The sequence below is a fragment of the Bolinopsis microptera genome, chromosome 6 (assembly GCF_026151205.1).
Source record: "Bolinopsis microptera isolate Bmic1 chromosome 6, MBARI_Bmic_1.0, whole genome shotgun sequence".
In the NCBI taxonomy this organism is placed as follows: domain Eukaryota; kingdom Metazoa; phylum Ctenophora; class Tentaculata; order Lobata; family Bolinopsidae; genus Bolinopsis; species Bolinopsis microptera.
Genome location: NC_087077.1, coordinates 9487048 through 9540678, shown reverse-complemented (window position 1 = coordinate 9540678; position 53631 = coordinate 9487048). Strand labels below are relative to the sequence as shown.

Here is a 53631-nt window from a genome sequence, read left to right as displayed (position 1 = left end):
CCCTATTTCGCAAAAAGACCCCTGCTACAGCTTGCAGCTTCGCTCGCCGACAGCCCCCCCCCCCCCCCCCCCCAAAAGAAAAATCCTGGCTACGTGCCTGAGCAAAATATAGGTTTAGGGCTTTTCAGATGATTTGGCTCCTCAACAGATACCAACGTACATAACGGTAAATATGTAGTTTAGGTTTACCTGGCCCGTAGGTTACGAATGTGCCCTAGGAGGAAAAAAAGCAAACTTAAGAAGATTTCTCGGGAACTTAAAAGTTCACCTCAAAACGAAATCTGCACCTATGGTTTAGTATACATCCAAAAGACACCTAATATAATTTGCTAGTAAACTAATCTTCCTTATCAGCCTGTCGTGTGTTTTATTTAGCACAGAATGTTTCTATTTTCATTTATTTTCCTCTTTTCTTTACAATCAGTACACATACTTATCTGTCAAGTGAAACATTGTCGATGGTTAGAATCAACTGTCAAGAGTTGCGTCAAAGTGCCATAAATTGCTGTAAGAGATACTGTGGGGTGCCATATACTGTTTTCTTCATTTCTGATCTTAACAATACCAGTAATGTTAGAAACTTAGAAACTTAACAACTGCTGACTGTATAGATGTTACCACTGAACATGCCCTTCTTCCTGTCAACGGTAGAGAACTTCCTGCAGGGGCCAACAAAGCAGATGGAGCTAGGTTAGATGTTAGTGCTAGGTTAGATGTTAGTGCTAGGAGTGTATGGAACCCATTGGAAAGGACATTTTTAGATGTAAGAGTATTGTATGCTCAAGCTCCTTCCAATATGGCTCTTGGATCTCCGATGAGTATGTACACTAGTCATGAGAGACACAAGAAAAACATGTATAACAAAAGGATCGTTGAAGTGGAACATGGAACATTTACACCAATAGTTCTATCAACAAGTTTAAAGCTGATAATATGTCTAGAAAATCAGATCAAAGATATAGTGAGGCGATGACTTTTATCAGGAAAAGAGTAAGATTTGACCTATTGAGAACAACAGTCATTGCTCTTAGAGGAGAAAGAGGGTTGAAAAGTGGTAGTGCAGTAAAAATAGACCTAGATATAAATTTAGAGCCAGTACATTGAATTGGCTACTTAAAAGTAGCCAATTCAATGTAGTAAAATTACTACAAAGGGTTTTTATAAAATTTACTCAGATTTTTATTGGCAATTAGGTACATTACACCACAGCCAAGACAATTGGTAACATGAACAGCTGCTTTGATTATTAGGAAAATTTCTTTAAGTATTATATTGGACCCAAGGTATTATCTGTGTTCAAATCGGACTTCAAATCTTTGCATACTGAACAGACCTATGAATGTAATTGATGTACATAGTAGACATTGTAGATTTTATAAATCATGATGTATCTTTATTTTGGAATTAGTGACTACCTCATCCATCAGCTTCAACTCATTTAAAATGCTGCTGCTAAAGCTATAGTAGGACTATATAAACATGATCATACTCTGAAAGACCTTCATTGGCTGCCTATCAGTTACAGAATTCAGTACAAATTATTACTTCTTGTTTATAAATGTCTTAATGGCATGGGACCCCGGACCAGATTATTTAAGTACAATGTTTAAATTTGCAAACTATACTCATCTTATCTATTTGACTGAACCTAGAGTGCATACACAATATGGAGAAAGATCTTTTCAGAAAGTTGGCCCTATATTATGGAATGAACTACCATTTGAAATTAAGAAGTGTACAACATTGGACTCTTTTAAAGTGTATCTCAAAACATTTCTTTTCAAACGTGCTCATAATATTGTATCTTAATATTTTTCAATCCTAGTTTTCCTTAATTGTTTCTACTGGAAAATGCAAACACATTATCGTTTATTTAGTGCATCAAGTCTAATTACCCTTACCTGGTTTAGAATATAAATGTGGGTTGCTTTTTCAGGTTTTATTGTGTCCTGAACTGTTTTCGTGGCACACCGTATAATATAAAAGTTAAAATTATTATTATTATTATCTTTCTCCTCTTGCCTGTAGGTCACTGTTTCCCACCTTGTTGGTGGTGTATATATCATTTTAGTGTGATAAATTTCAATACAACTTTCTATGATTTGTAAAAGTGATTTTTTACTTGGTAGATAATACAGGGTGGCCCATAAGTGACTACCCACACGCAACCTCTTAATAACTCACGAGTCACGTAATTCGTCTCCAAATTGCACCAAAATTTCAGAGATTATAGATATGGGTCAAACTTAGATTTCCTGAAAGTTTCGTAAGCCACGCCCAATTACAGTGGGCGTGGCGTGACACTCCCTCTTTTTCACTATTGTCTTCATAAAATGATAACGCTTTAAGCTAAGAATTTTTTCCATCGCCTAAAAAGGCAATAGATGGTTAGAAGTGGTAGGATTTGAGAATGGGTATAGTGGGTATAGGTTTTTCGTGGTGTCACAAAGCAAAACATGCATTAACCTCCGCAAACACGTGCTCCTTTACAAATTATCTTTTGATGGTCGCGCGCGCATTTTACAATGCTTTTATGTCAAGGTGTACTCTATACCAAGAATCGAGCTAATAAATCGTGTACGGCGCGCATGTATATCTCTTTTCGCTATTATACATTTTGATTCGCATTGATATTTGTCGTTTAAGCTTTCGTTAACTTCATGCGATACAAACTTCTCATTTTGTTGTGGGTGCTTGGTGCAACCCGATATTAGTAATCCGTTATGTTGTTGTATAAATTATGATGTTATGACTATCATGTTGAACATGATTGCCCATAGATTGATTCATTATATTTAGACGAAATGAACGATACATTTTATTATGATTCACATTGTATTAACTACCACAGATTTGATTGGGTGACATCTGTCCGACAGTCGAATTACCGGTTTCGGACAAGAGTCGCTGTCAGATAGGAGTCGTTTTTGGCGACATATGTCCAACTTTCGGATCACAATCGCAATTTCAAATCACGTTCGTATTTCACAAGCTCACGTGTAATCTTGTGACGTTGCTCCCACAGTCCTAATATAATGCTGATTTGATCCATTGAGATCTGATCCATCGATACGTGATTGACTATTTGAGGACAGGATCATGCTATACTAGCCGTACACTAACAAGCTGTAACAAGCTGCCAATCACATCACAGCCTACATTACACACAGGAGAGCGGTATGGAGATCAGTTATTTATATAACATTTAAACTATTGTCCAATTTTTGACATCAAATGAAAATAAACTATGGTAGAGTTCAGCTCAGGTCATATCTCAGTTCAGATCATGTCAATAATTGGAAAATGGAAATGTGTCTTATTGCAATTAGATCACGATTTCGGACAGATGTCTTTTTTTTTCTGGTAACATATTGAGTCGGACAAAAGTCGCTGTCGGACAGATGTCCTTTTAACTGCATCATGCATATCACCGCACAGGCTACACTACGGTGTCCGGTCGTTTAACTTTCGATTCAAATAATTGACAACGGCAATCCCTCCATTTTGTTCTCTGTAACGCCCCAAAGAAATTTGGTAATTTAACCAATATGAAACAATTGTTAATTGTAATTAATTACGTGGCGATGGAAATCTAGCGTCCGCTAACCGGCGCAATTCTTGTTTGTACACATTTGCACACATTTGGCTTGATAATTGCATAATTTGCACACATTTGGCTTGATAATTGAAAACTTTTCCCAAAGTTTCAAGTTCATTGGTTAAAGTATGGCTAAGTTATGACCATTTAAAAACTCATCGGATACGTGATCCGAGCACTCAGTCAGTGATCTCGTCACTTGGTTAATGGCCTGTTTGGCTCACATGCACCGCTTGATTGGTTGCAGCCTGCTTATGGGCCGGCCTATACAGCTGACAGCACCTAAAACGCTATCACACGAATTTATGGTGGTGTCACCATTTCAGGGCTTGTTAGCCCTGCTAGTCACAGGTTCCTTACAATCAATAAAAAGGAATGAACCATCCATTGAATCATCGAAAATGGTTCACTATCCTCCCTTTACTGCAGAACAACGATTGTTCGTCTACCTGAAGAAAGAAAATGGGGTGTTCTACCCTCAGATTAAACGACAATTTCAGATGAAATTCAACCGACCACCCCCTTGCCGGAAAAGCTGCTTTGACATTCATCACAAGATCAAGTTTACGTTTTCTGCACACGATCGGCGAAGAGTCGGCAGAAGACGAACTTCGAGGACTGTAGAAAACATCACGATGGTTGTTGGTGACGTGATGGACACACCTAAGATTGGCACCCGGAAACGAGCTCCTGCCTTAGACATCAACAGAACAACCCTTCAGCGAATCCTAAAGCAAGACCTTTCTAACCGGGCCTACCGAATCACAAAGAAACACAAACTTTTGGACCGTGATTTCCAATCGAGGATAGATTTCGCCACTTACTTACTTACTTGTACTTGATTAGGTCTCCTCAATCATTCGAGTGGCCTGCACCAATGAACTCCCGTTTGTGACGTATCATCTCCCTCCAAAGTTTGCGGTCACTAGCCATCTCGCTCGCTCCTTCTAGGTCTATGTCAGTGTTTCCTGTAAACGCTGCAGCATCTTCCAGCAAACATTTCCTCCAGTTCTTTCTTGGACGGCCCCTAGATCTTCTCCCATGGGCAGGGGTCCAGTTAAGCAGGTACTTAGGAAGCCTAGTGTCTGGCATTCTGGTGACATGGCCAAACCAACGCAGGCGGTTTGCTCCTATGTACGTCTCTACTGGATTTATCTTTGCACGCTCCAGCACTTCAGTGTTTCTAACCCGATCGAGCCATCTTATCCTAAGTATTCTCCTCAAGCAACGCTGATGGAACACCTCAAAGCGATGTAGCTGCTTTTTGGTTGTGTTCCAAACCTCAAGTTACCATATAACAATATTGTCAAAACCGCTGCCTTATAAATCCTGATCTTCGCCAACACTAAAAATTTGTTTTCCTTTCTAGCAAAGTCATCATCGGTATCCAATCAAAGCCTAATGAACCTCATTAATACACGCTAACGCCTTACTCTTGATCAGATTGGGTGACGAGATCACTAATTGAGTGCAAATATCACTGACTGAGTGCTCGGATCACATATCCGATGGATTTTAAAATGGTCATAACTCAGCCATATTTTTAACCAATGAACTTGAAACTTTTGGAAAAGTTTTCAATTACCAAGCCAAATGTGTGCAAAAAATTTTGAGTTCTTAGCTTAAAGCGTTCTCATTTTATGAAGACAATAGTGAAAAAGAGGGAGTGTCACGCCACGCCCACTGTAATTGGGCGTGGCTTACGAAACTTTCAGGAAATCTAAGTTTGACCCGTATCTATAATCTCTGAAATGTTGGTGCAATTTGGAGACGAATTACGTGAGTTATTAAGAGGTTGCGTGTGGGTAGTCACTTATGGGCCACCCTGTATGTTTATTAGATGATTTAGCTGTTTGTTGCTGAATATTTTCAGCTCACTCTTTATGACTTCTTTGATGTGGTTAGTCCATAGCATTTGTATCAGTTGCTTTCCATAGAGGTGGTATACAAGCACATAACTTCATTCATACTCATCTGAACCTAAATTATCTTGTGTTTCAGGATGGCTCAACATCGATGACTTAACCAGAAAACCTACCCCATCTTCTCAGCTAGCAGTGGTTCATTGAATTTACTATGATATGAACTTAAACTATTGTAACTGTTGTTATTTCTATACACCATGGCAGAGCTAGTAAATAGCAGAGTCTTAGACGAGTCGAAAATCGAAGATGACGATATGGTTGACATTGTCTTCAAACTAACTAACTTTGCTGATGAAACCAGCACTCCTGTTCGAAAAACACAGAAGATGAATCAATCTAATCTGCAATCTTCTGTGAGGACACCGGAGTCATCAACTGGTCAAAAGCGACAATTATCCTTAGATCAGAATGATCCGTCAAATCAGTCAGAATTTGTTAGAACTCGGGAGACTTCAAACCAAGTTTATCAACAGTCAAACCATAATACTACATCCCAAATTCAGAAAACAGTTCAAATTTCTACCACTAAAACAGTGACTTTATCGAAGGAATCATATTCAAATGTACAAAATGATTCTGGTCAATCTCATAGGCCACCACGAAAAAAGAAGACCAGGTCTAAATCAGATTTGGGCCTTTTTAATTTTAAGATGTTTAAGCAGCAAGGTAGTCAGGTAACCTCAGATGTTCGGCAGTCAGGAGATGGAACTGATAGGCCTGACCCACCTGTCAGCCAAGTCGAAGGAAAGGTTGAAACCGTTAACCCCAGAAAATGTTTTGTTCACTATGATTCCCAGAGTGTTCTTGCAGACTTCAGCGACGCCAGTATTTGCACTACATCCAATAACTTTGCCAATCTGAAGTCTGGGGCTGCAACTGCAAACATCGAAGACTGTATAGAATCTGATCCAGACAGTCTCTTGTTACAAACACCTAACTTCATCAATGAACTTTATGAAGAACCCAAAGTTAAAAGTTGTGGCGCAGGGAGCAGTACGTATTACAAAAACTGCCCCAAATATCAAGTGGTCATGTTCGAAGGGCCACCTGCTAATCGCCAATTTAATGGCCCAAGTAACCGGGATAAGCTCCTCGCTGGGATTAATCTTAGTGATTTCACGATAGATAGACGTTTCCTCAACTTTGAGCACATGGATCATGGGGCCAACTACTATCGGAGATTCTTCGCTGATCACGGTAATTATATTTCACACAGTATGTGCTATGTAAAAATTGTGTTTTTGTAGTCAGTCAACATGATATAAATCGGCTGTTTGCCAGTTGAGTAAAACATAGTGCTACTAGATATTGAGTAACAGGAAGTGTTATCCTAGCTGATCCTGCCAGTTGTTATCTAACATTGATATACATGTTGAACTAGCACTTTTACTCCTTCACCACAATGTATATTCAATAAACTACATGACCAACCTCTTGTTATATCAGAAAGTGAGCTCTGCTGGGTGACCCGGCCCCGGGCTATAAACATTGCCCTGCTCATGAAAAATATTTATCATGAAGTGACATCGGGAAGTACTTAAAACAGTTAATTGGTGTTAGATTTAAGATTGCATCATCGTGATTCGAGACGGGTGCCTGAGTTACAAAATCTGTACGGTGGAGGTTTACATGAATTTGAATCTAAAACCAAGTAAAGCTGCAGATCAGCTTTTAACAGTTTAGTTTAGATAAGAGGGCTTAAGTCTGGGTTTGAGCTGATAATTAAGCATGTCAGCAGTACACAGCTTATAACATCATAACAGCGTATTCCCTCCAGACTCATAGTCTTTTCAGACAGTCAATCCACACGTTGTTCCGAGAGTGCTGAGTATATATATAATAATGATATATTTTAAATTACAACAGTGAACAGCTCATAGTGTCAGCTGATGATGATCCAACCCTGGACCTGGTGCAGGTTCCCAGTGTTGTCACTCAAAATACAACAATCAATCATCTTTCAAGCTGTAGGATATTATATCCCAATAATTAGTTGTCTCCCATACAGATCATTTTGTTTCATGATTGCTCCCTCGTGTGTGGCTCCGTTATAAGGTTTCTCATCTGGCGACCTGCACTATGTGTAAAATAACGTGGAGCTCCCGCAGAACCAGCTTTTGTTATTAGATCCATATATTATGTAGGACCGGGATATGTCAGTCTAATTGGGGAGGTCTGGTCTTTAACCCCTGGGTACAGTCCGGCTGGTTCAAAAACACTCATTGTCACGTAGATTTACAGGACGCAAATCGTTAAAATGGCCCTTTTTAACTCCAATTACTGTCCATTCTTCAACATTTATTGTCCTCATTTTATCTATAATGCTATTTATTTTTCAGATCACGTGAACTATTTTGGGATATCGGAGCCTCATGGGCCGCTGGCCATATCAATGCAGCGGGAGAAAACAGACTCAGCAGCTGAAAGAGGGGAAGCTAACTATCAGTACAGAATTATTATTAGATCAGTTCAGGTATGTGGTTGGAGGTGTACGTGTGGTCAGGGTATTTTCTTTTGCTTACTGAATTAGTACTACCATACTGACCAAATAACCACAATTCATAAACCCAACTATCAACATGTTAGTTTGACTACATTTTGGTCTTCAACTTGAAAACTAACCCTTACCTAATTTCTCAGTCCCCAACCTTGCGTGGCAGTATCCTAGAAGATTTCCTGCCTTGCTCCCGTGGAAGCAACAAAGTCCACTTTCGGGACATACTGGAATGCCTGACCCCTCAAATAAAACAAGAAAACCTCAAATTAGCCGAGAATAAAGTCGCGGTATGTTTGTTTTTATCACGTTCACAAAGCTGTTTTAGGAATTACAGCAGCTGTTTACGATATTTAAAGTTGTAACTGTTAGATATGTAAAGTAATTATTGTAATTAATTAATCAATTAATCTAATTGTGACAAGTGTCCTGTTGAAACTGTTTAGGACAAGTGTCCTGCTGAAACTGTTGAGCAGCTCCTCACATCTCACCCCGCCCTGCTGGGTTACAACACGCCAACGTACGTAACGTACGTGGAGCGTATTTTAACACAGCAACGCGATACCTTTCATCACCATCCCACTTGTACTGATCGCCCCTTGCAACCCCACGCTCTGTCACTTCATTACAAGATCTGGGCTCTCATTGGTTGTGTCGTGTCACGTGGTACAAATTAGAGCTTCTGATTGGTTGGTCTGTCACACGTGGTTTTCGGTTCGGCATTTGGTTGGTTTGCGTTAGAGGGACTCATGGTGTTGTGTATTATTATGCAGTGTACAATGCACCAATGACCTGGTAAACATCTTGTATACGCGGGTTATATCGAAAATTGCAAATCCAATTTGTGTTTCATCTGACAACATCCTATTTCAGGTGGTGGACGAACTTTTGAAATTCGATGAAATAACGGTGAGTTTATAATTTAAGAATGGTTTCAGAGAATTTATCAATTTGAATAGTATCTTATTTCTTTCTTTGGTGTTTAGTTCTTACCTAGTATACAAGTACATTTCTGGGATGTTTAGATGTAAAAACACTGCTGAGTACAAGTTTTATCTTAATAGTGGTGTTATGAAATTCAATTTATTATTATTATATCTCGGATTCAGCGTTTAATTTATTTTTATGCGTTAATCAGTTAATCATATTATGACAATCACGCGTTCTGAGTTAAACTATAAATCTCTCCCTTCAGATGAACGTAACGTACAAGATAGGACTGGTATACTGTAAAGCTGGTCAGAAAACTGAAGAGGAAATGTACAATAACGGTAAGTTACATTCCCAACACTCAACAGTTGCTACTAGTAACCAGTAATAATAATAAGAAGTAACCAGTGGAAATTTGTAGTTACCTGTGGTAACATTTTATAATATGCTCATTTTGATATTATCGACTGGGATTGTGTGCCATCCTTGTGAGAGAACGGGTTAGATCATCCATAATAATTGTTTAGAGAAATCCTCTAATCGTTATATTCCAGACGGGTGATGATTGCTGAAAATGATGCCACTATATAATACACAAATATACAAATATAGAAAAAATAGGGCATTTCTGATGAGCTGAGGTAGGCAAGCTCATTGTCAAGTATTGGCTCCCTACTTACTTGTCCCTGGCTCCCTGCCAACTACTAAACCTTCCTCTTACACCCCTCCTGTATAATGACACATACTGTAAAGATATACAATATACTCAACGTTAAATTTTGTGCTCAGAGCTGATCCTGGAGTGTACCAGCTGTAGTGAGGAAGGAACATTATATTTATATAATATTATTAATAACATGACAGCGACTAATGTGGGACATTGTTTTTTAATTTTCTTTCTACCCTTGTAATATGGGAGAAGTTGACATTTCGCTGTAAAGAGGACAAATGTTTACAACCAACGGTCAAGTTAATTTTATATCATGTTACGTTGAGTTATGATATGTCATGAATGCTGTATGCCCTTTTTTTTGGAGAAGTCTGATATGTACCTCGCAGAAAGTAGTTCTGGATTAGTTCTGGATTTGAATTAATTTGATCGGTTTCTCAAAGAAATGATATACATTTTCTTAAAAACGATAAATATAAAGATATAAATAAAGAACAATACTGCCAAACAAACATCTGAGTCTAGGGATGAAGAAATTTGTTAAAAACCATCTTCTTTAACAATTTTGCATACAAATCAAACCTAAAGTTCAGAAATCTACAGGGTCTGCTTGGTTTACGGTTCAATAACTAGGGTCGATGTTATAATTATTAGAACTGCCAAATTACTCTTGTTCCCCGAATGAAAACTTGGATTTTGCTGGAGGTTTATAGCCTGGTTGATAGCCTGAAGGCTTGCGTCCTTTTATTGAGTTCAGGTGATCAGACCAGGAGTTAGAGACTGGCTTCTTAACTGAAATAATGTTATAATGAACCTTTTCTTTGTGAGCTTTATTAACTAGTAATTACCGTAACTAATTAGTAATTAATGCAGTTTATCTCTTATTTAAATTAATTTTTAGAAAAAAAAAACATTTATCTGAGCTTCATATCATTATCAATGATGAGGAACTTCTTGAAGTTAAATATTTTCCTAGATCTTAAAGTCAAGTATTGATAACCTGTACAGAGATGAGTGTTGCATATTCTAAACTGATACCCCGATCCTTCACATCTCCTGGAGGGGTTCAGACACGCCCTCCTCCGAGACTGTGTCCCACTCCCACACTGCCGTGTACACCCCGACCAAGACCCATAACTCCCCCACTGACGCTCTGAGGGAACACGCTGACCAGACTGTCTTATTGCATCGAGATAAGACGATCCCGACGATTTGCAAGGATTCGTGTTGCAGCGTTCATTTTGAGACGAAGCTCCAATGCAGCCTTTTCCCCCATAAGCCGGGCTAGGATTATTGCAGCTTCTGATTTTGGTCTGGGTCCCCCCACCACATGTCTTTGTACATTTGGACCAACTACCAAATCCACTCCACCCTCCGTTTCTTGGACAAGGCTGCGTATTGCAGAGCTGTGTGTATTTATAACTTCCAACACAATATCTCCCACCATAACCGGGATAAGGATTCGAACAGGACCTTCTTCTCGTCTGTATTCCTCTGCCACAAACCTTTGAGCATTTAGACCAACTCCCGAATCCACCCCAACCTCCATTTCTTGGGCAAGCTTGCACATTACAGGCTTGTGTATTCGTAGCACTTCCGACACAATATGTTCCTCCACTAGCTGGTGAAGGGTTTGAACATGACCTTCTTCCGATCTGTATACCTCTGCCACAGGTTTTTGAGCATCTAGACCAACTCCCAAAGTCAGACCAGGCTCCATCTCGGGGACATGGATTGTTATTACATACCTGACTTTCTGAGCCAGTTCCAGGACATTTTATGCCTCCATAAGCTGGGATAGGGTTTGCGCAGTTTCTAGTTCTGATTTTGGCTCCTCCACCACATTCTTTTGAGCATGCAGACCAACTTTCAAATCCACTCCAGCCTCCATTTAATGGACAAGGATTGGTGTTGCAATCTTGAGTTTGAATAGAATCTCCAGTACAGTCTTTTCCTCCGAAGGCCGGGGTAGGATTGGAGCAGTTCCTGGATCTTGTCTGATTTCCTCCACCACAAGTCTTCGAACATCTCGACCAAATCCCAAATGTAGACCAATCTCCATTCACTTGACAAGGCTTGCTGTTGCATATTTGTGATTGCAATATGGGTCCCGGACATTGCTTTCCACCATGATCAGGAGCAGGATTTGTACAAGTTCTATTCCTGATCTGTTTCCCTTCTCCGCATGGTTTTGAACATATGGACCAACTCCCAAATTCAGCCCATTCGCCATCGATCGAGCAAGGTCTGTTGTTGCAAGTTTTGATTTGTGTAGCAGTTCCGACGCAGTTTCTTCCCTTATATGCCGGTATCGGATTTGTACAAGTTCTTGATCTGTTCTGAGATCCTCCTCCACATGACTCTGAACAGTTGAACCAACTTCCAAACTCCGACCAGCCCCCATCAACTGGGCACGGGTTGCTATTACATGGTTGGTTTTCTGAACTGGATCCAAAACAGTGTTCACCCCCATAAGCTGGGATAGGGTTTGTGCAGTTTCTAGTTCTGATTTGGGCTCCTCCACCACATTCTTTTGAGCATGCAGACCAACTTTCAAATCCACTCCAGCCTCCATTTAATGGACAAGGATTGGTGTTGCAATCTTGAATTTGAATAGAATCTCCAGTACAGTCTTTTCCTCCGAAGGCCGGGGTAGGATTGGAGCAGTTCCTGGATCTTGTCTGATTTCCTCCACCACAAGTCTTCGAACATCTCGACCAAATCCCAAATGTAGACCATTCTCCATTCACTGGACAAGGCTTGCTGTTGCAGATTTGTGATTGTAATATGGGTCCCGGACATTGCTTTCCACCATGATCAGGAGCAGGATTTGTACAAGTTCTATTCCTGATCTGTTTCCCTTCTCCGCATGGTTTTGAACATATGGACCAACTCCCAAATTCAGCCCATTCGCCATCGATCGAGCAAGGTCTGTTGTTGCAAGTTTTGATTTGTGTAGCAGTTCCGACGCAGTTTCTTCCCTTATGTGCCGGTATCGGATTTGTACAAGTTCTTGATCTGTTCTGAGATCCTCCTCCACATGACTCTGAACAGTTGAACCAACTTCCAAACTCCGACCAGCCCCCATCAACTGGGCACGGGTTGCTATTACATGGTTGGTTTTCTGAACTGGATCCAAAACAGTGTTCACCCCCATAAGCCGGGATAGGGTTTGTGCAGTTTCTAGTTCTAATTTGTTTTCCTACATCACATTCTTTTGAGCATGCAGACCAACTTCCAAAGCCACTCCAGCCTCCATTTAATGAACATGGAGTGGTTTTACAGTCCTGAGTTTGTGAATCATGTCCAACGCAGTTTCTTCCGCCGAAAGCTGGTATCGGATTTGTACAAGTCCTGTTTCTGGTCTTAGTTCCTCCGCCGCATGTATCCGAACAGGAAGACCAACTTCCAAATCCAGACCATTCTCCATTTACCGGACGGATTTCAAACTCGAAGTTTCTGGCTATAGATAATTTCGGCGCTCGGTTTTTCTTCATGCGGTTTTTGTTCGTGCAGTTTTTCTTAGTAGCTTTTTTATTCACGAAACCTTTTTCGTCGGAACCTGATTAGATTTTAGAGATAAGTTATTTCAATTTTTGACTTTTGATAGTTAGATTCTTATTTGAAACCGTTTGAACTTGAATTTACTGGTCATTATGTTTTGGCCTACCTTTCGGACAAGAAAATTTGCATTTTCTTAATCGTGATTCCATTTTCTTGCAACTTCTTTTTGGAACTTTGCTCTTCTGTATTGAATTGGAACTGCACCCTAACTTGGATTTATAACCTGAGTTGATTTATTATGAATCAAGTGATGGGAGCAGTATATATATATATATAGAACAGTAATGGAGTTGATCATCTTCAATATTTCGAGCTTTGCATCTAGAATTGAAACAGATTCTACATGTACACAGTACACACGCTTATTCAAGCCCCCGGCTAGGCCCAGATATTGAATCCATTTAAATACACAAACCTTTTTCAACACATTTCTCATAAAAAGTCTGAACTGTGACAGTCACCTTTCTCTGGCTGCACGACCTTCTTCCAGAAGAAACTGTTGCAACAAAAACACCAAAACACGCCAGCATCAGATACAATTTAACTCGATCTATCTCAGATGTCATCGTAGAACCAAATTAGAAAAATTCCCGGCCGGCCCGTTTTACCGGTGTAGATTTTTCAAGGTGTTAGATACAACTCAAACAAGTTACTTTTTAGTTTGGTACTTTTAGCAATATAAAGACGAGACAAAGTTTTTAATCTAGACGGTGGGCGTGTACTAGAGTGGTTGTAAACCTAGTATAAATTATGATAATGACACGTTTCTCGAGTGGCTAAACGGTCCGTATAAGTTAGACAGAAACTCAACAAAGAAACTAAGCTGCATTGATTCTGTCTAATGAGGTATCACGCCCTATCATTATTCAGAAAATGAACGTTTATTTAAGAGTAAACATTACAATTTACATCGTCACAATAGGACCCATCTACTACGTACTAATGATCTTGAATTTAAATTATCTAGACATCATGGTTTAGTTCTAGACTAATAGCAGGTCTCTCTGAACAGTAATAATTTAATAATGTAGTTCACTATCAATGACTATGCCACTGGTGGTAAATACCACACCTCTGCAGCGAACAGCAGACTTATTACAGCAGGACTGTTGCACTAGAGTCCCGTATCCTACATAACAGATGTCACACCCTGCAGGACCCAACCTCATGTTGTTTCTTTTGTGTGCTTTTACTTTCAGATGAGCTCACGGGGATAAAAATAGATCAATATTTCGCTTTTTCCTTTGAGCACCTTGACACTTATATTAAGATGTTTTACGTCACGATATGAACATATTGTTATATTTTTTATATTTGTTACGACTCAAACTCAGAATACATTCACTTTTAGTTCCAGTTACTTCAATTTACTTTTTATTATAATTCAGGAAGCTTAAGCAAATTGCATTATTTTTGACCTATGATTTCATTGTCCCAATATACCAAAACCATAACATCACTTATAGCAATTGTAACTAAGTTAGTGCACTTGTCCGATCAAAGTGATACAGTAACCCGGCTGACTATAGGTAAAGAGTGTGTAAATGTCAGTAGATAATCCTGGAGATCAGCTGATTATCTAAGATAAACTTAGCTGTCACTTCTCCAGAACCTTCTGGAACCTTCTGGCACTTCGCCAGAACATGCCCGGACATGTTACACTGCCCTGCATGTGGTCTGTGTTACATGATGCGTGACATTGTATTGTGCGGCGGGAATATAAAACATAGTTTTAAAACTTTTAACACTACTGGATTTGACAGGCAATTACGTTTTGTCACATATCCTTTTTGACAGTTAGACCAAGATATACCCGATATAATATCACAATCGAACCACTGTCAGCATTCCTGACAAAATATCCACTATTCAAATATAATATCCTCTGTTCGCACATATTGTATAATATTGTGATCACCTCCACCTGAATACCCTAAATTGTTCCCAACAGAAAGCACACATTCCAGCGTGTGCTTTGTGAACTGTAATGAAGTGATAATGTAGACATGTGTAAAATGATACCTCTCCTTGCGTTCTCTCTTCGCGTGTATTATGTAGGGGGGAAGCTAAGGAGGTATTTTGTGAAATGCCTTAATGGATGCTATTAATGGATTTTGGAAATCCCACATAATAGAGTCCCACATAATACCATAAAATACCACAAAATAACCCAAAATTATTTTAAATATTCATGGTGGTCGACAGTTCGATGTAATGTCCGCTCCCGGAAAATATATATTTCTAAATTCTTTGTAGGTGGAATTTGGCGTCTGGGTCGTGATTTCAGTTCTTTCATCTAGCAGAGTAAAATGACTGATGATTGAATGAGATTGTTCATTAAAATAGTTCGAAATCTAGAGTCTAACTCTAAGAATATTCAAGTTGTATGATCTAAAAAAGGCCCCAGCGGCGGAAAATAAAATAAACTCGGTACTTAGTATAGAAATATTTTATCCTAATCATTGCGCAGGTTGTATTCTTATAAACGGGTTACGTGAACGCTAATTCTTTGTGTAAACGTCAAACGAATACCGAATACATAAACACATTATCGTAGTTTTACATGAAGAGGGGATATCAACTTCAAGACTACTGTAAGTGGCATTATATAACTATCTAATAACGTTATAGTATATACTAGCTACTATATTATATATTCTAGTTTGTCACGTACACTTACTGACTACTGTATCGTGTGCACTAACCTCTGAACTATTAGTCCTTGGATTTTCTTGTGACGTGAAACTTTGAGTAATTATATTTTGAAATCAGACTTTGGACTCTATCTATGACTATGTTCTGAAAAACAGGATATGAGCCTGGTTTATTCATTCATGTAATTTGTCTGTTGAAAGGCCCTTAATAGTAGATGCCGACCCTAGCAAGGGTTGAACGAAAACTGGAACATTTTATGATATGTTTTCGAGCATGTTCAAAGTCGAGATGTCCGAACGTAACTTCATTGCAGGATCTCAATTGCTGTAAACTGTCCGCCGAGAAAACAGCTGGCCGCTAAAATTTTATCTTAGTTAGCTTAAACTTAAACTCCCTGACTGTAGTTGATAATCACAGTAAATTTGTAAATTCTAAACACCCACCTTTCTGGCACACATTGCTCGGAAACTGATTAAAAAACTTTCTGCGTGGAGAGTCCAGAGTCCAGTTGATTCTATATACACTTTATCAATGAGGTAATTCTTAATAATATTCAAGATAGGTTTCGTCATTTTTAAAGTAGATTTTTGAGTAAATGTTCAAATATTATAAAGACCACCAAAGTAGGTAAATTTTAGTCCCTGTCAAGATCGGTTTCGTCATGCATCGCATCGGCTGTAATGAAATATCAAAATATTATAAACCCCACCAAAGTAGATGATTTTCACTGCCAGCCTGTCATTTTTGGAGCAAGCATTTAAATTCCATCGCAGCATCTGTTCTGCAACAGACTATTGCAGTAATTCATCACTTGTTTTACGACAGTTAATAGCCGACTTATACCGGGTATAATGATGGGTGAAGTCAGTACCATTGGGTGCTATATTGCTTCCCTGGTAAGGTCATAGATTAGAATTATCGGTGAACAATCATTACCATTATTGTGTAACGTATAAGATGTACAGTACGGGTGTTGGCCGTTTTTGTCTGTGCTATAATATACTATAGATATAGTCTAATAAATATTGGAGTTCTACTGAATTAAATCTTACTCCTCCTTTGTGTTAATAAGTAGATAGTTCATTCTGACACGTGACAGCAAACCTGGGATTTGATTAGTCAGCCCTACAAGCTGATTGGTTAATTCTGGTCACGTGTCATAACAAATTCACCCTCCCCTCTACTACCCACGTCTATACTATCCCTGACATATTATACCCATTGTTCCTTGTGTCGCTATAGCGCTATAAAGGGTACCATACAACGCTCTCTTTCTAACACTACACTCCTACAGTATATATAATAATTCCACCATACTCCCTGCACTTTGTACCTGTCATAAAGTGACGCACATAATATCTTGTATCTCTCTACCCGGTATAATAATTAAATACCATCCCTCCCTGAACTCCCTGAACTCCCAAACTCTTAAGTCTCACTTTTAAACTCCACTTTATCCCCCGCAATTTCAGGTTAAGTTATAGTTTCAGTGTCACTTTACAACATGACGCACACAAGCTCTCCCTCACTAAGTGCTACTCTAGTGACGTTTCCCACTTTATTTAACATAGAAGGGGAGAGGGAGATGTAATATGGTCAAAACCAGCTAAAAATAGTCGCTAGATGTACCCCCCTCGTTTGTGAGAGCGTGAGGCTCGCTTAACACGTAGGAAGAGCCATCAGTTGATTTTCAACCCGATCTGTTGAGAGGTTTGTCACCACTTTAAGTAACACAATAATACGTAGCAATAATACCTACTACTTGCACTCTCCTCGCACTCTCTTTCTCTCTAAGTTCAAACAATATGTTACTATGTACCTCTCTGCGGATCATCTTCCCACCAAAATATATATATAATATTATGTATTTGATGTGCCCGGATGTGCCGTGATCTTGCCATCAAAATATATATGCTGACCTATCCGGACTAGACTTAGACTTTTGAGCGCTAATTTACATTGTCCGGAAACAGTTCCGGGACTTGGACTTAAGGTGGATAGGTAATACTAATAAGTAATAAGTACGTGTTTTGACCAACTGTATCGTGTCTAAACGCAGGCACTAAACGTGTGTTAGTGCCAAGAATAACGGAACCTCTAACTTCATTGAAGTTACCCGCCTGCGGGCTGAGTTACCTGTTTACAAACAAGTGTGATAATTATCTCGTAATGGCATGATGTCATGTGGCCATATAACATCCTTCAAAGGATATAACCCTAGCTCTAAAATGTGATGTGCTCCTAAACACGGTAAACACGGTAGTAAACTATACTGTCAATTACTTGGACCAATATTACAAACACACGTGTGATTATCTCGTAACCACCTCGTAATTACGTAATTATCTCCTAATGGTAAGATACTATGATGTCATGATCATGTTGGGGCATGGTGTGTGTGTGACCAAGTGTTTACAAGTTTCAGCTTACTCACCCACTGTTACAGCTGAATGCCACTTTTAATCTCAAAGGTGTTTGTCTGTAATGTTTCACAACACAGAGCGAGAGAGCTCATTTATCGGGGTCTAAGGTATTTGTTGGACCCAGATTCGCGGTAAAATTTGAAATCGGAATCCTAAACATCCTAAACATGCTGTGAATTCTAAATATGCTGTGTTGATATTACCGAGAGAGTATGAGGCCATGTTTTGGTGCTGCTCGTGAGGCAGGGTGTTGAACTGTAAGATAACACTAACAACTGATAAGGTAACATTATGTTTAATGAATCTCAGCTGATAAGGGAATATTATGTTGATATGTACAAAGTGTTAGTACCGTGATCCTGGAGGCTAGTTGGAGGTTTACCGCACTGTACGTGACGTAGTCTGGTGTGTAAATACCAGCCAAGTACCGGTGTAAATACCAGACGAGTACCTGGTACCTGTACTAGCTATTCATGTGTTGTACATGTCACGTGGTGTTATTTAGTTGTGGTATTGATCGTTTTTAAGAGAATGGTCATCTAAATGCTATTTATGGAGCTGGTTACAAAGAAAAAAGGAACTTCATAAGCTTTAAATAGATTAAAGTTTCTAGTACAGTCATATTTAAGGTACTTTAGATAGATAACTGGTAAAGATTCTAGTACAGTCATATTTAAGGTACTTTAGATAGATAACCGGTAAAGTTTCTAGTACAGTCATATTTAAGGTACAACAATGACTTGTTCCTGATAATCACTGAGGCACACACATTTACACCAGATACGGATCACCCTGGATTGTAGCTCACACAGCATCAACCGATGTATATGTGACGATGTGACGAATGACTGGAATGTCGACACTTTAATTCAATAAACCCAACTTTGCCACAAGTCACATTTCACTCACTTATTATTTATGACGAAATATTCATTATTCATGATGATATTATGCGTCCCGCCCTATTGTGCATATCACAACTGCAATCGTCGTCTAACTCTGTAAAAATGGGTAGAATATGGATCCATATTAGGCTGAGTATACTGGCTGTGGAATACAGTGTTCTGATTTTGACGTCGACGGTCCGCAACTGATTGATATTCATTTCATCGCCATGGTTACCGAGTATATGAAGCTATAAAATGTTTTAGACAGTGTGTGTATGAACTGGAGGGGAGTATAGTGTATATTATATAATTATATGACTGTGTATATCTTGTAACTCTTTTGTTATCGGGGTGTAAACTTAGTGTAGAATTGTGTGTGTATAATAATATGTTAAATGTTAATTAGTGTTCACTGTGAGTGTAAGTGAAAGTGTGTGAGAGTGAGAGTGAGTGCAAGGGTTAGTTTGAGTGTGAGAGTGTGAGAGTATTCGTAAGATTCACTCTCCCAGCTTCACGTGGAACACCGTATAACTACAGCTCATACCACCCCCTCAACTACCCAACTTCCCAACTATCTAGCCAACTACCTCTCTTCTTAACCACTAAACCTGTCAAACTAGAGATCGAGACTAAACTTGTAAGTATTTGTGTCTGAGGAATAGAACTCTTTCTCGAAGCAGAAAATCTAGATTGTTCTTTAAAGAAGCGATAGGAAATGACCTTCAATATGTTGTTACAACACTAAAGATTCTAGAATGTATATTTAGAACTAGTCTTGAGTTATACTTGAAATAAAATTCGCATGTAACAGTGCTAGAGTAATATTCCTACCATATAACTTAATATTCATTATGTTATATGGTTGATGAGAGATTATAAAGGGCTCGTGGTAGTGGGCGTGTTCCCGAGCCTCTCATTTGAGAGTATGACTAGACTATCCCTTTAGCTTTGTGGGATAAATATGCAATATGCACGATTACACTATAAGGTGGGAATTTGAATGAAGCTGGATCATAGCTGTGTCGGAACCTTCCTTACACGAACAACTTTACATTCTATGTAATTGTACGGTATATTGCGTAATAGACGACATTGTTTTGTATTGATTTCATGACCAGTAGCAGTTATTTGTTATCTTATCTACAGTGTACAATCATCAGAGCCACATTAGCCAATATCAGTAGCAGCCCTCCCAATATCAGTAGCAGCCCCTCCCAGCGTGCTAATTAACAAGTATAATTAATAAGATGTACCAGACGAACCAGTACTAGGTACCTGTTAACAGTCTACACACACTTAGTAATTGTTAATCGTACACAGTTCACCCTTCTCCCTACATACCTAGCTAGCTAGTATTAGCTACCCACTGCACTGAGGACACATGCATATCGGCTATGTAGTAAATCCAATTACTAACCAACAAGCTGAAAGCATCAATTTAGATACACGCCGTGTATTGAGCTGAAGTGTCGTATGACGTATCATGCGGGGGTATGTGTGTATATTTAGTTGGTTGTCAGTTTAGCCAATCGTAATGTGATTATCTTAACATATTATATGTTATAAGCTTGTGTGATACGTGGCGTTTACCCAGAGATAGTTATTGGAAGCTTGACAATATTTTAATGAACGAGAATAAATTTAAAACGAGTTTATATAAATTGGTTCAGTAATTGGGTAATTGGTTTTATGTTGTATGATATTAAGAGAATGATGCTGCGGGTTAATAATTTATATAATTTATGGTAGAATATTAGCGAATGATCAGATGTAATAATACACGATGGAAATGTAGCAGATCCTAAGTGCAAGAACCGGATCACACACCGTACTTACAGGGACGTAGCCAGGATTTTTCTTTGAGGGGGGCTGTCGGCGAGCGAAGCGAGTCGACGCGTCCAATCAAGCTGCGCAGCGAGCGAAGCGAGCAAGCTGTGGCAGGGGTCTGGGGGCTCAGCCCCTTGGCGAGGGCTAGGGGGGCTAGGGGGGCGCAGCCCCCCGGAAATTTTTTGCGAAACAGGGTGTTTTAGACGACATTTGGCATTAAAGAAATTTGTAGGACAGCAATAAACTGGGATTGAAAAGAATCAAATACTCACGTAAATTTGGTAACTTCACAACAGCAATCTGCATTCTCCAATCAGAATTTACGACTTACTCCGGCCTCATCGTCTTAAGATTTTTACATTTCCTACGGTCTAGGGGTCACTATTGACTATAATTATAGAAGTCTTCTAGAATGTTTGCTTGGATTTAATGACATATATTTACTAATCCACAGTTCAAATCTTTGACTGACTGCAGTCATAAACACAGCCCAGTTACCAGGCGACCATGGGGACTAGGGGGCTTATCTTTTTTCTGGGGTTCGATTTTTTCCGGGGGGGGGGGGCTGCCGCCCCCCTAGCCCCCCCCCCCCCTGGCTACGTGCCTGCGTACTTACAATTATGCAACTTCGTTTGTTTCAATTATTATTAGATCCTGAGCAGCGAACAGAGAGCGTACCTGACTTTATCAGTAGAATGTAAATTAGGATCGTTCTGATCCTAAAAGACCCATGATCAGCTCAAGTAAAAACCAGGCCGGAAGCAGTGTAGAAGTTGTGTATGAAAGTAGTCTAAGTATGTCCGTGTCAAGCTATACAACTCCTCCAGTGGGGGTCTACCTGCGAGTGTGACACCAGGGAGGAGGAGGAGGGGAGGAATGTTATAATTAAATGAGCTTACACTCAGAATCTGATTAACGGATTTAATGAACAAGGTTTTTACACGAGGGGGGTCTGTTTCAGGCGGACGTGGACTAGAGAGGTGAGGTAGATTTTAATATATCTTGAAAATGTAGAAAATGTGGAAATCATCCTTCACCCAGGTCTTGAGACTGCAGTAAAAACATTGTAATACCATTGTTAATTTAATAATAAATCTTTTAATATTAAATAATAGGGGTAGTTTCCGTTACTACATACCTGTTAATTTAATCCTAGCTATAATATTACCATTGATTAATAACGTCAGTTCTCAAAACTACGTCACTGCTATTCTGTAGATTTATACTATTAAAGTCCCTCAACTTAAAGTCTAAAATCCTATGCGAATAAGCAGATAAATATTAAGTACTTTAACTCTTAAAAAACTAACTTTCCGAATATGCTACGCAAGTGTAAACTGCAAGTGTGTGTGTGTGTGTGAGTGTGTACACTGTACGTGGTGACCACAATTAAAATTATCACCTCACAAGTGTAGACTTGACCGTTAACTGTGAATAAAGAGCACCTTTCTCTAATACCGCACTGGGTGAGGTTACATTGAACTTACACCCGGCTTCATCATCATAATTTGTGCAGGATGTTGAATATTTTCTCATTTTGTTGTTGAATATTTTCTCATTTTTAAAACTTGGATTTATAAATTTCACAACATCCGATAGAAGTCCTTAGTTTAGATAAATTCTTCAAGCAAATTCTTCAAGCACCATAAAATTCAGTGTTTCTGCACACAATCTGACAGTTAACTTGATTGTCAACGTAATAAGTAATAATAACCTTTTCGTATTAAGTTTAACCTATTTTGGTAATAAACAGTAAACATTATGAAGCTATCGCATATACTAAAGATGAGGGTGGCGTGTGCGTAACGCCCACAGGGCGTTGGTTCTTGATTTAAATTATATTAAAATTATGAATTATATTATGTACCGTGATAGCTTAATTACAATGATGTAGCGTTCCATTAAAACTATGCCACTACCATGATATAGTTTGACACATTGTATGACACATTGAAAGCATTGCTTCCTCGAGCAGGTTTCTGCCACCATTTAAGGACCTATTATAACCAACTTCATATCATAGCTCTGGGGTAGGTAGCAACAAATAGTAGGTTTTCAAAATCAGTGCTTCTTTGAAGTCTGATTTGATGGAATTAATGTCCCGTCGGGCTTCCTCGACATTTTCAAACAAGCTGAAGTTGATTTCATACAATGGTAGTCGACAATGGACGATTGAGATGTTATTAGTATACCAGTGTACTGCAGCTAATTAACGTGCCTGGTACAATCAACAAGATAAGAAAAATTCGTCATAAAATTTCACATCATGTGCATGATACACTACTTATACATGTTATACAATGTTAAAAAATATTTAAAATGTTCCTAAATTATTCGCACCACAGTCTCCACTTACTGAGCATGACATAATGCAATGATCACGTAAAACTAAATTATGTACTGGTATGTGGTAGTCTGCATGGATCGAGTAAAATTACTCTTACCATGCAACATGCATGGCAACTGTTTTCTTTTCATCGCAGCGGCAGCTTTCAAATTGTATTTTACTCGGTGGATGATGTGTTATAATTAAAATATAATTAAAATGCAGTTATGTTGGAAATGTGTGTACGGTCAAATAGCACAATGGTTCCGGGTTGGAAGATTTTAAAGACCTTACAGGATCTTGGCAGTGAAATAGTTCCCCAAGGAAGCAACAACATTTCGTGATTTTGCTAGAAGATCTTTACACATATTTAAGTCTTTAAATCAAACCGTGCCGGAGTCAGCGATCTTCGAAATAATTCGAGGATTTTATAAGAAATGTGCTCTAGGAATGTAATATTATTATCGTATCCGGATATAATATCTTATCCAATATTTCACAAATGTGTGAGTGTTACACGATATAAACTGCCGTATATATGTGAAGATATTATACTATGAAGAACACGTGGTTCATACTTTAAGTAGCCATCATATCGGAGTATCGGGCATATTTTATGCGCATATCTTGCCCTAAAAATGTTTGTGACATAATCATGATAATATACCATATCTTTTCTTCTATCGGTGCCCTTTGATGTGTGTTTGTATAGGCAACAATTTAACATCTGCCGGTACAATTATACTCAGATTGCTGATACTCTGATATTCTAACATTTGTATATCTTGAATCTAAGGCTTACTACAAATTAGATTAACCAGAAGATATACAAGTTGGCTTCAACTGATACGCCGGGAATGGATCTATTTTTACTCATTCCCTCATAAAACTGTATAATTAAACGTGTTGTTTGTTAGGAAAAATGTGTGCTTGTAGGAAAAATGTGTGCTTGTATAGAATGTGTTTAGTGTTATTATATCATGGGAAAATAGATTCGATTTGGAATTTCGTCAAATGGAAGCAGCTTTATAACATTACGCTCGTATGGTGACCTAATTTCAGGAAAATGAAAATAGTAATTAGTAAAGTTAGATTCGTAGTACGAACTACGAGGGGCGAAATAAGGGGAGTGTGTCGAGTTAACAAAGTGTCAAATTTGGACAGGTTGCCTGGCAAATTACCCCGCTTTAAGTGAGTTTAGAGCTACCATCCCCACTTTCCTGTGATAAAGAGGTGATTTGTGAGCCTGTCCCGCCCTTGTCGTGTGATTGTGCTTCACCCAAGGCCAATCTACATCACGTCAAAAAGTGCAATCCAATTTTAGTGATTAATATTTCGCTATAAGGCTTATAATATCTTCCTCACACATTTGGCTTCTGGTTGCCACGCCCTCCCACCCCTGCTACAAACTTACTGAACCTTCATAACAACTCCTACGAGAAGGAGACCTTGGCAGTTACTTCAATACCGTAACAGGTTTCCAGGTTTCAGTTGAAAGGTTGAAGCCTAGTTTAGGCTCAAAACCCATTCCCAAAATTGAAATTTGAGGTAAAATGGGTTTTTTTGGGGTTGGACACCCCCCCTAAGTACCATGTACTAACTGTTTTTCTGGGAAATGAGCAGCAGACCCACCACTTAGTACAAAAATACTAACTGTGTTTTGGAAGAAAATAATGACCGGCCCCCCCCCCCCCCCCCCCAACGTCACGTACGATCCTGATCCTGACCTTATGATCCCCCCCCCCCCCGACAAATTGAATTCCTGAATGGAAACTACAGCTATGAAGGTCGTAGTTAGGAACAGGTCTAGTAACTCCTAGCCCTACCATATAAGTAGTCTATCTGAGAGGCAGTATTCTTCTAGACTTTACTGTTAGTGTAAAGATCCGGCTAGTTCCATTCTACCTTCTTAAGTCTTCTTAATCTGTTAATAGTACCCTAAGCTATTCAAAATGATTGATTTTCTTAAAGAAATTTTACTTTATATGGTTCAATGTCATTCGTTAAATCGTTTCCGTCAAAGTTTTGAATGCTCAGTTAAGGTCGGCAAATTTGTTACTGTTAATGCTACTCGGAAGATTAACAAGCCTTACAACAGGTCTCAAGCTAAGAATTATCCCACAGAATTATCTCAGTTAAATCCGCAGTCAAAGACGTGTGAAGTTGTGATATTCCTGACTAGACCGTGTCTTGACGCACAATTTGGGTTATTAAACACACACTTTACAAGAACTTACAAAACTTTGTAAATTAGGAGTCTGAATTTAGCACGTACAAGATCTAAAACAAGACAATTCTAGTTTCACCATACCATGATTCCAGCAGCTCGTATCTGGTAAAATAATTCTGTCCTGAAGATGTGGCGGGGTCTCTCTCGGTATTAATGTTCGTTCACCGATCTACTCATTATCATTGATTATATTCTTATGCAGTATATTGGAGTTCTGCAGTATATTGGAGTTCTGCAGTAATTTATGGGAAGGACTAAATATATTTACTGTACAGATTTTCCGAAATTGCTATTTCCAATCAATAAAGCTTTCCAGACGCAGTATTCCTGTAAGATTCAACTATATCGATTTCCCTCGCATAAATTATGTTTAATAATGTTGTTTATGCTTTAGAGTTGAATAGGCTCAGCTCTTTGGGTAAGATGCCAACAATCTACCGGTTCGAACATGGACATCAATTCATTAATTGTGAATAAGATATATAAATTTCTGACATTTTTCACATAATTTACCTCATCAAAATATCTTTTGTTTATGTTGGTAACCCGTGCTCAACCCAGACTTGGACATATTCCAACTATGAGTACATAATAAGTTTAAGAACATAATAAGTTTAATAACAAGTGGCAGGTACCCCAACATACCTTTCATTGATAAAGTTTGATTATAACTAACGACAGCTCAATTTATATTTAAATGAGGCTTTTAAGTTGGACATACTCAGTACTTGCTGTAAACAGAGTAGTAGTCTAATTAACTAATTATGAGATGACTAAATTAGCTAATTACCCCCTCTATTTTCCTGTCCCCTCCCTCTCTCTACTTCCCCTCTCTTACACGCACTCTACATTCACTAAGTACACCACTATTATACCACCACATCACAGTTCACTACATGGACCTACAGTGGTATGTAGCCCTATGTATTGTTCACAGTACCACTGTATGTGTACAGTAACACAGAACTAATATATAATCTTTAGTCATAGACTCCGGCCTTTGTGTACAGGTCTGAGAAAACTAAAACAACAGAGTTCTGATATCCGACTGAAGCAGCATGTGTTATAGAGTGAGTTGTATGATATAATCGGTTAGATTCATGGTTGTATGTGAGGAATGTGTTTGGAAGAATGGGGAGGAATGCTGTGTTGGGGTGTGGTGATCGGTGAATAGCTGTGGCGTATCATTTACAATAAAAGCTCCGCTTCTATGAGGAGGTTATGTTTAGCTCTGAAAACTTTAAACTATTTGTTAAAATTATTCCACGATAACCTTGGTTCGGAAATGTTAAAACTTAAAAGGGAAATGTGGTGTAAATATAATGTATAATTATATTCTGGACCTTTCCATCTGAATCCTAATTAAACCAGCTTGAATGCGGTATACATGTGCAACTCCGGAAAAGTTCTACACGATTATTATATTCGAGCTGATCACGTGACATGTCCAAAATTCTGGCATACATAATTTAGCATCGCTATTATGATATCTGGATATATATATATATTAATTTACAAACTACTGTAACAATGAATAGCACTTGTATATTATACATGCTGATTAGTCTATACAGTGATATTTAGACAATCTTTTCAGCAGCTTTTCCCTCCCATGAAGAAGACAGAAATATGCGTCTCGTCGCGTGTTTTATCTCATGTACACATAATACTATACAAAATCCGTCTCCTTGTATGTATTCAACGAATAAGAAACTCCTCTCCGTATATATATAATAAAATAACAACATATATTACACATGCAGTATAATAATGATATATAACGATGATAATAATAACAATATACTGGGGTTCTAATTACGGGGGGAGGGAGTATATACAGTTGTGTACCTGACTGTTAATGAGTCGCTGAGTGACGGGAGAGAGAGTGACACAGCAACAGAGAGAGAGTGACACAGCAACAGTCTTGTCAGGGTACCGCTGTACTTCATGACTCGTACGTGTACTTTATATACTACCGAGTATTGAAGCAGTAGACCTTGTTTAGAATACGTACATTGTAACAGGGTATATATACCCAGTACCCACAAATTACAAATTACTTGAAATTATATGCTTGTAATTTAGAGTGAACTTTGTGCCTCCTAGGAGGGTAGCAAACCGCGGCAGCCTCTTCTAACTTTGTTGGGAAATACGTGTATAACTAGGTGTAAATTACACGCACATGGCGTGAATAGAAACCGGTGTCGTAATAGTCTGTCTTACGTGTGATCTGGTGTATCTACAGAGAGATTCTGCAATTTAACAAGTTTACATGTGAATTTTGTTCAATATCACGGATATGTCCAGGCGAGATACTTAGCACGTACCGGATAACATGATGAAGCTGTGTTTCTAATATTAGGTCGTTACTATTTTAAAATAGAATTAACCCCTGATCAAAGCGTTATCACCCATCTCGTATTCAACGGTATTTTTAGATCTAATATCTAATGGGTTCTCTATCTGTATTTGTAAAATATTAAAAAGCCTTCGACACATAATATCTGATATTATATTGCACTTTGCAGTGATCTATATTTAAAACTAAAAATAAGCAGACAATACATCATATATTCCAAATTTTTATGTAATATGAGCAGGCGGTTAACAAATTGTGCCTCGTGATCTTCCTCTATACGGCTAATCCTGTCAGCCCCTTATTCGACAGTTTCTTCAGAATTTGCAAGACTACAGAGTACATTCTGACATTTGTTTGATGTTGTTCCAATTATCGTTTCGGAAAAAACACTCTTATTTCCAATGTTAATCATGATTTATTTTTCAGATGCTGGAAGTCCTGCCTTTGACGAATTCTTGGAGACAATTGGAGAGAAAGTGGCATTAAAAGGATTTGATTCTTTTAGAGGAGGCCTTGATAATAAAAGTAAGTTTACGATAATATTAAACACGTACTTTGGAATGTGAATTTGAAAAATGTGCACCATGGGATTGTCCTAATGACTGATGTAATCACAACGCAAAATGAAACATTCCAATCTAAGATTGACGCTCCGCGCACTCATGGAAGTGCTGCGCGTTATGTACTCTATAAAATTTTCGTCCAGAAATATTTAAAGTACCACATTTACAACAGTTACTATAACAAACACGCGCGTTTCTCTGGTTGATAGCGTAGAATTATTGAAAGATTTTACCTCTGAAATTTTCAGGTGATACGACAGGAACTCACTCTGTCTACACAAGATACAACAACTGTCAAATAATGTTTCATGTGGCAACTTTACTTCCTTATACCGAAAACGACAGACAACAGGTTACTTTTTAGAGTGTGGTGTTTTCAAATTTTTGTATACCACAAAATAATCGCAAGCGTATTTCCTGGTTTTGCTTTCGCTTCCAAATACTCACCTTTATACCTACACCCAGGTGGTGAGAAAGAGGCACATAGGTAACGATATCGTGACAGTTATCTTCCAAGAACCTGGCTCGTCCCCCTTCACACCCGCCCACTTCCGCTCACACTACCAGCACGTGTTTATTGTAGTTAGAGTGTCCAATCCTAACACCCCGGAAACCACCTATCAGTGAGTTAATAAATTAATAACTTATTATTGATGATAGCGCTTTATGTGTTTATTCGATGAGGTTTAAGGTTAAAGTTCTCAAAGTTAAATTCCAATACCACGCTTGTCCCAAAATTACATCTCATTATTTTTCCTTCCTTGAAACGACCATCTGCCCAGGATTGCTGTTACACGATCAGACGAGGTACCCGAGTTTGGTCCAGCTATTCCAGAGGAGACGATGAAGAAGGGAGCTGCCTTCAGACACTTCCTGCTGACTAAAGGTTGGGTTCCTGATTTTGTTGATGTTTTATCAGGTTCTCACCATTATTTCCGATCAAAAGAATTGTGAGTTATGGCTGAATATATCACAATTTCAGTGATAAACGCCGAGAACGCAAGTTTGAAAGCCAAGAAGTTGGCCCTGATGGCCAAACGAACTCGTGAACAGCTTCTTAAGAACTTCTGTGAGACGCTTTGTACATCAACAACTCTCGTTCCTAACCCTAAAAAGAGCGGCAACCCAGGTAGAGTACAATATACGAATAAAAATAATCTTTACTCTAAATAAGTAGGTTCAATCATTGTCCGTATTCTGTCACCACAAAGTTAAATAATCAGTTTGTAACGATACTAATTTTAATTACCTCTCTTTACCAGGTAGCACTTTAAATTCTCCCTATTTTTCAGGAAAACTGGGACGTTCTTGGTCGTTCAAAAGGAAAGCCAGGTTTGCCCAGCGCCTTGCACCTGAGCTTGTGAGTCGTGGAGCACTTAAATGGAGTGTGTCTGTGGTGGAAGAGGGTGTGGAGAAGCCTTGTATGATGGCAATTTCACCAACTCAGATAGTCATCAAAGAACTTAAAACTAAGGTACTGCTGGGGCATAATCCAATCCATTAGCTCAGTTGTCGCTCTTTCAGAATGCCGCATAATGTAGTAATGATTGAATCTCGTGGACAAAATGTAATCAGCCCCCGTGAAGTTCATGTTCTATCAGGTCTTGTAATGAACTGTTATTTTCAGACCATGATGTACATGTTGCCGTGTAAGGCTGTTCTGGGTTGGACTTCCACTATGGATTCCCTTAAACTCTACTACGACACAGGTACGTAAAACTTTTAAAGACTTGGCCTATAGTTTTAACGGAAATGTAACATTCTGTAGTTGGAACAATCTCGGAATTTTTCTAGGAGATTGCCACCCGCACCCTTAAGATAACCGGGAATATTTACATGTAACCCAATGACAGATGTCTTTTTATGAAGCTGACCAATGCAGCTGTGTATTACTTTATACAAGTTTGGATCTCGGGCATGGTTGACAAAATCATAAATAATCTTAATGAGGAACACAGCTTGGCCACGAAACTAACGTATTGACTGGTTATAATTTCAGGGGAGGTGATAGTGATGAAGAGAGATACCACCTCTACCCAGGATGACAGTACGAGTGATATCGACGATATTGTCAAGAGACTGACTTGCACCAGCGACGGCTGCGAGGTAATAACTCTAGCACATGATATCCAGCTAAATTAAACTTTCATTATATACGATCACATGTTTCGTACTCAACAAAAGTTTATCTGTAAGTTGTAACCCAATGCTTTTTCCTAAGACACAAGAGATCCGAGTAATAAAGAACCAGCAAGGGAAGCTCGGATTCCACATCCAGTTCCAGGGTATTGTGGGGGATGTCACAGAGAACGGACCAGCTTGGGCTGCTGGCCTCAGATGTAGCTCCAGACTCGTAGAGGTAATTTGACAATGTTTGGCATCGTTCTTTAAGATGTATGTATTAATAAGCATAGTATGCATATTGCATATCCGAGAGTTATGTAAAATATTTGATATCTGGACTGGTTGTAACAAAATTGTAACCGATTTACAAAGTAAATAAGAGCTAAATATAGCTGGTTGCTCTTTCATGGATTAATCTACAGATATTCAAAACCGTACTAATGTTTCGTGAACACCCCAACTGATGTACCATAGTGTAGCACTGTTAAAATACATTACACAATGGAAGACACTCGACGTGAGATGTATTGCTAAGAATGGGGACTAAACATAAACTTTCTTTATTACATCTCTCACAGGACCATTTTATTCCCCTAACGGTACACTAATAATATCACCATGTTTCAGGTCCGTGGCACACTGGTAGCCCACCTCGAGCACGAGCAGCTCATCACTCACTTGAAAGGAAAAGACACGATTGTTGTGGTTGCACTTCCTCCTTTCCCTGATGGCCAGCCTCGAAGGTACAGATTACTTTTGCTAGCGTGATTTTCATCACACTTAAGTCGCCGTCAATGGTTTACAATTTTTATCCATGAACAACTTTTTAAATTTTTATAATCTCCCAGATAACACGATTCACCTTTTGTATTTCGTAGGAGCATATCGCAACTGCAGTCACCAACGGACGTGCGTCCCAAAGCATCGAGTGTCTCAACCACTCGTCCTTCGGTAGGCTCACCAACTCCAGCTCCCACTCCTACAGCTCCCTCTTTAGCGGGATCAGAATCTAACGATGTTATCGCTCCCCTAGTTGATAGACGCATGACTACTCCAGAGGTAAGAATCATGCAGGGTAAAATATGTCAGCCGAGATAATTTTCCTGTCGATAGGTTTTCAATATTTCGAAGAAATATATCGCCACAATAACTATTTTATCCATCCTTCTTATCTCCTCAATTCAAACTTTACCAGTCATCCTCCCGTCCGGAGTCGAGAGAATCCATCAACGCGCGTGCTATGACACGTGGCAGCATGATAGCCCTCAACCTTCTGGAGCAGGAACTGGGGATTGACGATACTGAGCACATTGACCTGGACGAGTTCCTGGAGTCCATCGTCGGCAAGGACAAACTCAAAGAATTGGACGATGAGGTTTGAAATTTCAGCTTTTTTACATAAGTTAGGTGTTAGGTTTCCTCGCAATCTCTGGCAGCTAAACTATTTGATTAAAAGAACAATAACGTGTAAATGCTGGACTTCGTGATCTTGTTCCTTTCCACATTATTATTATTGTACCCGTGGGAAGAAGTTTCGATTAATCCCTCTTGTGTCCAGGTAAAGGAACTAGAAGCGCGGTCCACTTCCTCATCCCGTCCGAACACCCCGTCCTACCACAACAGCCAGCAGTCCCTCAACTCTGAGGACGGACCATTCTCTCCTGGAGCTACGCGCCACAAGAGCTTTGTTGTGTCGCCTACCTCCCCTAAACGCAGAGAGCTAACGCCGGCTTCTGAATCAAAGGAGAATAACGATATTGGTATGCGATTCGCTCTGGGATCCGACAACTTGGACACAGGTAGAAATAACTCGACAGTGGGTAAACGGTTTGCACTGAGAACAGATACTCTGGATTTCGGATCCACACGATCCAACCGAAGTGTGATCGGGGCAGAACGTCAGAACGGACACCCACGTAGCGGGTCACGTGACTCTACCCACGAGAAGCCGGATATCAACGAGATATTCAAGATAATCGACAAGACCAGATTAGAATCAGAAGCAAACAACAGATCCCCAACCGATGATATCTCAGGTATTTATGCAGCCTTGAAGCCTGTTGTGTGTGTTTTACAGCATTGTTTTGTTGTTTGAAAAGAGTAATAAGTAGTTGGAGTTTTTTTGGCGTTTTGAAATTGTTCATTGAAAAGGTGTGCCTGCCCTGATTTTACCAGTCGCTGTACTTTCGAGTGATGTCTTACATCTAAATTCATTCGATTCGTATAACTAATTCTGGAGCCTCCACCAAGTCCAACATCTGCATTTTTAGAAATTGATGCAGTTGTAAGCATGATTGAGAAGGTATTGGAAAACACTGATTCATATCTAAACGAGGAATTATCAACCCGGGGCCTGCCTAGCGATTCCGACAATGGTAAATCACAATTTCTTTTCCCATACAATGTCAAAAAGTTGAATTTTCTGGTTTAAAATCTTCTTATCATTGAAATCCCTCTCTGTGTTGCATGTCTGATGGTGGCAGCATTTTGAACTATTTTGTTTTTAAATATTCAGTTCACTATAACTTACCACTGCTTAACACTGCGACCTACAGATAACAACACGGTGTCAGATGCGGCCGGTCCGCGCTCCACGGCCGCGCCCGCCTCCTCCTCTCCCTACTCCTCCACACGCTCCTCCAGAGCACGTGCAGACGAGAACACGCCGCGCAATGGAACGTCGGGTCGACAATCGCCTAACAGAACGATTACTGCTAGTCCGTACTGTAAACCCAACAACCAGAAAGTGGAAAATATACAGGTAAATTAACCAACTTGGTCCGATATGGGTTAAACTTAAAGTTTGTCAAGAAAAATCAAAATGGGCGATTGTGTTAAACTTCAAGTAAGAAAAATTGAATTTTTCTATGTATTGATAATTTAAACCAACATGATAATCACACAGCGGAAGATGGGAGATTATACAGATGATATAGAGAATGCTATCGAACAGCTCGACTCAATCAATCTCCAAGATACAGCCAGAAGGAAGCCCAGTATATCCAGCTCCAGTCTTAGCGACGAAGGTTTGGATGCATGTCTGTTTTTTTCCTTTACGATGATTGACTTACTGATTGAATGATTTCCTCTCTCTCTTTTGATCTTTGATTGACTTCTTCGAATGGTAGTAACCTTGTTATGCTTGCATTTGGTAATGGTAGCGTTTATTGTTACGGTTTAAATTATATTATTCGATAACATATCTTATTATCTATACTATTTATTCGCCCATCCAATTATTCAGTCACTCACACAACCAATTAGTCTTATATCCTAAGTTCTACCAACTAACCATCAACATTGTAATGGTTTTGTAGCATTTACAGCAAGTTCGGAGAGTAGCGACCAAGGTTTCCCAGCCACATTAACTAGAAATGGAGTTGCTCCACAAAGAACCGAGGAATTTGTGGAATTTGTGGCACCTTTGCCTCCGACTCGGTCGCGGACCGGTGCGGTTAGCGCCAAATCTTCCATCCACTATCTCCGTGAAAATCAACGATGTGAGTGCCGTAACCGTGTTGGCGATGGGCATGATGCAATAAACCCACTTCAACATTTCAATGTCTGCTGCTCAAGCCGTTACTTTCAGTGTCCATTAACTGTTATGTCTGGATAATACAAGCTTGCTAATATGTCCGATGTAAAAGTGGACAATTTCACTGAATCCATTGACTGATTTTGAATGTTTAGCCAAATTTAGGAATGTGGTTTTACTGGGATAATGCCGACATGCCATGCACGACCAGAGGACATGAATACTACTTCCTGACTTGTTTATTACATGATACCTGACTGATTGACTGATAACTATGCATCAACGCATATATTCGCATATGTATTTGGCATAACTTACTACTACTACTACTTGCTAATGAAATTTTGGTTCACCAACCAAATTTATACCAGACTTTCCGGTCGACTGTTAACATCAATCCACTTAGTTGAGAGTTAGGTCGATAAAATTTGAGAGTGACGACAGAAATGAATGTTAAATGTGTGTTAATGTGTGATCTGAATAGAATGTCACGATGGGGTTTGGATTTTGTGATTGTGAGGATTGATGCTGAATGATAAAGTTATACAAACCGGGTAAGTGATAACTGGCGTGATCCCATATTTTGACAGTGCGCGGCGTCAGAAGTGACATTTAACGGTAGCACAGTTTTGACAGCCGCGCACATATTATATTTGGTGGTCTCCCTGGTGAAACCTCCCCAACAATTTCCTCCGCAAGACTAAACCCGTTCCATATTTAGCACGATCCAACAGTATCCACGTGTCTCCTGGTCCAAGACGGGGCAGCGGCAAGCCCCTGTCCTCCACCATCAAGAAAAGTAAAAGTAGTGGGGATATCTTCAAACTTTTTGGTGCCAGCAACAATTCTCTTAGCGGGAGTAAAAGTAAACAGAAAACTTCGGGTTATGGTGCCAAGCAGAAAAAGTCAAGTCCTGAAACCAGCAGACCTGATTCAAGGAGCGGATCAAAGACTCCGACAACAGCTCGGGAGCGGGAGCCGAGTGGTGGAAGACCGACATCCAAAACACCCACTAGAGATATGGATAAGCCTATCCCTAGGAGTAAAAAACCCTGTGAGTGTGTGCTGTGTGGGACCTTTTTTGGGCGTAAATATGTGTGAATTTATTGTCAAGTTTGAAAGTGTCTATAAAATAAACCTCATTCAGTCAAATTTGAACGCGCCAGTATAATATTCATTTTAGCTTTGCAAGATTCTACCGCCCTACCGGAAAAAAATGTGTGAGAATATTGTATGTGTGAATCAAAACATGAATTACTTTTTTAACACTATTTAGTATAGTTCAACTATACTAAATAGTGTTAAAAAGTAATTCGTGTTTTGAATTCCTGGAATGTGAGAAAATGCAAAAATAAATGCTCACAAAAATCTAACAAAAACCTGCCGCCCAGCTCGAGATCTCTCAGGCTCATCTCGTCAGAAAAAGGCCGCCCGGCGACTCAGATCCCGGTCACGAGTAATGGCGGAGGATATAAAAACAGTCATGATAGTGAATGCTGCCCGTGTAAAAGAGACCGCCGTGCGCACTGGAGGATTGATAAAGAGTAGGAGTAGCGGTAACATAATGAAGGCTATGAATACTGTTAGTAACAAGAGAGGAAGTTATGGTGGTCAGGGAGCCGCCCAGCCTGGCTCTGGAGGTGCGTTTATATCACGTGTTTTATTCGTGGGTGATGAGTAGTTTAGAGTTGGCATGTGCAAACGTCGTTAAACACGCATTTTTTAAGAGTTGAATATTAAGCGAGAATTCCGGTAAGTACGCATGAAATGTGAACCCAAAATGTGTGGTGACTGGTGAGAGTGTGCTGTGAGAAACCAACTAATTGTTAACTATATATTTTAATAAAAGTAAAAGCTCGTTATTTTACAAGTACATATCGATACTAACCTCTCTTAAGATATCAGCCCACAAGATGATAACCACAACGAAGCAGACTCTGTTTTGACTAGATCTAACAGTAAAGTACCTCACTCAAATGTTCGACGGAACTATTCTCTTAACGACAAAGACCGTCCTCCTCGCCCCATTCTCAAAGCTAGACCGCAGTCAGCCCGCGTGAATCTCGGTGGCGGCGTGAAGCACGTGGAGCGCGCGCAGCTCGTAAACTGTGACAATTCAAACCAGATGTTGGCGGAGCCTGAATCTGGTGACACCTTGTCAAGTTTAGATCGTGGGGAAAAGGGTGTTGGGGTGAGAAGAAGTGCAACTTTTTCTGGGAGGAGAAGAGTTTCTATTGAATTATGTGAGTTTGGTGTCCTTTTCTGGGATTTTGCCAATTTTATGGGGTCTAGTTCGTTGTTTATGATTGTAAAATATTTATTTACAGTTTATTGATATTGTTGCAAAAAATATAGGAATTTTATACAAACGATCTTGATCACCCGGTCGCGTGAAACCGACCATTATTCATTAATTAATCCACCCCTCTTCACCATTCCATGAGATAATAATAAATACATTCTCATGATCACTCCGCCGAAATATGTTCTCTTTATAACACGTGTGTAGCTCCCCCACAGTACTCCAGATCCAGAGCCTCCACCTCGCCTCTTCACCAAACAGACCAACTAGACCAACTAGACCAACAAGACCGAGTAGGGCGTCCTCGTGACACGTGTGATAAATGTACCAAGATGCAACGTCCCGGCCTTATTGTAACGAGGCCAAGTCGTCATGACGTGTTGGAAACGGAAGATGATGACGTCAGCAAAAAGTCCAATGTCGAGTCTGATTCTTTGGAGGACAGTTCGCCGGACTCGATGGAACTTGTGGGAAATTTATCTGGTAGACTTGTAGTAGGAGGAGCTAGAAAGAGCAAAAGTTTGGGTGACATGTTGTCTCTAACGAGAGGTTCCTCATTCATGACTTTTTGTTTAAATTCTGTAGTCAATCTTTAGTTAGAAACTTCACCCATATGAATTAATTAATATACCATTCTATCATTTTATAAAATGTATTTAATGTATTTATAAAATGATCTTTAATTCTACGTTTTATATCATGTCAATTTAACGTTGCGCATGTTAATTGTTAATCTAAGTATGTATGAAACTGCACACTTAGAAATTCAATCTCTGCATGAAACGTGCTTGTTGCATGAACTCTCTTCAATTATTGTGCCCTTTATATCCTTGTTCTCTGCGTATTATAGTTAGTATCATCGATATAATAACATAATTCGTTGATCTATTGACCAATAATTATAATATGAAAGTATTTACGAACTAACTCTGTTCTCACAAAAGTGAAATATAATTGAGATAATTATGATTGTATTGGAAACTATAATTACCTAATTATGCTAATATTTAATTAACAGCTTTCACCCCACAGGGTCTCCTCAAGTAACATCAGACAGTGTTAATATTAATACGGAGAGCGAACAAAGCACCAGCGACGATGAGTTCCCACAACGGTAATATTTAAAATACTTTCCTGATTTATTTATTCATACTCCGATTTGTTTAGTTATCTTAGATTAGTGGTTTATATGACCAATCCTTTCCAACTTAGTAAAAGTTTGATTGCAATATCTGAATTATTTAAAAACTGCAACTGTGCCATCTTCCGTCCAATTATCATTCGTCTATCCAAATACCTGGTTATAGCATATTTTCTCTGAGCCTTATTTTTGAACTACTTATGAAGTTTTAACTTTTCCTTTCAGGCACTTCACAATGCGGCGTATGAGAAGAGAAGGATTACTAATGGAACAGCCAAGCGAATCGAGCGATCAAAGCCGAGCGAGCGATGACATCCCACCGTCTCCACTGCAGATGCTGATGGAGCGGGCCAGGGAGGCTCAACTCGATCAAACTGCAGAAAACGACAAGTAAGAACTGATAACTTTGAAACAACTTCACTTGTTCTAATCAGAAGAAAAGTTTGGCGTCGTGCTCTTCTGAAATATTTCTAAGCCTAACCAAATTTCCCCAATTTAACCTGATCTTGTCTGAAAACTTACCAAATTACCAACTCTCAGCTCCTGGGTGAGAACGACACTCCTCCGAATCGCCGAACTGGAGGCAGCTCTTGAACGGTCCAACTTCGAACTCCAAGCGGTAAGTCCCCGTCCCTGCTACAGTTCTCAGATAGCCACCGTCTGTTTAGTCTGTATGTTTCGTGCTGGTCATTAGTTTGAGTCGCTCTAAATTTCTCCGGAGTCAGAGTGGTTTATTTAGGTAGACACTAAATATATAGTCACGCTAATGCTGTATATTAGACATTAGTCATAGTGGTGTTCTGTGAGGTTTATTGAGTTTCGTGCGGATTGCGGTATGTGGTTGTTTTTTAGATCGAGAGTAAGAAAACATGTCCAGTGTTATATTAAAGGAAGCGCATAAATCTCCAGATAAATTTACCTAAACCACATTTCAGTTACGTAAACAAAATAGAGAGATGGAGCAAACTTTGGAAATAGTAGACGAGGAAAACGCCAAGATCAGGCGGGAGATGGACCGTACCAACTCCCAACTTGCAACCTTTACCACCTGGGTTCAGAGCAGGCAACTGCTTTGAGGTGAACGCATACTGTTCTCCCGCGTGGAGTCTACTGATGCGTCAAAGGAAGAATAATTGCAGGACCATAAAACTTCTGCTCTTGAACGGGATGAAATTAGATATCGGTGGTTTGCTGTTAGTAACCAGAAGAGTTCGCGGAGAAGTTTGAAAATTGTTACCGTTTAGATTGCTACGATTGTTCTGAGATTTTGTGAACAAAAGTTCAAGGTGACCCGAAAGTCGAGAATATTCTTGGATAACCCAATCTTTTTTGTTTTATTATGATAAAACTTTGACTTTGTACCTTGCCAATATATACACTTTATACATGAAACTTTTGTATGTCGCCGTTACAGTCAACGAAGTTAAAGCATTTTTTTTTTCTAAACAAACCAAGACGACTTAAGTTTGCGCAGCTTTGTTTTAATTTTTATGATGTTGAATACCTGGTTTTACGATAATTTACTGTTTAAATTGGAAAATTGGGCGTGTCAACGTCTTTTCAATATCTCTTATTGTTTTGCACACCTAATTAAAATAAGCTGGTAAGACGGACACCTGACTATTTAAAGATTGAATTACATATACTCTTAATTTCTTTTACTGATAAAAACTGGGGTACATCAATTTTAGAGATACAATCGATAATTATGTAACATGTATAGATTAAATGTATTGAGTTACATTAAAATTGTCACAAAATATTTACTACTGAAGGAATCGCAACGAAAGACTAATTGGTCATGTGTTAGTTAGACTGAATTAAAGAAGTACTACAAACTTTTTCATTGCCAATAATGTGATTAAACCGCTCTTTTGGTAGTACACTGGGGATCTTAACTTGTAAAAACTTAAGATTAAACAATAACATCAAATGGGGTACTATATAGATCAGCACACAATAATCAATATTAACTTTTGGGGACAAATAATGATTTTGTTTCAGTCTAAGAACTTGCATGCTGTGTATGATATCTCTCTGCCGTTTTGTACCGATTTTGATTATATTTATCTAGTGTTGTAAAGTACAATATTGAAACGATGTCAGGGTTCCTTGAACTTAAATGGTAAGGACTTAACGTCGGTCGAAGTGGCTGGTTGTTAGTTTGGTGGAAACGTGGAAGGTGGATCGATATAGAAATAGAATCAGTGACATGGTTAATATTCGAAACAATAACTTATAACTATGAACTTAAGCCGATGCACTTATAAATTTGACAACATTAATTAAAACTGAATTTTACTATCTTTACGACAATTTCCACCACTCTTACGGCTTACCGGTTGTTATCTACCGATACTGTCACTAAACGTTATCGGCATTACTGCACCGTTACTTAGCATTTTGAACCGGCTGCAGTTGTGCCTTTATCAATAATTTATTTCTTTTTCTGTCAATCATATATTCAATCTCTATAAATATAATTTCATTGAGTTTTATTATATTAGACACTACAATATTGATAGCATATAATTTCACTGAAATTTAAAGAATCGTTTTATTTTTACCACCAATAGTCAGTGTGATAATGATATACATAAAGAAATAGAAATATAACGAAATAAAGAAATACGCCGCAATCCAATAAAAACCAATATGCAATAGCGTGAGATCGGGATTAGTTTTTATAATTAGTTTTGATATTGGGATTAGTTTTTATCTGCTTATTGGCTTATAACTTCCCATGAGAATAGCTTTGATTGGTTCTAAAATGTTCGAAATTTAAATGGCATGTGGAGATCAGAGATGAAGGGAGCAAAAAATGCGTCCACTTATTCTCGTTGTTAATAGAGTATATGTCACAGCAATATCTAGATTAGATAGAGGCAAGTTACCTGAGGAGACTACTAATCACCCGAACGTCTATTCAGACAAGAAGTAGAACTTCAAGCCTTGTTCATGTTGTTGGACAAGGGTGGAGGCAAGGAGAGAGCCTGGTGCAGTTTCCATTGGCAGCACGCCCAGTAGTAGGAGTAAAACGCTGTATAACTAATACCTGTGACCAAAGACCAAGCCTTGCTGCGTGCATATATTCATAAGTCTCGCTGTCAGAGCTGAGTTCAGTGTTTAGCGAGCTCTAAGAGATTGACTGCATGCACCGTCATCAAATATAAAACTAGCCACTAATAATTGTATATCAATTAATTTGAAGGTTTTATTCTCGCTTAGAGCTGCTTATAATAGGGGCATGGAATGGTAGCATTATTGATTAAACTCAAAACTGAGTTGGTTTGACGTAGTAATAGTGAATAGTATTACTATTACTATTAGTATTAGTAACTGATTACCAATACCTGATGTCCTCTGTCGGCCGTCGGGGCAATAGCTGAATGATACTTTAAAATCTATATATATATCGGTCATATGTCGTGTCTCTAAGTTGTGCTGTCTTACTTAAATGAAATATGACTTACCGCGGCAGTCAATTATCAGACGCAGTAAAACTTGCTGATTACGGAGGGGGGGGGGGGGGGTAAAAATGTTCCGAAAAATGATTACAGATTACGTAATATGTAAAGTGTGAACCGCGGTGACCGGACCGACCCCATTCCCCAAACGGCCGAAGCTCCTCTATCAGTATTACTATTAATATTATCAATCATTTTGATGTATAACCCTTGGCCTTATTGATTCCCGTGTCATAAATTATTCATTATTGACGTCATTCGTTTATACCGGCTTAGTGTTCATAATATAAAGGGGGGGGGGGGGGGGGGGGGTGTCACGTCCGTCTATGTCCGCTTGTCTCATAGAATCCAAAAAGGACAGGACATAGGCGGACATAGGCGGACATAGACGGACATAGGCGGACATAGGCGGACATTGGCGGACATAGACGGACATATACGGACTTTAGCGGACATTAATGGACACCTAAATTGCTAAATAAAATGTTCAATTTTTGCTGTTATATCATGTTTTTTTGTCCGTTCGGTACCCTATATTTTCAAAACGGACAAAAAATAGAGCAGACAAAAACAGACAAAAATGGACAAAAACGGACTAAAGGAGGACCTGGGAGGAGGAGGAGGACAACTGAGGAGGATGACTCAGGTGGAGGAGGACTCAGGAGGAGGACTGAGAAGGAGGAGGACTGAGGAAGATGGCTGAGGAGGATGGCTGAGGAGGATGACTGAGAGGGAGGAGGAGGAGGAAGAGGAGGAAGAGAACTGAGGAGGAGGAGGAAATAACATTTAGCTTCCTCCTCCTACTCTTCCTCATCCTCCTCCTAGGTCTTCCTGATCTTCCTCAGTCCTCTTCCTCCTCCCCTCCTCAGTCCTCCTCCTACTCCTACTCCTCCTCCTCGTCCTCAGTCCTCCTCATCAATCCTCAACAGTCCTCCTCCTCCCCAGTCCTCCTCCTCCTCCTGAGTCCTCCTCCTGGGTCCTCCTCCTGGGTCCTCCTCCTCCTCTTCATCCTCCTCCTCTTCCTCCTCAGTCCTCAGTCCTCCTCAGTCCTCCTCCTCATCCTTCTCCTCAGTCCTCCATCCTCCTCCTCAGTCCTCCCCCAGTCCCCCTCCTCCTCCTCCTATTCAGTTCTCCTCCTCCTCCTTCTCCTCCTCAGTCCTCCTCCTTCTCAGTCCTCCTCAGTCCTCCTCCTCCTCCTCCTGAGTCCTCCTCCTCCTCCTCCTCTTCCCTCTCAGTCATCCTCCTCAGCCATCCTCCTCAGTCCTCCTCAGTCCTCCTCCTCAGTCCTCCTCCTCCTGGGTCGTCTTCCTCCTCTTTATCCTCCTCCTCTTCCTCCTCAGTCCTCAGTCCTCCTCCTCAGTCCTCCTCATCATCCTTCTCATCAGTCCTCCTCCTCCTCAGTCCTCTCCCAGCCCCCTCCTTCTCCTCCTCCTATTCAGTCCTCCTCCTCCTCCTCCTCCTCAGTTCTCCTCAGTCCTCCTTCTCATTTCTCCTAAGTCCTCCTCCTGAGTCCTCCTCCTCCTCTTCCTCCTGAGTCCTCCTCCTGAGTCCTCCTCCTCCTCCCTCTCAGTCATCCTCCTCATTCATCCTCCTCAGCCATCCTCTTCAGCCATCCTCCTCAGCCATCCTCCTCAGTACTCCTCAGTCCTCCTCCTTCTCAGTCATCGTCAGTCCTCCTCCTCAGTCCTCCTCAGTCCTCCTCCTCCTCCTGGGTCCTCCTCCTCCTCCTCCTCCTGGGTCCTCCTCCTGGGTCTTCCTGATCCTCCCCAGTCCTCTTCCTCCTCCCCTCCTCAGTCCTCCTCCTACTCCTCCTCCTCGTCCTCAGTTCTCCTCATCAGTCCTCAACAGTCCTCCTCCTCCCCAGTCCTCCTCCTCCTCCTGGGGCCTTTTCCTGGGTCCTCCTCCTGGGTCCTCCTCCTGGGTCCTCCTTCTCCTCCTCAGTCCTTTTCCTCCTCAGTCCTTCTCCTCCTCCTCCTCAGTTCTCTTCCTCCTCTTCCTCCTCCTCCTCCCTCTCAGTCATCCTCCTCAGCCATCCTCCTCAGCCATCTTCCTCAGTCCTCCTCCTTCTCAGTCCTCCTCCTGAGTCCTCCTCCACCTGAGTCATCCTCCTCAGTTGTCCTCCTCCTCCTCCCAGGTCCTCCTTCTGGGTCCTCTTCCTCCTCCTCCTGGGTCTTCCTGATCCTCCTCCTCCCTCTCAGTCATCCTCCTCAGTCATCCTCCTCAGTCATCCTCCTCAGCCATCCTCCTCAGCCATCCTCCTCAGCCATCCTCCTCAGTACTATTCAGTACTCAACAGTCCTCCACCTTCTCAGTCCTCCTCAGTCCTCCTCCTGAGTCCTCCTCCTCCTGAGTCATCCTCCTCAGTCCTCCTCCTCCTGGGTCCTCCTCCTGGGTCCTCCTGAGTCCTCTTCAGTCCTCTTCCTCCTCCCCTCCTCAGTTCTCCTCCTACTCCTCCTTCTCGTCCTCAGTCCTCCTCATCAGTCCTCAACAGTCCTCCTCCTCCCCAGTCCTCCTCTCCTCCTCCTCCTCCTCCTCCTCCTCCTCCTCCTGGGGCCTTTTCCTGGGTCCCTATATAATTTGATAAAATAAGTTAAAGCTATTAATAGCTTTAGTGTGATTAATAAGTTATATTCCCTATATTTCGTTAAATAGGTACTGTGCCTACTGTGTACCCTGTGTAACTGTTTCAAAGATATGTTGACGACACAAATAGATCTGGATTTAGCGACCGGATTTGGTGACTGGATTTAATTAAATATTGGGAATATTTGTGAGATCTTTATTCTTTAGACCTCTTATATGTCGCTAATGTCCACCAATGTCCGTCCGAGTCCGCCAATGTCCGTCCGGGTCCGCAAATGTCCGTCCGAGTCCGCCAATGTCCGTCCGAGTCCGCCAATGTCCGTCCGAGTCCGCCAATGTCCGTCCGTGTCCGCCAATGTCCGTCCGTGTCCGCCAATGTCCCAAAAAACACGTCCGTTGTCTCATAGAATCCAAAAAGGACAGGACATAGGCGGACATAGACGGACGTGACACCCCCCCCCCCCCCCCCCCCCCCCTATAAACACATTGAGCATAAAACCGATCGAAGAATGAAGATATGGATGAATGACGTAGGTTGAGGTGTTGAGCTCCACCCAGTGGCAGTATAAAAGTTATTCGTTATATAGTTATACTATTACTTATACTTATAGTTATACAGGGTGGGCCAAAAGTCAGTGTGCAAACGTTGGGTCTTATACCTCCGCCGTGTTTTATATTTGAGAGCTGTTGCTTTGCAGATGGCATACTGTACTTACTGGTTCGAGGATTCCGTCGTCAAAATTTGAAAATTCGAATATTTTAGACCACACCCATTCAATATTAAAACACCTATATTGTTTACTCTGAACATGCTGAACGCCTAATTTTTTCAGAGACGGTAGATTATCAAATGTTGCATATGATCTGAAAACATGAGGCAAAACGGATTAGAAATGACGAAGTTATCAAGCATTTTGTGTATCTCGTTAACAAAATTGACTGGGTGATTATGTGACACCGTGACACGACACCTTAATTGGGCACCCTTAACAATTCCCATAATGTTTAACGGGGTAGTTAACGAGGTCACCTTATCACGTGATTAGGTAAACCAATCACCTGATCACACGTAATGAATAAACTCGTTATGCTTCATATCTTGGTCATCTGAGAAGCTACAGTTCTAATTCTTTCAGGACAAACGTAATTCGAATGGCCAAACACAATTCAATAACATTTAGCTTGATCCGACTATCCAAACTATCAAATAAATGTGAAAATGAACCTCCATTTGAAAAAAATGAACGCGAATATTTTTCGAGTTGACAAATTCCTCGAACCAGTGGTGGTACTAAGTCATACCAGAAGGAAGTATTTCAATTGGGCACTCAGTGACTGAGCTATTAAGGCCAACGTTTGCACACTGACTTTTGGCCCACCCTGTATGTTATAGGTCAGAATTCGCCGTAAAATAAAAATGTGTCTGTTAAACTGCTTTAAATTGGGTTTGTGTAAAATAATGAATACCACTCTTGAGGCACTATTAAAACTTCGATCTTTTCTGCGGGTCAATTATTGCCAATTGCTATCGAATGCAATAAATGTTTTCCCATTAGCTTAAACTTTAGACTGTAAAAGTTACTTCAAACAACTAAAACTATTCTATAAATATTAAATCTGGTGGTCACTTTACTTGTGATCTATTACTCAGTATATTAATATATATTATACTTATATATATACCAATAATGATACCATGGTATTGGTATCATTATTGGTATATATATAAGTATATCAACTTATACAGAATCTTAAATATTTTTATTCAGCAGCAAGCGGACTTTATCTTTCTTTAATGCAATGACAACTGAAAAGTCACGGGCATGCAATCATTGTTCAGCAAGTCCGATGGATATCAAGAATGATAATTATTATTAAATACTACACACTATTTTCAACTCACCCTGTATCACTCTACCGACCGCAACACTTGTTAATATGTTTATCATTAAGTTATTATGTTAATGTTACCATTTGACAAGCATTGTATTAACCCTATGTCATGTGGGGAGATTAGGAATCAACGTTCAATAATACATAGAATTAGAATGAGAGTACAGTTATTAAAGTAATTAGCAAAAAAATAAAGCAGAAATGGGGCACAAAATAGATTGTCGAGCAAAATTGGAATTTTGGACTGACCGTAACTCAAAAAGTAAGAACGGAGAACCCCATATTTTTTATTATAATGTATTTTGTGTACATAGTTTGTGCAACCGAAAATTAGTATTCTGCCAATTTATCAAAATGCAAGCATTTTAACTTTAAGTTTAAGGCATGTTTGTTTGTAAGCCAAATATAAATATTTCAGTTGCAGTTATTTTGCACTCATCCGAAAGGTTAATTACCATTTCAAGTATCAGGGAATTTGCCTAGGTAGATCAAAATGTGCATAAATAAATGGACTAGGCCAGCTATATGAACTTACCTAATATGTCTCGTTTTACAGAAATGTTGCAGCCCTCCAATCTTTATTTATTTAATTCGCAACATCCAATCGTAATGGTTGTTTTCTTATACATGTTATAGGAATGGAGCTCACTACCGCACTACTCACCTGTTTACTATTTAGGTATAGTAGTAGTACAGATCTATCCTCATTTCTTGAGCAGCTATGCCAGCTTTATATACTCATTACTTGTTGGGGCTCTGCGATGCTCTCTAGCTCTCCCAATTACTTGTCCAAAGCACCGTTTATAATAATATATATATAATGATAATAATAAATAAGTGATACACCGGATATATCCGGTGTATCACTTATTTATTATACTTGAGTTCTTCACATTTATTAGTTTGGTAAATGAACTTGATAAAATCACATACTGATTATGTACAAGTCATTTAGCTCCTATTGTAAAGGGTAATTTTCTGTGTTCCATCCGAACATCTTATAATTATAGTTTTATAAACAATTAGTGCAGACATTGTTCTGTGGTGTAAGACCGATAATTGAACCAATTACAATTATTTTATCAGCTCATTAAGCCGATTATGTATGAGGCTGATTGGGTACCATGTTAACTGCGTAACCGATAACCGGTAACTGGACCTAATTGGGTGGAGTTGCATCTGCTGCTTACGACTTAAGTTGCCATCACATCCTGCATTTTCCAACTCTTAGCTTTTATACCGTTCTCACATTAAACACTAAAACCTTTTATCAAGTACAAAAGCTAAAACTTTTTTATCACGCCACAATTGGTACCGTTAGAGTCATTTCTATTTTGCAGACTAATGATTATCACACCTCATAGTTTTGGTCGTGTGTTTGTTTAACTCCGACCTCACTTTTCACAATATTTGGGAGGTTGCCAGCGTAGCACCTTCCTGGCCACAGCTGGATATTGCAGGGATGATCTAACGACTAATCTTTAGAATATTAGACCGCATAATATTAACTCCTGTCCTCCAAATTCGATTTCTCTTTAGCATATAGATATCTCCAAACCCCAACTTGCTACTCTACTAGCTCTATAAACTTCGGAGGCGAAAGACTTGTCCTTTCAGTTTTCTAACAAAAGCCGCGATCGACCATGTCACGTGTGCTAATTTTGTCGCAATCATGACCGCTGCCAGGTGCACAGTCTGCTCTCTGAAAAGGCTGGAATAGCCGGAGGCCTCTCTGCTCATGTCCATGACCACATGGTTGATGATGGAGAGTGGCCAGCTGCGGCACACGCAACAAGAGCCGCTCTCACTGAACATATTTGTATGTACCCAACTTTGGTGAGTTGCCTCCGTGAACGCGCAACTCCCGAAAAGTGCGTGAGTTGCCTCCCTGAACGATTCCCTATAATTGCTTCAGTTAGGTGTGATTATTCCAAATAAGCGATAATGACACGACTTCAATATGCAATAACACCAAAATATAGCTAAGGACTCGGGGACGAGCTTTCACTCCCCATAGCAGGTTGAATTTGTTTGCGTCTTCTCGCTCCAAGATCGCTCATCGATCTCAATTCTCATCCACACTAATATCACATTTGGGTCCAGTCCTTAACTTCTTTCTACGTACATCTTTTAATTTCCTGCCTCCCATTTTATCGATACATGGTATTATATAGCAAGGGCCCGCATAAATTTGTATTCGTAATCTGTGAGCCTAGGTATCCTATGTGTTGGACTTTTTCCGGTACCGGGGACCGGGGTACCGGGTGATCGTACCTTTTGTACTCGTTCTCTAATTGTTATTTTTCCTTCGTTATCACTCACCTGACAATGTGTTTATCGTTGTATGGTGATAATTACATGAACATTCTAAAGTTTGAGAAAGTCAGTACTGCTTTCTGACTTTCTGAAGATTGTACTGAGCTTGTACTCATGTGCGTGATTTGTCAAGCAGATGCTACTTCGGAAATTTTATCGATTTTTTTGAATTCGTGATGCTCAACTGTTGATCTTATTATGATATAGTCGTTTGATCTAATGATGGCTGTTTACTATCAGTTTGTGTAAAGACTAAGGCGGAATTGCAGATGCAATCAAAATATTTTGTCCATCAGTAATATAGACAGCGGTAGTAATCGTTTTTATGCTTGCAGGGTCACAGATAATCTCAACTGATTGCGCCAATTGTGGCTGATTCGGCTGAAGCGTTCATCATAGGCGATGTGCATTGTTTCTTCAGTTTTGAATCCTTGTTTTTCCTAAACTTTATTAAATAAACATTCTTGTTTGCAAATTAAACGATCAGACCTCGTCCGTTCGTGAGAAAGAGTCATTAAGTATCACGATCATTATATTATATTATTATATTAGGATCAGACCCAAAATATCGTTACGTGAATATTTTGATAAATATACTCTTCTTCAGCCCTGACAACTATAATAGTATATACTAGGTATTCCCGGTATTCTCAGAAGTATGCAGAACACAGATATACGAAAGGAGGTTTGTATGTGGTCACGTTTGTAGAGGTTTTTGTAAACCATATCCTATTATTATGCGTGTCTTGTTTCTCTGTCCCGATAAAAGGAAGGGGTTTAAATTCAATACCACCAAATAAATGTTGTGGTTGCGGGGTACGTCCTCCTGTTGACAGTACAGTATTCTTCAGATTTTAGGGAGTCTCAATACGGATTCTTTAAAACACGTCGTTGCTTAATCAAATTAAAAGCTGAATCCACGATCTATGCAGACTGCAGAGTTGCATACCTCGATATGAATTACCCAGCAATATCATGTGTCAATATCCAGTTCCTCTCATCATGATAATTAAATTACCTGGCTGGTTCCGTGGACATTTTCTTGAGATCAGCGTGAATTCTGGCTTATAGCGTAGACCAACATGTACGAATATCTTATCTAGACTAATAAATTGATATTCATGGGTTGATACAGACACTAAGACACTTAGACCATCGAATTGCTGTAAACATGATTAATATTTGGGGTTTCTTAGCTGGGTCTTGAAAATAATTAGTTTTTAATCGCAGAAATGTTGCAACCTTCTTCGTAAAATTAATAATATGTTTGATATTCTACAAATTTTGTGCTGCAAGTTTGTTGTGACAAACATAAATCAGGAATTTGGTTCACACAAATCGTGTATAAAAGGTGATTGATATATCACCAATAATTGGTTACCACTTGTATTCTGGGGAGATATGTATGGTAGAAACCGACCACCATATCACAAAAGAGGATCCTTATCTCAAAGTTAATGGCTTCTTGAGTTGGCTGTCATGAACTGGCTATGAAAAAGGGGATTCGTATTTATTGGGTATCCGAGTATAATTTGCCATTCCAATTACTAACGTTTAACCAATGATGTGCAACCTATCATCGATATTATGTGTGGACATTTGAGTTAAACATTTTGTTGGCCTAAATTTTCACAAAAGAGAACCATCTGGATAAAGAACTTTGGTCAATTGTTTGAGCATACATTATTCACAGTTGCAATGGTCAATATCATTGTCTTATAGACTCCAAACCGCTGTACTAGACCACTTCTACTTGACACTGTTCGTGATTAAATACTGATAAACGCAACACGATGTAGCAATAACAACATCAGTACTGTACTCATCCTCTCATTTGTGTTTCAATAACGGTTGTGTATTTGATCCGGGCTTGTCGACTAACCGGGCCTACCGGTCCCCCTCCCTTGAGCTCATGTTTTTATCTTAATCTCATCAGCCCCGATCTCCATAATTTACTTATCGAACCATTGGTCGAATACTGTGGCCGGGGTAGGTACAGCAACTGGTTATAATCAGTTTCAGAGGTGGCATATATAAACTAATTAATCATTCATCCTTATCTGAGTCTCTCATTAATCCACTCTACCCTTAATTCCGAGAAAACCGTCTTAACATCACCCAGTTTCCGTGGATTTCAGTGCTTCTTTAACCCCACTTGTAATTGCAGAGGAATACCGAATCTATCATATTCGTCTAATTTAATTTGGCATGGACTTAGACCCTTGACTTTCGAGAAGTGGTGTAAACTAGATCTGTGAACAGTGCAGACGGAACATTTGATTTAATTATTTTTAATACACTTATTAAAGTTGTCCGTTTCTTTTCAAAGTGATAAACAGTTTAATAGGGGATCTTAATGTTGATATGAGATATTACAATGCTATTATATATTAAAGTTATGTAACAATTCCATGAGCACTTTATCACATTATGATCAAATGTGTTTATTGTTATTTGGTACGTGCTTTGTTCTGCGTACGTGTACGAGGTCTGAACTCTGAATTCCGTTATATTTGATTCACCTGACCTCATCTCAGGGCAAGTTTAAGATTTCAGTTTCTTGGCGACGCATGTTCAGATTCCATGAACTGATTAAGTTCAAAATTAAAATTAAGTGACTTACAACTTGATAGCGTGATCTCATTTTGTACAGCTTTGTGTGGCGAAGATATTAATTCACCTCGTTTAGTGCTAAACGTGTTTATTCACTTCTAATCGCCTGTCCAACGGATGATCTGAGAGCTGAAACTCTACACGATAAATCTCCATCCTCATTCAGATAAAGAGAATAATCAATAACCCAGCTACTCAGCTGAGGAGCGTACCACTCGTTTCCTCAGATCCCTAACATGTGTTCCAACCTCTGTTCAGCAATTAGTTGGTGTATTCTGGTTCCGCCAGGCCAGGGCCGGCCGTACTACTCGTGCTCCAGTTTGGTGGTGCCGATCAGCTTCTGTTGTATAGCCTTACTGCATCTCTTCTGGTTCCGACTCGCACCAGGTGTAGTGAGCTGTACACTATTTTTCCCATTATTTTCCAGTTAAGTTTTGTTTCTTGTGAGCGATCTGGGGTTATACTCGGAAAGAATAATCTGATATTTGAATTTCTAAGATAAAGCCGTTCGTTATTTTCCGTTCGTGATATATTTATCAATTCAATTATGAATTATGATTAGGTTTCGGTGTTTTTTCTGTGCAAAGATTCCAGGAGCTGCATCAATTGAAGTCTGGATTTAGAAACACAATTTCTATCCGATACAAGCTTTTATACAAGCTTGATCAATAATATAAAGGCAGGCCCCACAGTTCAATGGCCAATATCTCTCACGTCTTTTTAACCTATACTGCACAATTACATTTCTTAAACTCTACTGGATAAAAAGTAGACAACCAAGCTTTCACTAAATTACTATTAGGGCCTTTAAAGTTTAAGTGACAAAAGGCAATATTACAGTCGAGAATATTTTGTAAATTGTAATAATATTCTGTTGTAGGGTTGTACTATTCGTAGTCGGTTCCGTGCATATGCAGTATGCACCTATATTTATGGGCTGTAGTCACACTCATTAGTCAGACAGCTGTATACTTTGCGGCCACATGTATTGAGTCCATTCAAATTTTAAATAATCTGTATCATTATTTTCGATTTGACACTCTAGGTATGACAAGTTTTGACACTTCATGTTTCAGTAGACAAAAATATAGACAGAATAAGGATTAGTTGATAACAGATGTAGTTGATAAAGTCGTCGTAATTTTCAATTCGCACATTGTGGGAGTATTAGATGTCATCGCTATTCTCCATTAATTCGAAAAATTTCGGATTTTTCTTGAAATTTTCACTTTTTAAAATCCACATTTAGGTAATTTTCGAAAAAAACTTTTCGCTATTATCGCTACGGTGGTGAAGGTGGGGGATAACTTTTAAAAGAAATTAGCAAAACTCAATGGCAAAAATGGCGATGAAACCCCTCTCACAGTTTGTTCCGATAGAGAGAGAGTTTGTTTCGGTAGCGACTTAAAAGGTTGCTACCTTTCAAAGGCCAAGGTTTGTTAATATAAAACTGCTCTGACCTGCAGTCGTCTGATTGAATCTGCCGTTCTTTTAAGCACATTTTAACAAGTTATATTTACTTTTAGTCGACTTTTATTAACAGTAACTCATTTACTCTACTTTACCTAAGGTTGTACCAACCTGTTCAATGATATCGACTATCGTATTGAAAAATCATGAATATTGTTTCATTCAACATTCATCTTTTTACGTTCATAATCACATCTTTAAATTACGTAACGGGGAAAAATTGTTAAGAAAAATTGATCGGTACATTATATATGAGCATTTAGCGAGTATGTGGCATGTGCGCACATAAAATCATAAGAAAAACATATTAATGCGGTAAATAAAAGACCGAATGGTCGATACTTTCTAACGGAATAGTTTGTTTATTTATTTCTTGCCTGCTTAGGACGGAAGTAGAGGAGTTTGTTTGTTTGAGATGTAGAGAGGTAGGCAGTAGGCACCATTTCGGCACCGTGTAGGCACCGTGTAGGCACCGTGTTTGGAGCATCTGTGATCTGGCCGTCTCATTGCTCGGACTGTTGAGTATCAGTTGTGTTCGATAAAATTTGGATGAAGACGGGTCGTGACCAGCCTGCCACTAGTTTTGTTTGCTCCTTTTTGTTAGCTTTTGCTATGTAGGGGAGTCAGGAGGTGGCCCGGAAGAGGAGGGATATTAGTGAACATTGGTGGTTTCCTAGTTTCTGCTCTGTTGGTTTTAAAACATTTTAGTTTTAAAAGATTAAGATCCGTAAATTTGATCGTTTCGACAAGGTTCCGAGTCCGACTATGACTTGCTACCGTTATGATTGTTCTAACCATACTATTATGGAATCCAATTTATTTTAAAGATGAATTGTGGGTTATGACATTGATAAAAAAAGAATATTCCCTGGTAAGTATGAATTTAAACAAGCAACGTGATTCGTGGATCATATCAATTCTCCGATTCTAAGTTTTATCTCATATACTTTTGAAACACATTATTTGTACTTTTCAACGCTGCATAGATGTTTTTCCAACCTTCTTTGTGACACTGCAAAGGTCTTAAAGCTCAACCTAGAGATTTTTCATCTCAAAAGGGGGCCAACTCCGTCATGATTCAAGCTCAAAATCTAGTCGCCGTGAGAATTTCCATAGAATTTAAAAAAACTTTCTGTAGAATTCCATAGACTTTTACTTTCACTCCTCGAAAATATATCTGGATTCGGAGTTTGCATACCTCAACTATATAATATTTAAGGGGATAGTACTCTCCCGACTTGGTATTTTTAATCACTTCTTACGTGGCTCTGCAGAATGCAGATCAAGCCACTTTTTCGTGGCTCCCGACCTTACAATATCATCTAGCCCCTGTTTTTATGAGTGGCCTCACGTGGCCATCTATCCTTCATCTGATTGGCCACGTTTCGTTCAATCTTGAGCTTTTCATTGGTCCTCAAGGGACCCGACACGTGTGACGCCCGTTAAATGTCATTGTATGAATGCACGTGCAGGGAAGTGCTTACCGATAATGTCTCCTTGTCTTGAAGCTGGGCTGGTAACGCGTTCTGCACAACCAGAGTGCGCTACAAGCTCTCACTACTGCACCTTTAGCTCCAACATCAGCTGCAGTCTGTGCTTTTGTTTGTGTACCATCCTCAAATGTATAAAGTTATGAGGTTTCCTAATTTGTCGCCATTTCTCTTATTTCTTTCTGATTCCGTGATTGATATTTTTCAAAATTAATCGCTCTAAGATTGCTCTCGGGTCACCTTGGT

General features: G+C 39.5%; 2 protein-coding genes across 6 annotated transcripts; one reads left to right on the top strand and one right to left on the bottom strand.

The window, feature by feature from the left end:
* Nucleotides 1–5593: 5593 nt before the first annotated feature.
* LOC134817146 (signal-induced proliferation-associated 1-like protein 2) lies at nt 5594–40102 on the top strand. 5 transcript variants are annotated; one of them, XM_063826269.1, is made up of 28 exons: nt 5594–6720; nt 7863–7996; nt 8164–8307; nt 8891–8926; nt 9213–9288; nt 28315–28413; nt 28700–28803; nt 28917–29074; nt 29234–29337; nt 29434–29580; nt 29744–29925; nt 30079–30160; nt 30451–30557; nt 30673–30810; nt 31203–31318; nt 31454–31634; nt 31771–31950; nt 32134–32611; nt 32846–32950; nt 33131–33336; nt 33481–33601; nt 33893–34075; nt 36009–36353; nt 36620–36961; nt 37445–37526; nt 37779–37943; nt 38094–38172; nt 38489–40102. In XM_063826269.1, exons 1-28 carry the CDS (start codon nt 5721–5723, stop codon nt 38627–38629), a joined length of 5235 nt encoding a protein of 1744 aa, XP_063682339.1. In that variant the 5' UTR covers nt 5594–5720; the 3' UTR covers nt 38630–40102. The 5 variants fall into 5 exon arrangements, with proteins under 5 accessions (XP_063682339.1, XP_063682340.1, XP_063682341.1 ...); XM_063826270.1 differs by lacking the exon at nt 32846–32950; XM_063826271.1 differs by lacking the exons at nt 33893–34075; nt 36009–36353.
* On the bottom strand, nt 10206–13791 carry LOC134817147 (A disintegrin and metalloproteinase with thrombospondin motifs adt-1-like). The gene is made up of 4 exons (XM_063826274.1): nt 13597–13791; nt 13288–13404; nt 10618–13179; nt 10206–10409 (listed from the first exon to the last, which is right to left on the bottom strand). Exons 1-4 carry the CDS (start codon nt 13745–13747, stop codon nt 10282–10284), a joined length of 2958 nt encoding a protein of 985 aa, XP_063682344.1. The 5' UTR covers nt 13748–13791; the 3' UTR covers nt 10206–10281.
* Nucleotides 40103–53631: the final 13529 nt, after the last annotated feature.

Coding starts and splice junctions, on each gene's coding strand:
- LOC134817146 (XM_063826269.1), top strand. CDS start 5,721: ATGGCAGAGCTAGTAAATAGCAGAGTCTTAGACGAGTCGAAAATCGAA. Junction 9,289..28,314: donor AGAGGAAATGTACAATAACG/GTAAGTTACATT, acceptor TTTATTTTTCAG/ATGCTGGAAGTCCTGCCTTT. Junction 29,581..29,743: donor TAAAAAGAGCGGCAACCCAG/GTAGAGTACAAT, acceptor CCTATTTTTCAG/GAAAACTGGGACGTTCTTGG.
- LOC134817147 (XM_063826274.1), bottom strand. CDS start 13,747: ATGACATCTGAGATAGATCGAGTTAAATTGTATCTGATGCTGGCGTGT. Junction 13,180..13,287: donor CAAATTTTCTTGTCCGAAAG/GTAGGCCAAAAC, acceptor AAATCTAATCAG/GTTCCGACGAAAAAGGTTTC. Junction 10,410..10,617: donor CAACACTCATCTCTGTACAG/GTTATCAATACT, acceptor ACATTATTTCAG/TTAAGAAGCCAGTCTCTAAC.